At 40.4% G+C, this 72,089-nt stretch overlaps 2 protein-coding genes across 3 annotated transcripts; one reads left to right on the forward strand and one right to left on the reverse strand.

Moving 5' to 3' along the window:
- Positions 1-3,025: 3,025 nt before the first annotated feature.
- mef2ca (myocyte enhancer factor 2ca) lies at positions 3,026-41,047 on the forward strand. Of its 2 annotated transcripts, none has more exons than XM_047372808.1 (11): positions 3,026-3,237; positions 6,677-6,816; positions 18,198-18,366; positions 20,496-20,699; positions 32,561-32,704; positions 32,784-32,970; positions 34,626-34,670; positions 34,795-34,949; positions 35,791-35,902; positions 35,976-36,099; positions 36,329-41,047. In XM_047372808.1, the coding sequence occupies exons 3-11, from the start codon at positions 18,313-18,315 to the stop codon at positions 36,678-36,680; spliced, it is 1,377 nt and encodes a 458-aa protein (XP_047228764.1). In that variant the 5' UTR covers positions 3,026-3,237; positions 6,677-6,816; positions 18,198-18,312; the 3' UTR covers positions 36,681-41,047. The 2 variants fall into 2 exon arrangements, with proteins under 2 accessions (XP_047228764.1, XP_047228765.1); XM_047372809.1 differs by having other exon boundaries at positions 3,027-3,237; positions 32,787-32,970.
- A 6,717-nt stretch (positions 41,048-47,764) lies between these two features.
- Positions 47,765-55,915, reverse strand: arrdc3b (arrestin domain containing 3b). The gene is made up of 8 exons (XM_047373430.1): positions 55,345-55,915; positions 52,042-52,123; positions 51,503-51,650; positions 51,320-51,422; positions 50,941-51,197; positions 49,386-49,539; positions 49,140-49,294; positions 47,765-48,816 (listed from the first exon to the last, which is right to left on the reverse strand). Exons 1-8 carry the CDS (start codon positions 55,622-55,624, stop codon positions 48,739-48,741), a joined length of 1,257 nt encoding a protein of 418 aa, XP_047229386.1. The 5' UTR covers positions 55,625-55,915; the 3' UTR covers positions 47,765-48,738.
- Positions 55,916-72,089: the final 16,174 nt, after the last annotated feature.

Below are 72,089 nucleotides of genomic sequence, written 5' to 3' on the forward strand. Positions count from 1 at the left end.
AACCGTTCCTTAACATATTGTGTTTTTTGTACCTTCTTATATGTTGTTGGAATAAAATAAAAGGCAGGAGTCACAGATAAAATCTTTTCAATTAAGCAAAAAAATATTTCTTCTTTTCGCTTTTTCTGTCATCAAAATGATTTAACGTCAAAGATAAGCCAAGTAAACACAAGGCCAGACAAAAAATGGCCGCCGTGGGAGAGTTCCAACACTAAAGCTGCTGCTTAGCATCAAGAACACAAAGGCCCGTATCACATTTTCAAAAACCTCTTGATCATCTTAAAGACATTTTGGGACTGAAGGGGAAAATGTGAACATTTTTGGCAGGTGTGAAACCTGCAGCATCTATTTCAGAAAACAAGCATCATATCTACAGTCAAATATGGCGGTGGTAGTGTGATGGTCTGGTGTTGCTTTGCTGCTTCAAAATCTGAATGCCATTGTTGATGGCACCATGAATTCTGCTCTGTAGCAGAAATTCCTGAAGGAGAATGTTTGGCCAACAGCTCAAGCATCCTTAGGTTGTGTAACAAGATAATGATCCCAGGCACACCAGAAGGTCAACCTCTGAATCGCTCAAAAAGTGTAAACTTAAATCTGACTGTATTGTTGTGAAATAGTCTTAAAATGGCTGTTCTGTTTAAAATGTTGTGACAAACAGGACAGGACAAGAACCCTAAGTTATATTCCCAGGAGAGACAGAGACCAGAATGGAACAGTAAGTAAAACATCTCCAAAGCTCACAGCTGGAGATCTGCAGAAAAGAATGGCATTCTGGAATCACCAAGTCTCCATAACAACCACTGAACGCCATTTACATGTCAGCAGGTTGTCAATGCCAGAAAAAAAGCATCTTCTGTCCTACCATGACACATGCAAACACACAGAGTTTTAAACACTGGGAGTTTAACTATGATAAGAGACAGATTGAGCTAGTCAACAAACTCTCCAGGAGAGTTTTGGTATTAAAAGATGAACAGGTAGAAAAGGACCCCACACCCACTGTCAAGTATGGTGGAGGATCTGTGATGCTGTGGGACTGTTTCACTTTAAAAAGACCCCAAGAACACATCCATCCATCCATTTTATATACCCACTTCTTCCATACAGGGTTGCAGGGAAGCTGGTGCCTATCTCCACCGGTCTAGGGTCGAGAGGCAGGGTACACCCTGGACAGGTCACCAGTCTGTCGCAGGGCAACGCAGAGACACACAGGACAAACAACCATGCACACATTCATTCACACTTAAGGGCAATTAATAGTCACGTTTTTGGCCTGTGGTAGGATGCCGGAGTACCTAGGGAAAACCCACGCATTCATGGGGAGAACATGCAAACTCAATGCAGAAAGACTGCCGAGGGGGAGTTGAACCCAGGACCTTCTTGCTGCAAAAACACAGTGCTACTAACTGCGTCACTGTGAAGCCCCCCCCTTTTTGACAACTTATATTTACATGGTATTTCATAATATTCTGATTGTATTACATCATTAATGACTGAAATTAACAGTATGTTAGTTAAATGGAAGTTGATTCTGATTGCGTTGGACTGAGTTATAATTGGATTGGGTCAGACTGCCTAAATTAGGATATAAATTAAACCTGTTTGTATTTTTATTGGAGGGCCCTGGTATGACTTGAGTTCACCAGTCCATAGAGACCAGGGCCCTTATGTACAAAGGGTGTGTAAACTCAAAAACAAAGTATTTTCCTTAATGCACACACAGTTGATCAGGATGTAAAACAATTAGGCACTATTTTCTACATCTGGATTTGTTTGTGAGTGTGTTGTTTCCTCTGTTTAAGCCCACGCCTTGCTTAGGCAGGAAATCCGTGTCTTCACACTCAACACCCCTGGAAATCACCTGGTATTTAAAGAGTTCATGATGTAATACACTCAAACAAGGTTACCAGGACTCCTGGAAGAAAAACAGGCCCATAGGATCACAGATCCTCCACCATACAGTGGGCACAAGGTGCTTTTCCACATATTCATCCTATTTTTTGACATCTAATCTACTTCCATGTCAGGCTCTTCTGACCAAAGCACAGAGTTCCAGTTAATGTCCCAGTAGAGTTTAGCAAACTCCACGTTTCTGGTTGTGGTTTTGGAACAGGAATGGGTTTCACCATACCTATCTCTCCTGCTCGCTGTGTGTAGCTGCAAGACAAATGTTCAGCTTTGTGACAGGTGGACTTAAAGCAATGGTCCCACATCACGGGTTACTATTTAGAGGTTCATAGAAACTCTGACCAACTTTGTAAAGTACGTATAGATTACCAAAACTAAGAGGCCATGTTTATTTTAAACTGGTTGCTAGGGGAAACCCACAATTGTGGCAAATGGTGAGGAAATTTTTCTCCTACTGATTGTACTCAAATTAAAGAGTGGATTTTTCTAAATTTCGGTGTGCGATTATGATGCTTCAATACAAGATTAGTTTTTTTGAAGGCTTTTTAGTCATCTTTAGCAGGGGGTGCCAAAAAATGTGTCTGTGTCTGTTTGTGTCTTCTAGAGTCAGAACATGAGAGTCAACCAATCCCACCGACTGGCTTTTTCTTCCCGTCGGCCCCGGCCTGACAGGAATGGACAGCTGAGCGTAATCCTCCGCCAAGCAGATGCTCGGAGTGCTGATATCTCGGACATGCAGGCAGGTTTGATCTGTGTGTGTGTTTGTGTGTAACGTGTAGAAGCGTCAGCTATTGGGGCAGTAATCCTGGGCTCTCGCACCAAGTCCACAGAGGACCCCTGAGTGTCAGCAACACATTTTTCTCTCCTGTGCGCGCACACACACACACACACACACACACACGTACACACACACACACACACACACACACACGCACACACACCATCAGTGACACCTCACAGCTAAATATACTCAAAGTGACAGCAACAGGTGAACGTACTCTTCCACAGACATGCACTTAACTCGGACGCAGGAGGTCACAGGGTGTGTGAATGTGTGTTTGTGTGTGTGTACATCGGTGTGTGTGTTGGGGGGTGCTGGATTGTGGACTACATCAGCTGCTCACTTTGCAGAAAACTCAGATCCAAACGCTGCCCAGCTCGGGCTGCCTCGCTCTCCAAAGCCAGCTGGTCTGGCTTAGCAACTCTGCTTTTATTCACAATTTTTTAATTTCGGTTCATCTTGTTTGATACAAGGGACTGATTGAGCAAACCCACAGCTGGAGCTGCTGGGAATCCTTCCAGGTGAAGACAGACCAGAAAGCACTGGTGAGTGAGCTGATGTCACAGATATTTGCTTGATGGACGTGAGAGGAAGAACATCGGTGCAAACCTCAGAGGAATACTGCAAATTAATGAAGAAAAATCAGAGACAAAACAGGGAGTACTGACCTTAGTGAAAAAAGTTCAGACTAAGAAAACCATTAATTTATGAACTGGGCTGAATGTTGAAAATCAAATGTTTCTCTACTCCATGTTGGTCATGCTACAAACAAACTTTACACAAAAACCTGAACTTCATTTCAGATAGGAGGCAGATACAGAGGTTTCATAATTTTATATTTCTGCATTTGAGCTCAGTTGTTACCTGTTCCACTTTTGTCTCAAATGCAACATAAATACAAAAAGCTTCCCAGCATTTGAACAAATACAGCAACAGGGCATGAAGCCAGTCTTAAAATACCCATCATTTGTGCTTTGTTAGTATGGTGTCCCACAAAATAATACATTTATTTTCTTTGACTCTTAGTATTTTGGTTAAATCAAGACAGACTTAAACTAGAACTAGAACAGAATGCATAAATTAATGTTCAAAATATGGGTTAAAGAACTTTTATTTCAGGAAAAAGGCCTTCTGTAAGAACAGATGTAGTCCAGCGTCATTAGATTCAGGAGCCCTTGCTTGTACAGTTGTTTTAGTTTTATGAATCTCACCTGCTTAGCCGATGGCACAGTCTTATTAGAAAGATGTATCCTCCACTGAGCTTTCATTGCACTGCAGATATTATACATTTATATGGTTTTCCATATTGAAGAGGTTCAAGGTTTGATTTGTGAGGCTTTTAGACTTTATTTCCCTCATTTGTAAAATAAAATAAATTAAACACTTTTTTTCTTCTACAAAATAACATGAGTTATATTATTTCATTCACTTTCAGGCAGCAAAACAAGTTCAACAAATAAACCAAAATAAAGAAAAAAGGGAAACAGATAAAAATGAGAATAAACACATAAAATAAATTTTAAACAAATATATAAACTAAACTACACAAAATGAGAGAAACAAAGTAAAAAGGAATGAAAGAAAATAGCTAAATTTGTCAAATCTGAAAATAATAAATTGGACATATAGGCTTTGTTTTCTCATTTTCTGATGTACCTGCCTGTTCAGTATTTCCAGCATGCTCTGAATACGATGAAAGTTCTGAGAAGATGATGTTGGGTTCACAGATCAGATAATTGTGGAGGTACTGATCTTCCTGAGCACCCATGTTTTCATGATGAACTCAGCTTGATTTGTACTTTTCTGAAGTAATTTATTAGTTTTATTGTAACCCATCAGATTCCAGATTTTTATTTATGACTTAAAAAAATCACCAAAACAAATCAACTGTGTTTGAGAACTCAGGTATAAGAATAAGCGTCCGGGTGCTCTCTGCTGGTCACACCGTGTAACCAGAGACAATTGTGTGACATCATCTATGCTTTATAGCACATAGAGTGCATACATATGACATCTCTGTATGCACCCTATGTGAGCCTGAAAACACCTACGCTGGTAACAGTGTGACCATGAAATGAGCTAAAACAGTCTGAAAGATGAAAGGAGCTGCAGATGCTGGGTTCATCTATGACCTTTTAGTGATTTATTTCGTGATTTCTAGTTGCTCTGCACATGTTAATATTAATTAAAGGCAGGTGTTTGATTTGTGCCTGCTGTTGAATATTAGTGTCGCCTAATGCTATGGTTTGTGCCATATGTGAGTAGTAAAATTTATCTTCTTAAACAAGAACTACTGAAAGATGCCGAAAGTCAAACTTGACAGCTGCAGCAAATGTGCTGCAGCTTTCAATTTTAAATATTTTATAGGTTCTTGAGTTAAAAATTTGCGTTTCACTTATGAAGTAAAATAATGTAAAATCTCTTATAATGTTCAAATTCTTATAGAATAGTTTTATTTATAATATAAACACAGCAATAATGCTTTATCATACGAGAAAAGGTTTTTTTTATGAATTGAGATATGTGGACTAATCCTGTCTAATAAACGACATTAATTTAACATTTAAATTAATTCATTCATCTTGCTTTGAATAAGACTGATGTTTCCTATGGCTTTATTCTCACTCAGCTATATTTAGAATTCAATATAGGATTACAAGTCTATAAATGCATCAATCATTTGTTTACAGCTGCATGGACTGAAAGACCAGTTAATTAAGCCATTGTTACTTTGCCTTGAGCCAAAACATTTTTATTATTAGTTTTACTTATCAGTATTTGGAGCAACTTTCATTTAAGTGTTAGTTTAATAATTAATCATTAGCCATGAAATCAAACCATGAAATCTGGCTTCACCATGTGGCTCATGCATGTTTTGGAAATTAGATTTTCTCATTGGAAGCAAGTCATGAAAAGCAATAACATCAAAAATAAGAAATTATTTTATTTCTCTTGTGAAAATGACCAAATCTTACATTCAAATACAAGCTTTTTTATTTTTGTGTTAAGAACAGACGGACACAAAGTAAAATATGTTTTGGTTTTATTTTTCTAATTTAAAAAGATGAAATCAGGGGCATTGAAACGAAAAAAATGGCCCGTTTTCTCATATTCTTACAACTTTATATCGCTCTCCATGTATGGCAAGGATCAGATTTTTTTTTAACATCAATAAAAATGTGACAAAATTAAATCAAATAAAACAGCTCTTCGATGTCTATACTCATCGGGCTTTTAGATTTTTATATTCTATCTTCTTGATGATCTTCAAGGACCAGACTATTAAGGTACAGAAGAAACAGAGCCTCCTACAGTCAGGGTGTAGAATGTTTGACAGAAAGACGTTCACGTCCACTATACAAGCTCAGGTGTTTTTAAACACTTCTCTCCATAAAGATGGACCAGTTGTTCGATCATGCTTGCTGGTGATTTTGTTTTTATTATTAAAATATAACAGAATCAGAATGTAACAAAATATAACACAAACAAAATATAACAAAAAACAAAACAAACCTCTCTTCTGCTTTAAACGTGGAGAAAAAAGGGGCTTTTATTTAAATTATTTGAATTAAAATGTACTTTTTGTTCAATTAATGGATCCCGATGAAGAAATAAAGCATGAACGGACCGGACCCTTCATGTACGGGTTTTATACGGAGATTAAATATACATAAGGTAGAAAAATATATATTAATTTTAGAAAAGTCGCACTTTCAATTGTGTCCACAAGGGGTCAGTATTGTTTCTGTTCTGCGCTGTCTTTAAACTCCGTGCACTATCATAGTTAGAATACCTGTTGAAAATGTAATTTAAAGCGAAGAAACTACTTTTCCATCGGGTTCCATTTAGTTTATATATTGTTTTTATTGAACTATGCTAATATTGCTTTCTGCCGTTTCCTTTATTCATTTTCCTCATTTGTCTTACTCTGCGCGTGCCTCTGTGTGGGCGCGTGACGATGCTGCATGCCTGACGTCCGTCCAGGTGCTTACTCACTGACAGCCGGGAGGCGCGTGCTCTGCTCCGAGAGGAGAGGAGTCGCTGGATGGACTGAAGTGAACCGCTGGACGGAGACACGCTGCAGCAGGACGTGGCGTGACGAATCATGCGGGACTGAGCGCGAGGTAAGCGGCTGTGTGAGGACAGTCTGGTAAATGTGATGCGGGAGAGGACACGGGATAAGGTCAGGTAGCAAGAACAGTAGAGGTTTCATCCTTTTTTCTGTCCTCTGCGCTTTTAAAACTCCAAACAAAGGATACAAGTGTGTGAAGGAGCTTTAGAACTTTGCCTTCCAAACATGTGTGTCAGCGGCTGCTTCCTATTAAACAGGGAATTGTAGGTAAGAGCTCGGAGCTGAACGAAGTACTTTTTGTACACAGCCGTGGAAGGGTCGAGTTTCCCGCCTTGGACTTGTGAGAATACTTTGGGCATTTTCCTGCCAGAGATTCATTGCACTGTTTGAGGAAAGAGAGCTTCATTTTATTTCTTCAGCGCAGGACAGCTGGAGTAAAGTAAGTGATAGAAAACACCCTTAAAGCCCCTCGAACTTTGTCATGTTACTTTACAACCATAAATGTCAGTGTATTTTATTAGGATTTTATGTGATAGACCAGCAAGTAGTGTGCATAACTATAAGTTAGAAGGAAATGACACATGCATTGCTTTTAACATTATTACAAATAAAAACCTGAGGGGATATTTGCATTTGTATTCAACTCCCATGAGTCAATACTTGCACCCGGACGTCTTTTGGGGGTATGTAGCTCAGGATCAGACTGGATGGAGTATGTGTAAAGATACAGTCTTGCCAACAAATCCTTAAGTAAGATTTAAGCTTTAAACCATATAACTCTGGAGTTTGACTTGGTCATTCTAACACAAGTCCATGCTTTGATTAAAATCTAGCTGAAGAAAAACATCCCTACAGCATGATCCTACCACTCCCATGTTTCACCATGGGTAAGGTGGGGTCAAGCTAATGTGTTGTCATAGTTTTCTGCATGAAAATCTGTGATTGTAACGTGACAAAATGTGAAAAAGTTCCAGGGCTGTGGATATTTTTCCAACTGGATATAACTGCATATTTGTGTTGACCTCCTGAGGGGCTTTGGGACAGTGGTTTACCAATGTTTATCCTCCTTAAACATTGCAAACTAAACCTTTTTTTTTTTAACCCAATAATAGTTTAACTTTTAGTTTTTTATTAAAACTGCCATTTTTGGTTTAGGCCACTGACATGTCATGAGTGATGCAGATCAACAGATGACCCTTCTAGTTTCTGTTGTAACTTAACAGATTCATTGAGGACTTGCCCCAGACCACTTTAAAACATTGCCTAATGGCCTTCTTACACTGTGCGATTTTAACAATCTCATAAGACTTTTCCATAATACTCTATGCGAAGTGGATCTAAGAAACTTTGGCACAAACTCAAGTTTAATGTGTGTACATTGTGCGATGACTGTTTTCTACTAAATCAGTTACAACGTACAGCAATAAACAACGTCATCAGTGTGCGCCATCCATCTATGTCGCCAGAGACAACCACAACAAACACAATTTATGCTGCTATTCTATTGGTGGATTAGTAGACGTAGGTCGTAGCAGCTGTCACATTGTGAGAGTCATTCTAAATATCTGACATTGTCAGATATTTATTGCAGGGCAACTTTGGTCGCAAGACACTAACAACAGTCATCTTTAAGCATGTCTCAGAGTGCTATGTAAGACCACAGATTTAAAGCCATGATAGAAGATTTCTCCACCATTTTCCTACAATCCTCGACTTTCACCTGCGACAGCCCAAAATCACACAGTGTATACCAGCCATACCCTAACTTTCCTATTTTAAAATGCTGCCACTACAAACCTAAATCCAGATTCCAACTAAGATTTGCTGCCATCAAAGATAAAATCTGTTATCACAAAAGAATCATAAAATATCTTTGATTGTGACCTAGAATTTAGTTGATTTAGTACTCCACTGTCATCCATTCGGGAGGTAGAAAACATCCTTAAAGATGTCTCATAAAGAAACTGTCTGCCCTTGCACTTCTTGGGAAGGTTTTAAAATTAATTGGAGTAATGTCCACACCATATTTAAAATAATACCTGGTAGTATACGAAACAAATTCCCTGGCAAATAATATATACAGTACATATACCTTTATATTTGTTTGACAATGAATTTCTTTTGTATGTTATTGGAAGGGATGTTTAAAGCAATAATTTCATTTAAAAATCCATAAATCAATAGATCATGCTATGCTGATACTTTTTCAGCAGGAACTGGAAAGCTGGTGAGAGTTAATAGGAAGATGGATAGAGCTAAATAATGGTCAAATCTAAAAGAAAACCTGTTATTTTCTTCACACTCAAAGACTTTAGGCTAAATACAAGGTTTCCGGCTTCCAGTGGGACATTGACCCTGTCAGGATTCATCCCATATTCATCCTTCTATCCATCGTTTACCTGCTTAAGCAAAGATTTCAAGACCTCCCTCTTCCTAGCGCTCCGCTCCAACTCATCTTTGGGAATCTAGGGCTGTTCACCACCCATGTGACTTAATCTCTTCAGCTACACCTCCCTAGGAAGGCATTCAGAAGCCATCCTAACCAGAAGCCCACACCAGCTTAACTCGCTCCTTTTGACAGGGAGAAGCAGCAACTCTATTCAGAGCTTCTCCTGAATAGCTACACTATCTATCTCCAGTTGTACTGGAACCTGATGACCCTTCCTAAGGATTCTGAAACCCCATACTCCTAAAGTACCACCCACAGGACAGCATGAGGGGTATGGTCACAAGCCTTCTTCAAGTGAAGAAAACACGATATAAACTGGTTGGTCAGAGTTCCATGGACCCCTGAATCTTCTTGCAGGGTAAAGATCTGAACCATGTTGTTTCTTCTGAATCTGAGGTTAAATAGGGTTCTCAATTACTGGCAAAGACTTTACCTTAAGATATAATAGTCTGACAGTCACTTACACAGAGAGAGATATAGGCTGAGCATATGGTTCAGAATCTGTCACACAAAATGACTCAAGAGTTGTTTATTAAAGGGAGTGCCTCACTATACCACACGTCAAGGTTACGTCTGAAATGCATATTTGAGACCTTTAAAGGTCTCCTTTTTTGTTACTTAGTTTGCTTCTGTCTATAAAACTCCACATTTCTTCACACTTTCAAAAACATTGTGCAACCCTATGACTTAGTTTTTTATTAAACACGCTTTAAGCCTTTAGTCAAAGTCATAACCGCTAAACACAAATGAATGAAATAATATCAACATCTATAGACCATAAACATAAGGAAACTGGTGAAAACAGACACACAAAAAACCCATAAGCAGCCTAAGCATCATAACTTCATGAAGACCAAGGAACACAGCAGACAAGTCAGGGAGAAAGTTGTGGAGAAATTTAAAGCAGGTTAGGTTTTAAAAAAATATTCCCAGCTTTCAACATCTCACAGAGCCTGAGGTTCACCTTAGATCAAAGCATGTTAATGTGTTAGATTGGCCCAATCAAAGGCCAGATCTAAATCGTACACGTACGCGTCATCTTCCGCTTCATCTGGAACCAGGTAGCGGGGGCATCAGACTCAGTAGAGACGCCCAGACGTCCTTCTCCCCAGACACCTCCTCCAGCTCCTCTGGGGGGAGCCCAAGGCGTTCCCAGGCCAGCTGAGAGACATAGTCCCTCCTGCGTGTCCTGGGTGTCCCCTGGGCCTCCTCCCGGTGGGACATGCCTGGAACACCTCCCAAGGAAGGCGTCCAGGAGGCATCCGGTATAGATGCCCGGGCCACCTCAACTGTCTCCTCTTGATGTGGAGGAGCAGCAGCTCTACTCCGAGCCCCTCCTGGATGGCCGAGCTCCTCACCCTATCTCTAAGGGAGTGCCCGGCCACCCTACGAAGGAAGCTCATTTCAGCCAATTGTATCCGGGATCTCGTTCTTTCGGTCATGACCCAAAGTTCATGGCCATAGGTGAAGGTAGGAACGTAGACCGACCGGTTAATCGAGAACTTCGCTTTTCGGCTCAGTTCTCTCTTCACCACAACGGACCGGCACAGCGCCCCCATTACTGTGGCAGCCGCACCAATCCGTCTGTCGATCTCCCGCTCCATTCTTCCCTCACTCGTGAACAAGACCCCGAGATACTTAAACTCCTCCACTTGAGGCAGGAACTCCCCTCCAACCTGAAGAGGAGAAGCCACCCTTTTCCGGTCGAGAACCATGGCCTCGTACTTGGAGGAGCTGATCTTCATCCCAGCCGCATCCAGATCTAAATCCAATTGAGAATATGTGGCAAGATTTGAAAAATGTTGTTAACAAAGGCAAATACAACTTAGGTTGAGCTATTTTGCAAAGAGGAATGGGGACCAGTTTCACGCAGCCGATCTGCCAAGCTGGTAAAGACACCCCAAAAAAGTTGCAGCTTTGCTTACTGCTAAGAGTTGTTCTGTGAAAAGTGACTCAGGGGGGCTCAAAATTTTCTGTTATCTTTTATCATTGTGTTTTTTGTATGATGATAAACTGTATAATCTGAGAGCACAGCACATGGTGGTTTTCTTTAAAAAACAATATTCTAGTCTCTCTTTATTGCCTGTTTTATGCTGGTCCACATATTTGGTAGCCTTGGTTTTAACTCCAGGCTGTAGTGATGAGTTTTTTAAATAGAGCGCTTGTTGGAAACAAGCAGATGCTTAGATGCTTCAAAGACAGCACAAATGTTCTTCTTGTATGCACCTCATGCTCCTCACTCCCCAAGGCAGTTCACATCTTCCAGTAAACACTGTAGGCTGCTATCAGAGTGACTCAGACAAAGGAGGGTTTGTGCCAAAGTTACACAACATCCCCACTGGAATTATCACAAGGTTACACAACTATGAAAAGTTGACACCTGCTTTATCTTTTCGATTAGCTGTGAAACTAATTGGTAATATTTTTATTACCCGAGTTAATCTTTGGCCTCATTTTATTTGAGGAAACTTAATACAATACTTGAATAACACAATCATTCAAGGTCCGCTCTTGGCAGTGGCAACATAGGTGTTTGCCTAGGGCGCCAACTGCTCCTGCAACAATAAAAAAAAAAGCCAGTAATAAAAATGACAAAATCAAATAAATTAATTAATAATTGTTTTAAAAAGCTCACAAGTACCAGGCCCATTATTGTTTTATAGTTTGCATCCTCAGAAAGCCAAAAGTTTGATTATTTTAAGTGTTAATGTCAGCAAAATGTGATTCTGCTTAGTTTTTGTTTTGTCAATTAATTTCCTTTATTTGCTCCTTTTGCATAGAAATAAGTCTTCCAGATGATAAAATGAAAACACTATTCCAGTTTTAAACAACTGGAAAAGATAAAACGCTCAAGATGAAGCTTTTCACCTTCTCTCTTATCTTAAATATATTTCACAAAGAAATGTGGCTGTCTGTCACATTCTTAGGTTTCACAGAACAAGATAACAGAACTTAAAATACTAAAATAGTAAAGGACATGGTTTTTTTTTTCCTCTCTGGTTAAATATCCCTGAGAAAATAGTTGCAGATTACATTGTTGGACCGTGTCTGCTCTTGTTTTATGTAGATACTGTAGCTGTTGTGTAACTCTATAAGTGCAGTGCAACATCCTTTATTTAATACATTCATAATCTGAACTAAATCATTTATTTTAAACACATCCAGTAGTTTGTCTGCTGCAGCTGCATGTTCTGCTTGCACTGTTCAGAAACAGGTAAATCTAATCTACATCTGTGCTGGACAGATGCACTGGGGACATTTTTACCACATTTCTCCACACCTGGTTGCGCCATTTTTACTTTACTTTAAAGTTTTCTAAACCTCAATAGCCACAGAAAACTATGTGAACACAGATTCTAATTTTCTTTTATTACAATTTTCCACATAGTTCACCTTCTCCAAAGGACACCATTTTAGAACTTACACCTTTCTATTATTATGCTAAAAGTTGTGAAATAAAATATATTTCATGGTATATTTGCTCAATATTTATCAAGTATTCTAAACATCATAGTAAACCTTTAATACATGCAGCTGTTGTTATTGGATCAATAACTTGTTTTTGTTCCCCGAGACGTTCTCTAAGCCATAAAGCAGCAGCAGTGAGAGAAATACGCATAGAACAGTTTCTATTTTCATGGTATACTAAAATGTTCAAATATACTGAAAAGATGTTTCATACCATCATGAGAATGTGAACTGTGTAAAATTATATACCAGCGACAGTGAGAGGACGTCTGTGGTTATGTGGACTTCTTCATCCCCCACATTTAGCTGTCAGTCAATTGTATACATAGCGAAGGGGAGGGCTTACCCTAAGCTTCTCCTCTTATTAAAAAAATAGAATGTTCGCTTTTATAAACCTAATAATTTGTTTTTTTTTTTTTATTCCCTATAATACCTTACACATTTTTACATGGAAAATTGTATTATAACATCTCCAATTAACTAGAAACTAGCCTAGCCAGTTACATATTTAAGCTTTAAATTTCTTTTTTTTTTTTTCCCAGAGGATAATTCACTGATATTCAAACTAAGTATTTATTTGGACAATTTTAAATAAGATGAGTATTTTAGTTTTTTATTACCTCCACCTTTGAATTTGAGTAAGACCTTGGCAATGTTCTTAGAGAAGCAGTCGTACCTGTATGGAACAGGTATCTAACGTTTTTTCAACCATTTCAGTGCTCATAGAAGGAAAAATGGACAAAATAATCAGAGTTGCATCTTTGACTCTACATGCCTCATAAGTTATATTTTAAACTTGAGGAGGGTACCAAAAGAAAATAGCTTTATTGTGCAGCTCTGGGTCAATTTGCTCCTTTGCACTCGGTCAAACCAGAATATCTGCTATTACTAGCAGATCAGAATCAGAAAAGCTTTATTGCCAAGTACGTTTTTGGACATACAAGGAATTTGTTTTGATGTAGTCGGTGCAATACAATACAAATTAAACAGTATAAACATATCTACAATATAAATATATGTGCACAGTTTTAAGTGAGTGAGAGTAAATATAGAACAGTATTGGGTGCAAGAGCAGTACAACAGTGCAGATGATCAGTGTGCAAGTATGGCAGTGCAAGTAAAGCAGGAGTCCAAGCTGAGCGTTAATGTAACGCATAGAGTTGCAGATAACATTTATTGGAGTAAAAAAAAACACATTTGATGACAGGAGACCTAGTTGAATATAGGAAATTAGTTTATGCTGCTGGTTGTTAAAACGGATGTGAATGTGGGAAAAAAAAGAGGTATGGCAGAGTTGTGAAACGAGCAGCACTTGATTCAGCATCAAGGAGCACTCACCATTCTTCATACAGGAGAGCTTGGTCCCCAAAAACCCACCTGCCACCCCACCTCCAGCTCCAGCGCTCTCACAATCATCCTTCAACCTCAGGCCATCCCAGCTCTTTCCGGATCTCACTTATCTGCTACATCCTGGCAGTGAATAAGAGGACCTGTCCACATGTCTCCAATTAGCTGTTGCTCTGGGCTGTGTGCTTTGTATACACATGTAGGCACAAAAAAACATACTACACACAGACAGGCTAAGAGGTTCGACGTATTGGGAAAGATTGTAAAGAGAGCACTAGTAGTGCAGTGTTTGACAGCTGATTTCCATTTCTCTCTGCGTTTAGTGTTTGCTCTCATTTCTGCCAACCAAAAACCAGCCTTATTATTGTTTGGGGTAAAAAGTTCACGCTTTTATTTTTGGAGTCCTTCTGTTTTACACAGTCTATAAATAGTAGGGAGGTTTGTGGACACGCAGGAGGGAGAGCTGGTTGGAGATTTGCCGTCATCCTGGAAATGATCAAACCCCTCTTGAAATGACACCTTCATGCTGATTTCTGGGATTTAAATCAACCCTCCCTGAACAGCTCACATCTTTGCTCGACCTAACATTCCCTTTTAAACTCCAGCATGCTGAGTATGCGTGTTTGTGAGTGCTACCAATTTAAACTGTGTTTTGGAGCAGTCCTGCAGATAGGTGCTTTGACTCATCCACTAGATATTCCCATAATGCTCAATCGGCAGGTCACTACTTGCTGCAGATGATTGTGATACTATCACAACACAAAGCCTAATCTTTCTTGTGGTGTCGTGACAGAAGGCATCAGTGATGGTTTAAAGTCAGAAACACCCGGTTAATGCATTCTTCCTGCAGAAAACAGGAGGCAGATAACCAACATGTTCTGAGCAGCCTGTGCTACAGCTGATGATTGCATTAGTCATTTTTAATTGTTTGAGTTTTTACCAAGTATGCACCACATATATGGAGTTTTGGATCAGGATATGTTGCACACCAACACATCTTAGGTAATCAGTGAAGAATGAGCTGTTAAATGAGGATAGAAGTGACAGGTTCTACCAGCAAGCAGAATGATCTAAAAACGAACAATTTCACTGAATATGTTGCTGTAAACGTTGAACTTGCTAACATGCTACAGCAGATAAGACAATGGATGTTATGCAAAAATGGTTGGAGAGTGATCATTTTCAAACAAGACAAACACTTTTAAAGGTTATTTTTTCCAAAATGTCAACACCTTATGTTAGTACAATGTGATTAACTTTCTGTTTCATTTCTTTTAATATGTCAGCACTGTCACTGAAGTCCAAGATAGACAGTAGTAGTAGTAGTAGAAAGTAATATCCTACTTTTTCACCTACCTTCACAGTGCCTTACAGACCACCTGGGTTTTTCACATTTTTTCATGGCACAGTCTACTGAACTGGTATTTTATGCAAAGGTCTAGCACAAAGGAAGTACATCATTCTGAAGTGAAAAGGAAAATAATAAACAGTTTCCAAACTTTTAAAAACTCTGTAGAACAAGTTTTTGCCACAATTCCATCTGCGAATCTTTAGGGACATATTTGTCTCTAGCAGTTTGCACATCTAGAAACGTACATTTCTGCTCATTCTTCTTTGCAAAATAGCTGAAGCTCAGTCAGACTATACAGAGCATCTATGCATAGGCAAGAGTTGGATTTAGATCTGGACTTTGAATGAGCCATTCTAACACAAGAACATTCTTTGGCCTAAAACCATGTGCCATTGTAGCTCTGGATTATTGGTATTACTGGTATCATTGGACCTCAGTGCAGCATTCAGCACTGTGCATTACTGGAGTGACTGGAGAACTGGGTCGGGCTCTTTGGTACAGCACTTGGCTGGTCTTACTTGAAGGACAGGGACTTTTTTGTGTCAGTAGGTAACTTTACATCGAAGACCACAAAAAAATCACATGTGGCGTTCCCCAAGGTTGTCCTGAGCAGTTCACTGTCAAAGACCCTTCCCTGACAGACCGTGGTTGAGCTGGGCTCTCATAGAAGAAGTTAGGAGGAAGGTACAGAGCACCAGGAAGTCTGACTATTGGTCCAGATGTGGACCAGTTTTAAAAGGAATATTCCCCCATTATTGAGTTGCATAGTGGGTCACAACAGTTCTAAGGAGTTGATTCGTCCCCAGGAATAAATGTTTGATTTTATGTGAAGAATATATGGACCTAAAAGCATCAAGTGCATTCATTTATTTCAGCCCAACTTGTCTTTAATTTTCTTTAGTTTATTTATCATGCCAATGCAATGTACTTTTTAATGTTTTTGCCATCATGTAAAGCCCTTTGAATTGTATTTTTGCTGAAATGTGTGACATAAATAAACTTGCCTTAGATGTATGTTGAGGGTTGTTGTCCTGCTGGCAGGTGACCCTCTTCCCCATTCTATGGTCCACTAACAGGTTTTCTTGAAGGACTGTGGCGACTGTGGCTCAGTAGGAAGAGTAGTTGTCTTGCAATCAGAAGGTTGTAGGTTTGATTCCAGCTTCCTCCTGCCATATGTCGATGTGCCCCTGGGCATGGCACTTAACCTCAAGTTGCCTACCGATCTGCGTATCGGTGTATGAATGTGTGAGCGTTAGTGAGTGCGATTGGGTGAATGTGGCTCTAGTGTAAAGTGCTTTGAGTGGTCTGTATGACTGGAAAAGCGCTATATAAGTTCAGTCCATTTATTCAGCTCCATCCTTCTCCCATCAACTCCAACTAGCTTCCCTGTCCCCGCTGAAGACAAGCTTCCTCCCAGCATGATGCAGCCACCACTATGTTTTCTTGTAAAATATGGTGTTTTTAGGGTAATGTGCACTTTTAGCTTTCCTTCACACATAGTGTTTTATATGTAGGTCAATCTGTTAAACCATAAAAAGATACAGAATGCACAAAAGCCTTGAATTTAACACAGGTGTACCCTGAATTTACTGTGAAACTAGACACAAATCCTTCTCTAGAATCTCCACATAACTGACCAGATAGTGTGATCAGTACTCACTAAGAATACTGACAACTGAAATTAATTTTCATTTCATTTGTCTCACAGGTGACCAAAACCAATGATTCTGTTCCAAAGATTACCAAAAGAGTAGGTGTTGGCTGATATTTAATTATAAGGGAGGATGATAAATCAGTTCTTCATAGTAAAAAATGACTCTTTAAATATCTAGATATTTCAGCTATCTCAAACAGTTTTCTTCCTATGACAAATAACAGATTTTGAGATATCTTAAACCTATTTATTTTGACATCAGTAACTGCGTCTATTGAAATCTTTATCCCAATCCACCCAATTTTTATTTCCAATTATTGTCACAACCTGTTTCCATTGCTAAGAACTATTTAGCATGTTTAAAATGGTTGAAAATAGTAAAATTGTTTGAGGTCTGCAGTGTTCTTACCTCTAGTTTAACTCCAGCCAGTCAAAGGTAACCTGTAGATCAAAAATACAAGGAGATCAAAATCTGGAATTATCACAACTGCATGTAAGAGAAAGAGAGCTCAGGTATGTTTGCTGACAGCAGTCATTTTCATACATTTACAAATCAGCTTCTAGCTTTAAATCAACTGTGCTAGCAGATAACAGTAATAATTGTAAGAGATAAACAGGTACTTTCAGCTCAGCCGAGATGCTTTGTGGTCTTTTCAGAAGCTGCATATGCGATAGTTCAGCTTATGGCAGATGTGAATTCTACAGTCTGGGTTATTTGCATTCTGACATGGCCGCTTGTTTCACTTCCTCCAGAGCGCAAAGTAACCCCCTGAGGAAGCTGGTAGATGGGCGTGTCTGGGGGATACAGATACAGTGACATGCAAACAGACGGCATGCTGCCTGTCTGTGCATGAACAGCAGTTAAACACGCACACACACAACTCATTTTTATAATGAGTTGCAACGTTCATACATGAGGTTCATACTGTAAAAATCTGTTTGTTTCCCTTATGTGTTGGCATGGCAGGCGTGGGAAGAAAAACTTCTCTTTGTTTTTTAACTCTAGCTTTTTACCTATAGCTTTTACATATTCTTGACATTTGAAAAGAAAGACTTCACGTGTTTCATAAGCATTTGATGTCATCTTGTAAGAATCTGAATTCCTAGATGTTGAACTATTTTTAGTATGGTCCTGACCATGTGTTTGTGGCTGTTTCTCTGCAGGTACCAGCCAGCAGTTTGGGATTGAGAAGCAAAGACATTTGAGGACCTGGAAGTGAATTAAAGAAGCCATAAGAGACAACTGCGATAGAGAAGAAGAAGCAGGAAGGTCGCAAAGATGGGGAGAAAAAAGATTCAGATTGCACGAATAATGGATGAAAGGAACCGACATGTAAGCAGCAAACAGAAGGGCAACAGAAACTTCATTCAGACAAAAGCTCATGCACATTGTCTTTAAAAGATGTAGTTTGTGACAGTATTTAAAAAGCTAACTTTCAATCAAGTTGTTAATGTAGTGTATATGCTTGCTTTGACAACTGATGATTTAAAGCATTTTCTATTATCTGCTCAGTCTTCTATAACAAAATGTGGTTATGTGACTCCAATAAATAATATCTAGGTGAATCCAAATTATTTTGCTTTAGGGAGGGCTCCTGATCTCTTATATGTAATAAGAGTCAGTTCATTTAAATCATATGTGAGATTTTAGTATTTCTAGGATTATCTTTTTCAGTTATTCAGAATCCGTAAAAAGAAAACTACTGAGAAAATAAAACAAGGAAAATAAACAAAATCATAATGGAGAAAATGGTAAAGTGTTTGTATTCACAGACAAAATTACAATTAGTTAAGATGAACTTTGTTGGTTTACATTTGAGATAGAAACTGGCGAAGGGGTGAGTTGACTTCCAGTCACTCACTGCAGGTCATGTAAACTGGTGTTTACTGTGTGCTCTGTCATATTGTAAAATTACAACTGCAAAGTTGTGCAGCGTTGTAAAATGTCCTTAAATACAGCACAGTTTGGGGAAAACGAATGGAGTCCTCAAACTAATGCTGTGTTGCATCCAGCTCAGCCCTACCCCAGTTGGAAAAAGGAAAACCAGTTGGGCTTGGTGACCATTCAATAAACACTTCAAACTGACGTCACTATTTATTGCATCCATCCAAAGGAACTAGAATGACCAGTTTCCTAACCAATGCATATAAAACTACATGTGCCATAGATTTAATGAGATAAATATCCTAAGAAGAACTAATAATTTGTTCTTTCACCACGTTTTATAGGTATGGCAGCCATATTGGATTTTGAGGTTCAGATTGGTGAGGAACCTCCATCTTCAGGGGGTGTTCCATTGATTTTTCCAACTTGGAACTACAGTTCCAACTGAGAGCTGAAATGATGTCACAGCTACTGCTGTGTGTAATCTCAGTTCAGTTTTTGTTTTTATCTAAATCAAAGTTATCTCACAAGTATCACAAATTGATGAGAGCAATAGTTTAAGTTAAAACATAGTAGCATCCCACCATCCCTGTTAGATGCATACAGACTCAGTGTCATGTGATGTTCTCAAGCACCTACCTCTTATGAGTCCATATTCCTGATGCACCAGCTGGCTCAATGCAACACGACGTCTGAGTAATGAGGACCCACTGTCAATAGGACTATTGCTTGGGTGCACTGTCACACACAAGTTCACACACAGAGGACACGCAGGTCCTGTTTGAGGGAACGGTTCTTCTCTTCCTGTTTTCACAGGAAGTGCAGGCACATGTGTTTCCTGATCCACAACAGGCAAGACCTACCTCACAGTTCTTTCCTGGGCTGTGTGATGTATGACGTTACAGCTGCTTGCAGGCTAGCTATTTAAATAAAAAGAAAAACTAAACTTTTTATTTACATTAAAAAACCTGCAGAACATCATTAACCACAAAGTTACCCCATTATACTTACTGTGAAATCTTGGAATGTTCTATCTGAAGATGTTTTAGCTTCATTATGTGCATCTTCCCCAAACGGAAGCTGTCTGAACACAGCGCCCCCAGCAGACCACATGGCACTGACATACAGGATGTCTTTCCAGCCAATACGGTCTCTCTTTCATCCTGAATGTTGCTGTAAGGATGGAAAAAAAAAGAAACTGTTATGGAAAACCGATAATAATTGTTTAAAAATAATGTCTCATGACACGACCTGCTCAAGTGTCTGACTTGTGAAAAAGGAACCCTGAGAACCTATTTGAACCATTTTGTGAAAAAGCCTTTGGTTTACTCTAATCATAATAGCGCAAAATTAAAGTCAACAACCCCAAGCAGTTCAGGACAAGATGCAGAGTAAAGCTTTTCCACAGCTGCAACTTAAAACAACCTGGATAAACCAAATGACATTTACTGACCTATGTTGCTAGCTAAAGTATCAGATTAACAGTACTGTTGTAAAAAACATTGGCTATTTTTTTTTTTTTTTAAGAATTGATCTTTCATGGGTAAAACTCTTCCTCACTTTCCTCTTCCCCTCAGGTGACATTTACAAAGCGCAAGTTTGGCCTGATGAAGAAAGCCTATGAGCTGAGTGTGCTGTGTGATTGTGAGATTGCACTCATCATCTTCAACAGCACCAACAAGCTGTTTCAGTACGCCAGCACCGACATGGACAAAGTTCTGCTCAAATACACAGAGTACAACGAGCCGCATGAGAGTAGGACCAACTCAGACATCGTAGATGTAAGAAAATAACACACACCCACACACACATAGACTGCATGCTCAGGTATACAGGACTGGTGATGGAAAGATAAGGCCTTAATAATAACAATAACAAAATTATTCTATTTGCAAAGTCCAAATGGACAAGTATGCCATGTAGGAGGAAGCGCCCCGTCTCTAAAAGTGGTTTTTGTTTTCAAGCTTCTCTAGCAAATGCCGTCTTTTGGGCTGCTGTCACTGTCAGCATGTTCCTTCATTTGGGTCAAGAAATGGCCCGTGTCCTTACAAACAGCTCATTGGATCCTCCTGCTCAGCACAGGCCCAATTATTTGGGGTCTATCACAAGACTTGAAATTTTGAAAAGATGCTCTTACTGTGTCGACCTTTGCAACATTGGCCTTGCTTGTGCTGCTTAACAGTCACACAAATACAGAGAGCCTTTTTGCCCTTTGTCATCTGCAAGTCAGGACAACGAGAATGTCTGACAGAAAATGACATGAAAGCCACATTTATATGCACATTCTTTCTAGGTCTGTGGTCTTAAACCTTTGATCAGCTGATGAACAACCTCTTTGACTTTAAATGTGATTTTCAAACATTGCCTGTTTTTGTTTCTTGCTCTGATATTCTCAATTTTGCATTTTGAAGCTTCACAACCTGGATACTGTCCATTAGCATGATGTGTGAATACTTTAGATTTTTTTCCTGATCTTAAGAAACGCTGGCACATTGGGTCTTATCTTGCCATGTATTTGTATACCAAAAAGTGCTTTGAGGATGGATCCAAACATGAAGAAATACATGTGTGCCAGGTTGAAGCTTGTGAAATTAAGTAAGTTACTTTGCCCTGGTGTGACCTTCTTGTTTTCTTCTCTGCTGTGTTGATCTGGTAATTATGATGGTGTTGCAGCATAACTGTGGTATTCACAGGTAGATGTAATGGGGAGGTCCACACTGCTTGGGATTTATGCCAGACTGCTGTAGTGTAAAGAAGGACAAACTGTTGAAAACATCCATCTTAGCTCAGAAGATTTACTTGAACATGTTCATCCCATCCTACAATATCAGCATTGGCACTTTCTTTTTTCATACAAAATAATCGCTTGACCATCTTGGCCTGAAAGTTCAGTGCTCAAGACATGGTTTCTGAGGCCTCTATGTGACCAAACTAGCTTAATAAATCAAGAAATAGGGTCAGCTTCCCTGCCAGCACAGCCACTACAAGCATTCAGCATGTCGAGGAGTGTCACATCAGTGCAAGCACAGATATTGCATGCAGTGTTAGATTAAATACAGGTTTTGCTAAGTACCTTGAATTACTTTTGAGTTAGGGGTGCATAAGTGAAACAGAACTTTTTTTGACATTCCAAACATTCTAGACAGCTGGTGTTTCAAGAGATTACAGTACACTATACAGGTCCTTCTCAAAATATTAGCATATTGTGATAAAGTTCATTGTTTTCTATAATGTAATGATGAAAATTTAACATTCATATATTTTAGATTCATTGCACACTAACTGAAATATTTCAGGTCTTTTATTGTCTTAATACGGATGATTGTGGCATACAGCTCATGAAAACCCAAAATTCCTATCTCACATAATTAGCATATTTCATCCGACCAATAAAAGAAAAGTGTTTTTAATACAAAAAACGTCAACCTTCAAATAATCATGTACAGTTATGCACTCAATACTTGGTCGGGAATCCTTTTGCAGAAATTACTGCTTCAATGCGGCGTGGCATGGAGGCAATCAGCCTGTGGCACTGCTGAGGTCTTATGGAGGCCCAGGATGCTTCGATAGCGGCCTTTAGCTCATCCAGAGTGTTGGGTCTTGAGTCTCTCAACATTCTCTTCACAATATCCCACAGATTCTCTATGGGGTTCAGGTCAGGAGAGTTGGCAGGCCAATTGAGCACAGTGATACCATGGTCAGTAAACCATTTACCAGTGGTTTTGGCACTGTGAGCACGTGCTGAAAAATGAAATCTTCATCTCCATAAAGCTTTTCAGCAGATGGAAGCATGAAGTGCTCCAAAATCTCCTGATAGCTAGCTGCATTGACCCTGCCCTTGATAAAACACCGTGGACCAACACCGGCAGCTGACACGGCACCCCAGACCATCACTGACTGTGGGTACTTGACACTGGACTTCTGGCATTTTGGCATTTCTTCTCCCCAGTCTTCCTCCAGACTCTGGCACCTTGATTTCTGAATGACATGCAGAATTTGCTTGAGGTTGTCAATAGTGGCCTTCTGGACAGCAGTCAGGTTGGCAGTCTTACCCATGATTGGGGTTTTGAGTGATGAACCAGGCTGGGAGTTTTAAAGGCCTCAGGAATCTTTTGCAGGTGTTTAGAGTTAACTCGTTGATTCAGATGATTAGGTTCATAGCTCGTTTAGAGACCTTTTTAATGATATGCTAATTTTGGGAGATAGGAATTTTGGGTTTTCATGAGCTGTATGCCAAAATCATCCGCATTAAGACAATAAAAGACCTGAAATATTTCAGTTAGTGTGCAATGAATCTAAAATATATGAATGTTAAATTTTCATCATGACATTATGGAAAATAATGAACTTTATCACAATATGCTAATATTTTGAGAAGGACCTGTATGTCCTTGTAGATATGTACAACATCAGGGCTATAACATTCTCCAGAGAGGTTTGGGTGCTGCCTTCCTTCTGTTCCATGAGTCGTCATTTAAAGCAGTTTTTGATGCCAGGAGGGCAAATATGTGTCGTGTCAGTAATAAAATAACATAACTTTAAAAGTTTCGCATTTTTATAACATTTGTTTTTTTTATCAGTGTTGGTTGTCTTTTTTTGTGTGTCAGAAATGTCTGGAAACTTTTGTGACTCTGAGCTTCGTGTGTTAATGTCTTTCTTCAGTGAATGTTTTAGTCCCATTAACTTGTTTGTGTGGGTGAATGTTTGTGACAGTGTCCCACCAGGACACAGTAATACAGCATGTACTGGACTAAAGGCTTTTCTGCCATGACTTATGTAACAGGGTTAGAAGAGCTCAATCACAAGCATACGCCTTAACAGACACATGTAAACACACACGCCCAACCTGACATGAAAGTCCAGACGGGATTCTGATGCTGTGAGGCTGCAAACCAAGAACAACTGACTTTTCACTCCTTCTGAACCGACTCTGATATGGTTGTCTAAAACTAACAATCAAAACTCAGATGTAATATCTATTCAGATATCTGTTTGTGTCTGTATCAATAATAAGCAAGATCTTTGTTTCATTTATTTAACACAAGCCGTCTCACAGAAAACCTCCATCACTGAGCTGCTGCTCTCACCAGTAGAACGGACTTGATGTTGCTTTTTATGGTTTTCTTGATTTAGACTCTAGACTGTAACATTTAGTCATATTTTATCCTTGTGTTTAAAATCAAACCTGTGTTAATTTCATAAATACAGTGCCTTACCAAAGTATTCATAGTTCTTGAACATTTTGTTACCCTGGAGCCACAAACTGTAATGTTTATATTGGGAGGCCAACAAAAAGCAGAATTGTTGCAAATAATCCAGAGACACCAGTTGCTTTCAGAGGTCATCTAATTTGCAAATAAAGTCCACCTGTGTGTAATTTATTCAGGTCTAACAGGTGTGTTGTTCTGTGAAGGAGGAGCTGCAGAGCTCCGGTGGAAGAAGCTGGCAGCAGGACAGCTGTTAGGTGTGTACTCCATAAATCTGGCCCTCACAAGAAAGTCATTAGCCGCATTTCCATTACAAATGTGCGCAACACTTTATTGATATTCTGCCAATGTCAAAAAAACCCACTTTTGCAATTGTGGTGTTTCCCTTAAATAAGAAATGCAATTAAAATCACACAGAATAAGTTTGTTTTCATGATAACATCATCGATCTACTACTTCCTGTCATCTTCTTCGTCTTTTTCGCCAGTAGTAACACCCGGCTGTTGATCACATAACTCATGTGATGCGAAAAAAGTGTTTCCATTACAGTTGTGAGAACTACACCAATTTTGATACGGCCAAAAACCATCTCATCCTAGCGTAAAAACTTTTTATCGAAAAACGGGAGTTTTTTCCAAATTGCCGTGTTTCCATTAAGCAAATTTATTTTCGGAATTACAATTTGCGCAATTAGATGGTCAATGAAAATGCAGCTACAGCTGAAAAAAAGCTATGTTTGCAGTTTGCCACGAGCCCTGCAGCAAACATGTGGAAGATGGAGATCTTGTTTTTTATTTTGAATGTTGATGAGAAGATGGATGCAGCTAAATACAGGGCTGTCCTGGAAGAAAATCTGTTAGAGGCAGCAAAGAAACAGACACTGAGGCAAAGGTCACAGTCCAGCAGAATGATGATCCGAAACACAGAGTTCAGCTTTAGGCCAGCAACTGTACCTCGAAGTGGTGAAAACTTTCACTGACTAAAAATGTATTCAAAATGTCAGTGAGAATTTACGCTGCTGTTCAGTTTAATGGTGAAGGTTTTCATACAGGGAAGCAGAATACCCCCAAATAAACAAACTGCATAGAAACTCAGACTCAAGCATATTTAATATATTTATATTATAGAAAAGCTTTCCTCTGGTTTTCTAATTTATATTAAACAAGGGGTGTCATAACATATTTTTATTTATTTATTATTTACTATTATTCCTTTTTTTCTGAGACCACCTAAGTGATTGCCGCTGCTGTGACAACGTTAATCAAAGGTCAGGATAGTGATTTCAAAAATCTTTGCTCAACAACTCAGCGTTTTCCAAATGTTAACCAGCAATCCCACCTGGTTTATGTAGAGCATTTACCTGAGCTTCTCTCTCCACACGACCCACCACATGGTCGCCCTGTCAGAGGCCGGCTTACACGTGCTGAAATCCTTTGTAATCTACCGCAATCCTGTTTAGCTCATTACAGTAATCTGTACAGGCAGCCTCTTCATCTCTGCAGGACATCCACAGACGCTGGATTATTTACCGCCGCACACTGCTGTCACTCCACCTGCATCACCTTTAAAATCTATGCACTGTTTTCTTCCTCCCTGTTCCTTAGCTCCCTCTGTGTCAGATCATTGTGTTTGTTGAGTATAATTTTCTGTTGTTTGTGGTTCTACTCGCATTTACTTTTAACTAACACCCCCATCATACTATTGTGTATCTGGCTTTTGTTTTAATAGTGTTGGGAGATGAGATGCCATAGGAAAATAACACCCAACCATCACCTTACTATGTATTTGACTCTGTAGTGTATATAATTTAATCAGCACATAAGCTAGATTCACACTGTGCTTTTGGATATGTCAAACGATTTTGTCTCATGAATGCCGCAGCTCTGACATGCCATGCACACGTTTACCACTCTTTTACCATGTATGACCCAAATATCACAGCAGTAACCCACTAATAATACTTAATCTCGCCGTACAGTATGCAGATGCTTCATTTACCCCAGCATGCAGGTTGCTTGGAACTGCAAGTAAAACTGATTGCATTTTTTGACTAATTTGGCTACTTATCTAACAACTTCATAGAGTACTGGAATTTCCCTTATCAGTCATTCCCTTAATATCCATCTGTCCGTTTTTTATACCTGCTTCTTCTGTACATCCAAGATGCTTGCCTACACCTTTGACCAATAGACTTGCGTATTTGTCAGCTTGGATAGCTGCGTTAATCAGGGAGTTACGCGGCCTCAGTCGGCCGGGAGGTTCTCGATGGAGTAACCAAAACATAGACCATAGTCACTAATTCCTCAACTACTTTATACTTAGAGAAAAAAAACTTAGACCTTGTAAAAGTCACTCTACAAAACTTGTCATGAGAGGTTTAAAACTTACTAGTAGAATTTACATTGGAGATGCTTTAAAAGAGCATGGAGCATAGAGGGAGCTTCATGATCTACAAGGGCTTAAGACTGATGAAAAGTTGACAAAGTTTCTTTTGAACAGGTAAAAACAAAATGATTGTATTTTAACGAGTTATAATGAAGCTTTTTTGGAAATAACACAAATAAGGGTGTAGATAACAGTAATATGCTGCGTTTACAATAGGCTAGTATGTTGCTACATTATATCTAGTGTCAGTCTGCAGTTTGAACAACGAGCTAACCGTGGAGGAGGAGAGAGGGGAACGAAACGCGATTCATCTTACATTGTATGCAACGTAGGCTCAGTGATAGTGTAGTGTTCAATCTTGGCGTATTGTTTTTATTTTTACGTTCAATGCAAATATGCTCTCTATTCACACTTTTATGTTTATTGTTATATATGTTTTATACAGTTTTAATCTGTATGGCTGGTACCTTGGACAGGTCTTCATTGTAAAAGAGATTTCTGATCTCAGTTGGACTTCCTTGTTGGTTAAATGAAGGTGAAATAAATTTAAAACTACCCAGGATCTTACAACTTATTTGTATGTGGCTACCAATTACAAACCCCCTGAAGCTTGATGTGGCACCGTGTTTTCTGTCATAAATGAAGTGGACCACTGACTGAAGGTATCTTTGATATAAGCTGAAAGCAGCTTTTATGGGACCTCATCTCGCCTCAGAGAGATGCGTACACTTCACAGCATGTTGAACCATTCCTGTAGTATCCCACCAGCTACGTGGAGCTCTAACATACAAGTTAACAGCAGGAACAACTTGGCATGTGCCATTGCCTCAACCTGCAAGGTTAAACATGCCTCTCTGTGACCTCTATCCCTGCCATCATCCAATCAGAGATCAACGAACTAAAGCGGTGTGAGCTGGCCAAGTATCAAAAGCTACCAGCAAACAAGAAACACATGGAGACTGTGTGTGTGTGTGTGTATTAGTGTGTGTGTGTGTATTAGCGTGTGTGTGTGTGTGTGTTCCTGTCTTGGCATCACAGTTAGAACCATTTTCCCGATTTCACCATCAAATTGAGGACCGTTTGTACCAAAGTGAGGACATTTTGCTGGTCCTCACGACCTATTTTGCTAAAGGTTAGGTTTAGGACTAAGGTGTGAATTGACTTTAGGTTAAGGTTAGGGTTAGGCATGCACTGGTAATCGTTAGGTTTAGGGTTATTGTCAGGGTTAGGGCATAGAAAGGGTTGAAAATGACTGGAAGTCAATGGGAGTCAACACATGGTCCTCACTACATATAGCAAAACAAGAATGTGTGTGTGTGTACCCCTTAGGATTTGAGTTTTTTCTAGAGCACACACACACATGTTTTGAGCAACCATCAAATATCTGATGCAATTGCTTTCAGAACCCCCACCCCATTAATAAATAGAGTCCACCTTTGTGTAATTGTAATGTAATCTCAGTATAGATCTAGCTTTGTTAGAGAACGTTAGTGAACAAGGAGCATCACAGACAGGTCATCTAGAGGGCTGTGGAGAAGTTTGAAGCAGGGTTTGGTTATTAAACAATAAGCCACACTGAACATTTCACAGAGGTAATCTGGGAGTAGCTGCTGAGATCCACAGGTCAGGTGGAGAAGTCTGTCGACAGAGGAACTGTTTGACGTTGTGCACACCACATATCTGGCTTTTACAAAAGAGTGCCAAGAAGAAAACTGTGGTTGAAAAATAGCCATATGTCTCTTGCTTTTTACCACAAGCCATGTAGACGACACAGCAAACACACAGAAGAAGGTTCTCTGGTGAGATGAGACCACAGTTAAACTTTTTGTGGAGAGAATCTAACACTATTTACCATCCTTAACACAATCCTGATAAAACATGGATGTTTTCCTTCTGCAGGAAGCTGGTCAGAGTTGATAGGAAGATGAATGGAGCTAAATGCAGGTCTAGGCAGTCTAGGCTGACTTGAACCTGAGACAGAGGCTCACAACCCTAAACACACAGCCAGGGCTTGGATGGAATGGGTTAGATTAAAGCATATTCATGTCTTAGAACATCCCAGTCAAAGTTCAGACTTAAATCAACCTGAAAATCGACTGTTCACAGATACTTTCTATCCAGTATAACTGAATTTAAGCCTTTTTAAAGAGATGACCTGGCAGATTGCACTGCTCTGTTTTGGTCCATCACATATGATCCCAGTTAAGAACAATGAAGTTTGGATAGTAAAGTGACAGCATCTGAAAGAGTTCAAGTGGTGTGAATAGTTAGAAAACACTGTAAAGCTTGCAGCAAATGTCAGTGTACGTTCTTTATCTTCTTCATTGAGAAATATTAACAATAATACCAAATATAATACAGCAAAGTGCATCAAACTACATAATGTAATGGTTGTAAAGAAACAAGATTTGCTGCTGACGAAGTACCGGGTGTGAGGGGCCCGTTCCTTTAAGTGTGCTTCTGAATCATCTCATTTTGGAGTTAAAGAACCATGTTGCCTTCCCTCTACAGAACTGGACTCACTAGAATTGATGATGGAACGGTAGATATTTGGCTAAAGGGAAAGTGGTCCTTTTAAATGAAAGCTTTACATTTTCTTTAGACTTTTTCCCATCTTTATTGACCATTTTACCCAGTATCTGCCTAGTATGGGCTCTGTCAACCCTTAAATCTACACACAAAGTTGTCTAACAATGCATATCAAATGATCACATGTAAGACTGATGTAGGACTTCTGTTACCCCAAAAGTGAAGTCTTGTAACTCAATTTAAAACAAATTTAGAAATGATTTTTAAAGACTGGAAAAAGGCAAACAATTTTTGAGATGGATTGAAGTGATACTATGGAGAGCCTTGGCTCCAGTCAAAACCCAGCTAGACAGGAATTCAGTAAAAGAGAAGCTCTTTTGTTTTGGTCGTCTTTTTCTGCCCTCATGTGGCTTCTTGGCCTGCGCCTGTTTATGTGTGTGTATGAACAGGCTGCAAGCCAGATAACTATTAGCGTATTGTTTTGTGTTTGTTTAGTCTGGGAACCTTGTTGCTATTTTTAAATCAGAGGAGTTCTGCATTCCTCGCCGTAACTCTGTTAACCTTCCTCTGCTTGGTTGAGCTCTGCCTCATCAGTGTGTGTGTGTGTGTGTGTGTGTTGAGCTCCATGCTGTTTTCAGATTAGAAACAGATGAAACTGACGCTCGCAGGACCTTCCAGTTCCTTTGTGTTGGCTGAGATCCCTCCCTGCTAAATGACTGGAAACCGGCAGTGGTCTAAAAATAACCTAGAACACAGCTAAGAATAGCCATGACGGACTGCCAGTGTGGGAGACTGTAAGTTTGCTGTGAATGACTGAGTGTTTTTTGTCTGTGTGTGAGTGTGTGTTACTTAATGTGTAAGCCATGGAAAGAAAGAGAAGCAAATGCAGACTGAGTTCTATTCGCCACAACTTCCTCTTCTTCCATCCTTCCTTTTTCCTTTTGTGACTAATACAGTTCATACCAGCGCAGCAGCAGGAGTGTGTGTACACGCACATGTAGCAACAGCTCATCATGGACGTTTAAAATGACCTCATTAAACGCATCAACACTTATTGTCTTGCAATCGATCTATATGAAAATTTGAAATTAAAGACTTAACTTTTAAACCAACATGAAAGCTGGTGTGGAGCTACATGAACATTACATATCCCAACCCAACTTTTCTTTTTATTCTGGTTTGTTTGCACAAGTGTTCCAACTCAAATTGAGGGAATCGCTCATTTAACTGGAGCTGGACCACTGGTTGTTCCTTACAACACCTGTGGATTGTTTTTTCTGCTGGTAGGTGGCAGCTAAATTTAGCATTTCTTTAAAAATAAACCAACATTTTTTCGGTTATTAGAAAACCATGGACCCATTAAACAAAGCTGCTCTATTTATTGGGTCTCCAAATAAAGTTGGTCTAATTTTAAGCAAGGGTTCCGTATGCTGACAAAGCGGTGGCTGTGGGATTCTGTAAAAGCTGAACGTCACGGTTCTGAGAGCGGCATCTCTATCACAGCACATACAGAAAGACACCGAGTGGTGCACACATGCATCCGGAGTATCATCTGGTGTGGAAGTGGTAGAAGAGTGGGAGACCACCCACGAAAAGCAAAGCGGTGGGATGTGAGTGAGTCTAAAAACCATAAAGCATAATCAATGGAAAAGCAAAGGGAAGGGGGAGGTTGAATGGATGTAGGAGGTGATGGTGGCTGCTCTGATATTACTGTACGTCCTTATTCTTAGCTGTCTCACTTCCAGGTGTTATGCACGCTCACTCACTAACATCAAAATAAGTCTTTTCAATAAAGTAACTCATTTTCTAAATTCTTCCTCTTGTCAGAAGTCAGATTTGATCTAGAAAGTCAGTCATTAGGTCACATTTCAACCGTTACTTTCAAAGCTCTGCCAGTTTAATGCTTTCCACTAACAAAGTTCACGTTTCTTTTTTAACTCATGTGTCTCATGTGACAGAATGTCCATTGACATAATTTAAAGCCACCGTCTGTCTCTTTGGTTTTGGCTGTGCTTGCATGAATGATAAAAAGTCAGAGAGAAAGTTGGAAGTTAAAGTTGTCGTTATTTCTGCTGAGTTTACATGCCAAGGGTTGGACTCACTCAGCAGATGCTCCTCTGATATTCATGCAGACACAACTCAGTATAAACCTTCAGACTTTGTAGTGGAGGAAGGTGAACAGCTAACAGCTACTCAACCAAGGCTTATTTTAGCTGATGTTAGCTAACTAAAGCAACTCAGACTAAAAATGTTAATAACCGTGGGACACAAGGCTGTATTGGTGGATATTTAAGGTCTATACTTTAACAAAACACCGTTGTTGAGTTTGGTGCTTTTTTCTGAGCCAAACAACATCTATGTTACTTCAAGGAAAGAAATAGGTGTAGTGAGCCACGTGTGTCAGTCCGCTGGGGGGCATTTCTAAACCAATGGGAAGCTCTGAAGCAGATTCTAACTTGGTACTATTTTATGCTTCTTTATTTTACTCTGCACTGCATCTGATAGTACCTAGCTAAAAACAGCTAATACCATTAAACTGATAAAAGCTGGAAAATTATAACAGATGAGATATATGAAACTGGAGCATTTTCAATGCTCTTTCAACTTAGATAAGCATAAAAACCTAAATAGATAGATTAGTCAGAATGGACTAGATTATTTTACACTTTAAAACACAGTGTTTGATCTGAGATCTGAGAAATACTTCGTTTTTCCAGAAGGTTTGCTAAATATTGCGTGTGTGCGTGTGTGTGTGTGTGTGTGTTGGGGGGGGGGGGTAACAAGAAGCTCAGACAGACTCCGGAGCAAAAATAGCCTTCTACGGCCATCCCTCTGTAGCCACACTTGTATTGGTGGAGCTGCCTCACCACACTCCACCCTCTTTCCCTGTAAAGGGAAACAAGTGGACATGGATGGGATGAGTCGGATAGTGTGGCTGGTTCAACCACTGGGAGACGCTGCAGTGTCTGTTTGCTGACAGCCTGGACTAATGGGCTGTGAAGTGCTGAAGCAGGCCACACATACATTTATCATCACCTGATACTTGTGTGAACAGATGTTTCACAACACTGACATGTGGTCCACACAGTGGACTCATTCACATCAGAACATGTTTCTGTGTTGTGTTCATGTGTAAGAGTTAAACATGTAGGAGTCAACACACACGTGTCCTTCTGCCATGTTGGAAACAATTGATCAGGTCTGAGTGTACTGGTTGTTCTGCTGACTGACTTGGAGGTTTGCTACTCTGTTGCAACCCAAGTCTCACTGGTGACAGTATCTGTCAGACAGCGCCCTCATGTGGTCCGTATTGTTAGATTTGTTTTAAGGGCTTTTTCTATACCCATTACATTCAGAAGAGTTTATTTATAAAGACCTTAATGTTTTAAATAAAGTTTGTTTTAATTAGTTCTGTTCAAATAATAAGTTAATTATGTACCTTAACTGTTAGGCTCAATCTTGGTTTCTTTTAAAGGTTTAAATCAACACACTCATCCAAGTGTGTTTTATGTTTTCACCAGACTCTACGTAAGAAGGGTTTAAATGGCTGTGAAAGCCCCGACATCGAAGCTGATGACTCTGCTGGCCAGAGCCCAGAGTTAGACGACAAGTACTGCAAACTCAACGAAGACATCGATCTGATGATCAACAGACAGAGAATCTGTGTAAGTTGATGTCTTGTTTCTTTTGGGGTGTATAGTGTTGTTTCGTGGAGTTTCTAAAACACTTCTCGGGTTCGTCCAGCAGGGTCTGCCTCCCTCTAGCTATGATATGGGGGTGACCATCCCAGGCAGCAATCCCAGCGGGCTGCTGTACTCTCACCAGGGCATAGGGGGCACTGTAGGTAATCACAACTTGCTGCCCATCACACACTCATCATTGCAGAGAATCACCATGTCCCCTCAACGGCCTTCCAGCACTGGAAATGCAGGTATGTTTATATCAGCTTAAATTTAGCCAAGTATTTTTCCATTGAAGGGGATTTTTGAAAATGGGTTTGGTTATAAAGAGTTTATAAAAAAGTTAAACTCTCACCTGCAGTGACTACCTTTCTGGGCGTCTTCATTTAGTGTAAAAGCCTTCTCCGTAGCTGCTCCCACCCTCTGGAGCTCTCTCCTTAAACACATCCGTGACTTTACAGATCTATCCACATTCAAATCACATCTTGAAACTCACCTTTCTGGAACTGCTTTTAAAGTGTGATTTTTTTAGTCCTGTCTTATTCTTATCATTTGTTTGGTAGTGTCTAGTCTGATGTATTTCAGTCTCTTGCTTTCTTTGATGTGCTTAAGTGTTTTGATCTTTTAATTTGGTTTGACTCCTGTAAAGTGTCTGTAAAGAGTTTTTTGAAAAGCGCTATACAAATAAAATGTATTATTATTATCATTATTATTGTTATTAAATCCAGATTAGCTTGTTCAGGGACAGTGAAGCAAATTCAAGAGGGGCCACAACCAAAGGGGACTTCTACTTCCACGCTAATCTCAAAAGCATCATTTTGGTTTATCCAGTCTAATCCAACATTATTTATGAAGCAAAACAGACACAGAGCTCAAAGTGCTGCACAGATCAAATTAAATGATAGATAATACCAGTATACAATTCAGCATTAAGGAAACGGAAAAATACATGGACATAAAACTGAGATAAAAACAACATAAGAGCAACATAAAACCAACACCCCACTAAGTATTAAAAGCCTGAGAGATAGGATGTGTTTTGAAGAGATTTAAAATGGCCAGGGAGGATGCCTGCCTTATGTACACCTGCAGATCATTCCATAGTTTAGGACCGGCTACAGAGAAGGCCCAGTACACTGGACATAAAAGGCAGTGAACCACCAGCGATGGTCCTGTATCAAGAACCGAGCATTTAAAACTTTTTCTGTCACCAAGATAATAGCTGCTTAGAAACTCTTAACAGAAGTTCACTTCAAAACCCTGAACCATCCCTTCAATGGGTCTTTTTCTTCATTCTCTGCTTTTGATGTAGAAGGTTCTGGGAATTTCCATCAGTGCAAACTGCGTAAACCTCATGCAGCATCCAAAAACAGTTCTGCTCAGTGAGAAGAGCATGAAAAATCAACCAAATACATTTTGGTTTAAAAACAGGAACAGATCTAATATGTGATTTTATCTGCACAAGTTAAAAAGGTTGTGAGAGAGGCAATCATACACAGAAAATGTAGGAGGTAATCCTGGCAAAACTGGATATGAAAAGCCCATTGACCAAATGTTTAGTCTTTATAAGCAAGGAGGGATTATGAGTCAGCTTTTTTTCTTCATGATTCGGTTCAATAAATATTTCTCAACTCCAAAGTTATAAAATGATTCAGGCGGTCAGAGGGGAACATGCTCTATCTTTAAGCTTCTAGATGACATTGGATGGACGTATAAAATGACAATGGATATCTTTCACTGGTCTCATCTGACCACAAACATGTATAAATTGCATATGAAATATTCAGTGACATCTTGAAAAGCATTATCAGCAGAGCCTCAACAATGTCCTCCCTGGTCCTCAGACCTGTGACCTGGTGACAGTTGACTTGGATAATTGACTGCATGTGTTTCTATCTGCCTGTAGGGCTGATGGGCTCAGATCTTCCAAACACTGTGGTCTCCAGTGTGGGTAAGGCTGTCTTCATATTCCTCAGATCCCCAAATTTTAAGTGTTCCAAACCATACTCACAATGATCTGAGTGAGCTTCAGGTAACACTGGATTCGTTTATCAATCCTTCATGATCTCTCACAGGAAACGGCAACTTCAGCTCCCCCGGGCTCATGTCCCCGGCCGGTGTCTGCAAAAACATGCAGGACAAAAGTCCTCCTCACATGGGCATGAGCCACAAGCCTGACCTCCGAACTCTGATGCCACCTTCCAACAAGTGCTCCATGATGCCAGCTCTTGTGAGTCTTTCTGCTTTAGTTACTCTTCTCTAATTCTCAGAGTTTTCTTTCTCTCCTTAGTTTTTATGTCCAGAGAATATTTCAACTCTTTGTTACCTTTAAAGTCTTTAAAGTTTAAAGTCTTTAATATTCAGTTGAAATGTATGCCTAAGACTCTCTACCAGTGAAATGAAATAATATTTGAAGTCTTACTATTTTATATGAAGTGCATTTTAATTGGCTACAATTCAGGGCTGTCCAAAGTCAGGGGTCGTTTGCAGGCCTTGCAAAGTTACAAATTTGGCCAGTCAGTACACGGACACTTTAAATTTGTTTAAGGTGGGTTTCTCACTGACAGAATCTTTAGAGAATGTAAATATTAGGTACAACAAAAAGTATTTGTGTTTTATTATCCAGGTTTTTTACTTTCATTGAATTTTACAGTGAATATCAAACATCCAGTGACTTTACTCTTAAACAAGACTTGGGTTCACCTTTATTAAACAGTAAGCATTTACAGAGACAAATATGTCATACTTGTAGCTCAGCAGAGGCTAACATGTTTTTCCTGCTAGGATTTAAAGATCCCTTTTCAACAAAAATCAGACAACTCTTATTAATTTCAATAAAATATTGCATGTTAGGTTTATTGCTGAGAGGGTAAAAATAAAACAAAACACAGTAAGATTATTTTTGTCATTAACTTGATTTGTTTTGTGGCCTGTAAGTACTTTAGACCAGATGGAGCTGCTACCGCCATCATACTACAGAGCAGCTTGTCTCATAGCTTAACTTTTTTCCGATCACCAGAATCAGCTAATCTGGTTTGGTTTTTCTAAAAGTCATACTATCGTTTTTTCAGAACCAGAGAATAAATCTCTCCCAAACTGCTCAGACACTGTCGCCCCCTGCAGTGTCCATCGCTGCTTCTGGGATTGGTGGTTATCCATCTGCGATCTCCTCTTACAGCTCAGGTGAGCGCAGACGAGCTGAAGGCTGTTACAGTCTCATTGAGAAGATGTCTGATGATGTCTTTTTCTCTCTCAGAATTCTCCCTCGGCAGCGACCTGTCCTCTCTGTCTGGGTTTGGAGGTTCGGGTCTGGGATCAGTGATGAGCTGGCAGCAGCAGCAGCTGCAGAATCTTCAGCACTCGGCACTCGGACACATGGGGTGAGCCTTTCACTCCTTTTATTCCTGTTGGCTGCTATCATCGGAACTATTCTGCCCATTAAATAAATGTGCTCAAATTAAAGGTTGAACTTTACACAATTTAGTTTATATAAGCTTAGCTCAAAAAAAAAGTCCAATTTGATCATTTTTTTCATTAAGATTCATGGTTCCATTTATATGACAAGGGCTATTGGACCTGAAATGTACACATCCTCTTCCCTGCTCACAGAAACCTGTGCCAGAACTCAAACCTGGACGTCCCCTCTGTTCATCACAACCTCCACATTAAGTGTGAGCCCGCCTCTCCTCCCCGAGACCAGAGCATCGCTGTGGTCGGGGCTGGACTCAGAGGAGGCGTGAACCCAGCTGGATACTCCATCGGTGGTGGTCGGGGGCCTCGCGAATCTGGCAGTTCCCCTGGCGACAGCGCGTCCAGTTGCGGAAGCTCATATGAAGGCAGCGAGGAGCGCGAGGATCACCACGGCAACGAGAGCTTCCTACTGCAGCCACTGCACAATCAGGAGGAACGTCACAGCCCGTCAGTAAAACGGATGAGGCTGTCAGAAGGCTGGGCAACATAATGGGAACAGCTCTACAGGCACAGGGGTGGGGGTGCGAGTAAAGTTACCATATAGTGTTATTATTATTATAATTATTATTATTATCATATTCTCCTTGTACTGAATGCATGTGCTTTATGTTTAACGGTGGTATGTACTTGACGCTGCGGGTTTGGCAATGTGTACTGCAGGTAAACTTCACCACAGGTCAGGATCAGCACACAAAACCTGGAAAACCAAAATTCTCAAGTCTGTGTGTTAAAACATTCTCAAGATATATAAATAGTTATTTATTATTAATCTGGCAAATTGCAGTAGATTAACTCCATGTGGGATGCTAATGCACCAAATATGTAATAAATAAATTCTAACCAACAGTGTCAACCATGACTTTGATAGAGGCTGATGCTGTCACAAACTCAGAAAATGTTCACTTTTTGTCACGTTCCAATTATAAACTTTAAGAAACAAAGCATTCCCACAGCATGATGGTGCCATCACCATGTTATACTGGGGAACAGGATTTTCAGGGTGATGAGCAGTATTAGTTTTCCACCACACACAGCATCAGAGCAGCATTTTTTACATGTTTTCTGTTTCTCCACCATGACTTGTGGCAAACAGGACTTATGTCTTTCTTTCAACAACAGCTTTCTTCTTGCCAATCCTCCATAAAGGGCAGACTTGTGGAGCGCCCTACTAATAGTTGTTGTGCCGACACATTCTCCCACCTGAACTGAGGTTCTCTGAAGCTCCTCCAGAGTTACCACGGGCCTCTTGGCTGCTTCTCTGATTAAAATTGTCCCTGACCTATGTGCTGTGTGTGCGAGGCACTGTAAGAACCGAACTGCCGGGGTTAAGTTAGTTCAGTGTTCACATCTTTATACATTAAATCTGTAGAGGAAAAAGCTCAATTTAAACATGTCTTCCCTTTATTGAATCAAAGCCCAAACTTTCTCCCGAGAATTTTTTGACACATTTGTGAATCTTGAGAATTTCGTTTTTGTTTTTTTTAAATGCTGATAGATGAGAAATTTGCTTGAGGTCATCATTACGCTGGGAGGTCTGAAAGTGTACATCTACTGCTTGTTTTCGGTGTGTTTAGGTAGTGTGGGGATAATAAGTGCACAACTGGTGTGTGAAGTTCTCATGTGCTATCATGTATGCAAACTACAGAAAAGGTCAAGGGGAATAAGTCTGGTACTCTAGGCAGTGAAGCTACTGGATCTGTACTGATGCACTCTGTCCAAACAAATGCTTTGAAATGTATCGCACAATATTACAAGAATCAATTCAGGGGGAAATAAGCTGATGAAACAAGTAGGAAAAAATTGAAGGAGTAGGTGCCAAGAAGGGGATTTTCGACTAACAGAGTAACCACCTGACTGGAAGTTAAAAAGCAGCAACCTGTCTGATTTTAGCAGAAGCTTCTGGTTCTGTGTTAGTCGAAAGGCTGGAGAACAGGCAGAGGTGTTGATGGTTGGTGAGTGGTCTGTTGGAGTCTAGGCAGCATGGTTGCATAAATCTTACTTGATATTGAGATGCTCAGTTTGTGGTGAGCTTTCAAAGTCATGTGACAAGAAAACAATGCAGATAGATAAAACTGAGGAGGTGAAAAGGAGCAGTGTAGGCTGGATCTGACAGGAAACTGAGAAACTAACTGTGAAAATGAACCACTACAGAATGTCTACGTACCACTACTTAGTTCTGACAGACTGCTGGGTGTAACCTGAAATCATCGCTGGTGGGACAGTAAAACTTTAAACTAAAAAGACCAGATTAATGCAGAAAGCCCGGCAAGTGGAATGTGGTGACATCTAGAGGCCAACTTTGTAATTGCAGTAAAGTAACTTCTCCATTTACCCCTGAACTGTAGTGGCCATAAACACAAGGAAAAGTAGCACAGTCAGGCTGGTCTCCTCTATATTTATGTGGAGTTTTATTGTTTTAAAATGTGTTTTTAGTTTTTTTAAGAAAATGCAAAAGAAGAAGAAAAAGTATTTCTATCAAAATGTAAATTATTCAAACTTTGTAGCCATCCAATATTTGTCTCTAAAATTCAATTTTCTATTCAGTTTTATTCATAGAGAGCTAATTCACAACACATGTCGTCTCAAGGCACTTCAGAAAGGGTTTGGAATGGTGCAGGGTTGTTGGGGAGGTTAGAATAAACTACTGAGTGTTAGTTTGGCCATTTTAGAATGGGTAGTAAGGGTACTTAGTAAACTGATAAAGTTTGTCCATCTAGAGCCCACTGGTGGCCATTGTTATACTAAAAACCACAAGGATTTGGGGTACCTCAGGTTTATTTTAGAATGGTTAAATGGCTTTCCCCTAAAACACTAAAAATGCTTATACTAAGTTCTTCAACTTCCAAGTATAACAAGACATAAACTTCTGTTTTTCATGCTCCTGTGGTACAAATGGGGCTTCACTAAATAATCCAGTCATTTAAGCCAAAATCTCCCGCACATGGGCTGGGCAGTTATTTTATTCCCAGTTTCTGTGTATGTCTTCACTGACCCACACACTGATATTTAGATGTTCCATGCTAAGCCAATTCCTCTGTTGTGGTTCCCTTTCACTGTTTCCTTTCCAGTCCTCATTAAGTAAAGTTTCAGTTTTGGCCTTTTCCCACTGTAATGTGAGTCTTTACATATGGATAGTGGAGCGACGCGGTCAGAGCGAGGAGTTATAAAGCCATAGAAATACAGAAGACAGATGCTTTGCTGCACAAACCTGTAGAGTTGTGTTTTAGAGACTAAGGTAAGGGATGTTTCATTGAGCTCTACAGTCCAGTCTGATACTTGAGATAGAAACACAACAGGAAGCCCAAAGTTTTAACGGCTGGTGTCAGACCCAGTGAGAGTTCACAGTGATAAACAACACAGCTGCTCACCTTACTGGTAATTATCAGGAAGACTTGCAGGGGTGCAGGTCGATACTCAGGTTGTTTATTCTAAGGAATATCCTATTGCAGCAATGATGTAGTTGCAGGCATGCATACTGGGTAATCTGTCCACTAGGGGTAAATTCTGGCTCAGTTTCTTTATATAGAATCAATTCACAACATCTCAAGGCACTTTAAAACAAACGGGTCCGATTTATATCAGTTCTGTAGAAACTATAAAATCACACTAATGTATAGATGTAAAATCAAATCAGAAAGTCAGATTCATTTACATAAAGTCCAATTTGATCCTGTTTCTATCCATCGATCCTTTCCATCATTCAGGTTTTAGCTGCAATATAAGAAGTCCTAAAGTAAAAATCTAACAGATGCGTATTTCTATCCTGGACTAGTCAAAGAAGCCATTTTAGCTCCTTCCAGATGTAGGCTGATGTCTGAATGTGAAATCTTAGACACTTTCAGACACCGTAAGCAGAACATTGGCCTTAGTAAGTATGTTCAGTTCTGGTGCTTTGCATTAACCCTGGAAGTTGGACTTCTGATTTGGAAATGACATCATACCTACTTTAACTATGTCATAGAGCTCATAGAGCTAGTAAACAGTTGAATTCTGCAGCTATCACTGTTTTATGCAGCCGTGTTGGATTTTGGGGAGGATGTTGGCAAAAAAAACTCAAACAAAACATAGGACTGTAATTAACATCCCTGTTAGGTTTTTCTTGTTTTTCTTTTGTTGTGTTTTTTTTTCTGTGTGTTAAAGAGGTGGCTGAGGGTTCAAATTTGAATATTTTTGCTTAAAACTGTATATTTGGAGCTCGACCCCTCAGCCACTCTTCACTTTTTCTTTCTGCTCAGCATCAAAATTCACTTAGGAAGTGGTGGAGGAACACACACTGCTGTTTATTAACTACATAGGGCTGAGCCTCGGCAGAGGTTCTTCTCTTCTCCATCTATCAGGAAGCATGTTTGGCGTCTAACCTAAGAGATTTTAAGGACATGAGCCAGGAGCTCATCCCTGGGCTCCAGGTGGCGCCAGCTAACTGCAGGTGTAAAATAGGAGGCTGGCTTTGAAATGGAAGAGAGAATATAAGCTAAGCAGTGTAAAAAGCCCCATTTATATGCAGATAAATCTGAATCTTTGGATTGTTTCTGCACCCAGTTACTGCCTAGATGTCGGTCAGGTACCAAAAAAACTAATAAAGCTAATAGCTTAATTTTTTTCAGCTGGTGACATTAGTGAATGTCTTTAGTACAAATCCAAATGTACAAGTTTGTTCTGCATTCTCCCCTTATCACATGCTTCCAGTCACCATGACTTAGATCTACTGAGAGATTGTTAGCGGCATGAGCTGGCCTTTTGTCGCCACCTGACACAACGATGAACCAAGTGCACATCGGTTGTTGCAGATCTCCCTCACTCAGAACTGTGCTAGTGTTTGTATTTTGCAGAAAATAAAAATGCTCATGTTATGTTCCACATGTGTGTGTGTGTGGTTTGTTGTTTGGTTTTTATGTTTTTCCGTCCTTGCAGGAACACACACTATGACTTGCTGCAACTGGTTATTTAAAGTTCAAATTTACAGGTGATAGTAAATTCTCTATGAACAGCTTAAATAGACTAAAACAGGACTAAAATTCCGACAGTTTGCTCTTTATTGTTCTATTGAAACACGAGGAATGTTTTATCAGTTGTTCAATAAACTTATGACATTGAGACCTGCTTAACATTATGTTGCATTAGTCTTTTTACAGACACATTTTGTCATGTTACAACCACAAAATTGAGATTTAGACCAAACAAAATTGGTGCATTATTAACACGTGGAAGGAAAATGATACATCATTTCAAAATAGTTTTACAAATAAAATTCTGCAGTACATTTGCAAGAGGATTTCCAGCTCAGGTTGTTAACAGAATAGCAATAAGTGGTGCACTCCACAAATCAGAAAGTAGGAAGAAGTTCAGTTAGCAGTTTGTCTCATGCCATGTGTGGGACACAGCAAACGTGGAGCGCCATAGTCTGATCAGATGAGACCCAAACTGAACTTTTTGGCCTTGCGTGTAAAATACTGTGTAGCAAAAACGTTCTTGTCTCACTTTAGCTTGAAAACTATCCCTGTGATAAAACATGGTGGTGGCAACATTATGTTGAGGGGACTCTTAAGCATGCACAGGGAAGCCGATCAAGTTGATGGGAATGATGGATGGAGCTAAATACGGCAAAATCCTCGAAGAAAACCTGTTCTAGTAGTAAAACCTCTGGATGATTTAGTTCTCATTAATACAATTAAAAACTTGCAAAAAGCTGGTCAGCAAATATGAGGGTGTGATTGCTGCAATGGAAATAATGAATCCCATGATTACTGAGAAAGGTATAAATACATTTTGACATTTTTTAATACATCATTAAAAAAATTTTTTTTCAAAATGCATGCTCTGTTTACAAAGATTCATTGTCTTCTGAGAGGCGTCTGTCTCATTTCCTATTAGAAATAAACCTATTGGTTGAATGGTAATACATTGAAATCTAAATCTACCCGGAGTATGAATACTTTTGGACTTAACTGTGTAGTGGGAGAGACAAACATGTTTGAGCAAATATACTGATAACTGATATCTAAGGAGGAAGGATCAACTGTTTTTAGTTTATTTTTAGCCAGAAAGGAACCAGCAGCTGTTAAACAACTCAAATAATCTCACCAGAGTGCCCAACTTCATATCAACTGGAATCAAAACTCATAAAAAGGCAAAAGATGCTTCTCATAAATTGATTCCCTTTTCATATTTAATGGATGATAAATGGAGTAAGAGTTAAAAGAACTGAACACTAGGTGGAGTCATGAGCTGAGGCAAACTCAACAGCAGGGTGAAAGACTAAATTGCATCTGATGCTTAAGTATTCCTCATTAAAGTCTGGTGACTTTCAATTAACCTGTCATTTGTTGGATGGAAAAGGTATTTGGTAACCACGGGTTTGATTTAAGGTTGACCTTATTTAAATGTCACCTAAAACCAGCCAATCTTCACTCCAAGGAAATCACAAAAAGAAAGGTTTCTATGCAATAAAAATGCCAATTTCTTTTTAAACATCTCAGGTAAGGTCTTATTCTCAAAATAAAACCTGGACATCTCTTGATTTTTAAAGATATCCTTGTCTTATCTGAAAGCCTCCTCCGTTCTTACTGGTTATTGAGAACTGTTTGACAGTTGGGAAAACGTAACAGATCACAGAGAAAACTGAAAGGACTGAAAAATATGACCAAACCTAAATATAAAGATATCTATGCAGCACATGGAGAGACTAAATTCAACTTTTCAGCACTCCTACAGACTCCAAGTCCACAACAAAATATATTTAAAGGCTAAAAAAGTGAATTTTGCATATGTTCCTTTTAAGTTGCATCAGCTTCTGCTCAGTGACAGTTTTCCAAGTTTGAGAGATCAGAAATATCTTTTGGGGGCCCTGCTGAATCAGGATTCTAGTAATGTGTTCAGATCATACTATTACATGCAAGAGGCATCCAGTTGGATTGATTATATTTACAGGGAAGAAGGATCTTTGTTTAGCACTGAGCTCTCAATAGATTTAGTCAAAATCTCAAAGGGTACCTATGCTGCCTATATATATTCCTGAAAGTGTGTACAGTCCGATCAGAATGCCTGTTGATGAAAGGATCTAAAATAGAATTGTTCTGTAATTTTTACACATAAAAGAGGATGCAGTCAGAAGAATGCATTGTGTGTCTACATGTAATGCGTGCAGGGCTTTAAACTAGACTGAGTATACGGCTGAAGTCAAAGGACCGGGCTCGTCAGCGCTCCAACCAAAGCTTTGTTTAGAAGCCGTCAAGGACAGGCTGTGAGTTGGCTTCCAGCCCACATTCCTGCTGGGTACCTTGCGTGAAAGTGAACAGTGTGTTCATGTATACATGCCTGACTCTGCTTGTTCAGCAAACATGTAAACAGTTAAAGCAATTCGCATTTTAAAAGTTGAGCTTTCCAAAGGCTGTTGTGTTTGTTTGTCCCAATTTCCTCTTTGTGTTCCCCTGGGCAACTTCTTGTTGAGCTGCTGTCGTTGGAAAATACATTTGTGCAAAATACTTCACAGCAAATATTTTATTTCCTTCGTAAAAAAAAGTCACATTTCAGACTCAAATAAAAATGCAATGTTCTAAAATAGAGGAATGCTGAATTTTCACTGTTTGCAAACATCCTTTAAATCTGAATCTGAGTTTTTGTTTGCACAAATGTACACTTTCTATTTGTGATTTCTGTGTCTCCAGCTGGTTTTTGAGCTGTGATGGTATTTGCTGGGGGTTGCTCCTTTCACTTGCACAAAGTTGTAGTTTTTGGTTACATTTGCTGCATATGGCTTTGTTTATGCTCCAACAAGATGCCAACCTGTTCCCAAAGAGTTGACAATGTTGGTCTAATTTGCTTATACCCGGCCTAGTTGTCTGTGTTTTCCAAACATCAGACCAGAAAGCTCCATTTTTATCTTATAGACTGAGGAACTCATCTCCTGAAGGTCATTGACAAGAAGAAAGGATGGAATATTAATCTACAAAAACCTTGTTTTTAGGGGTTGTTTGCAGGGATTTGGGGGTTTTCTATGGCACACAAATACAAGAAGCATATTACTGCAAAGTAGAAGTAAAATGTAGCATGATTTTCAAAATGTGTTACAAATAAAAATCTGTGGGTTGCATTTCTGTGAAGGCCTTAGAGGTTAGCTAGAGAACATTAGTGAACAAAGAGCCTCATGAAGACCAAGGAACGCATCAGACAGGTCAACGAGAAAGATCTAGAGAGATTTACGGCAGAATTGGGTTTTAAAACAATATCTCATGCTTTCAGCATCTTACAGATTGTTTATGCTAAGATTTTTTATGCAAAACACCATATGTGAAAGAATAGTGCACATCATCTTTAACGCATCATCCCCATGGTGAAACATGGTCATGGGAGCATCATGCAGTGGGGATGTTTTTGTTTAGCATGAACAGGGAGGCTGATCAGAGTTGATGAGAAGATAGATGGAGCTAAATAATAAGAAATGAGGGAAGAAAACATGTTAAGAGGCTTAAAATAACTTGAGACTGAGGTGAGATTCACCTTTCTGCAGGACAATGGCCCTAAACACACTTTAAACACTGTACATCCAGAGCTACAACACAATTGATATACAGTATCACAGCATATTCACGTGTTACAATGGTCCAGTCAAAGTCCAGAGATAAGTCCAATTAAGAACAATTATTTAATAATTTCGCTGCAGGGCCAAAATTACTGTCTCTAGATCGCAAACTCTAGTAGAGACAATCTCCAATAAACCATTGCTGTTTCTGTACCAAAATGTATTTCTACAAAGTATTGACCGGGTGAGGCTCAAAATAAATGCAAGCCACACTATTTGGACTTTTCTTTGTAAAACAAATTTGAAAGTGATCTCTCATTTTCCTTCAGCTTCAGGATTACACACTTCTTTGTGCAAGCTGTGGCTGAGGGGAGGAGTAGTTGTTTGGCAATCAGAAGGTTGTGAGTCTAATTGCAGTATTCCCCAGCCACATAACACAGTGACCTTGGGCAACACACTGAACCCTGTTGTTAGCATGTGAATGTAGTGAGGTTTGATGGGTGAATGAGATTAGCAGTGTTCAAATGCTTTGAATGTTCTGTATGACAACCTTCAATCCTTTGCAAAAAAATAAATAAATAAAATACACCAACGTTTGTGGTTGTAATGGGACAAACTGGGCTGTGAATGGTAAACATGCATGCTTAAACTCTGCCGGATAATATTGTATAAAGAGCCTTTTCTGCATATCTTTGTAGAAGCTTTCCATAAAAATATTTTTTTTCTATAGGTGCCATTGCTTTACATGTATAGTTGTTTCTTTGTGTTAGGCTGTGTGGTATTTCTTTTTCCAGACCTTTTCTTCTTCCCTTGCTGCTGCAACAATGCCATGCCATTCTCTCCTCTCCGCTGCCTCTCCGTCTCACCATCCAGTTCAAACCAGTTTCTGTTTATCAGCTGTACAGAAGGAGACTGTATAACAGGGCCAAAACATTTTTCATGTGACCTCTCATCATTTGTGTGTGTGTGTGTTGTAATGTAAGAGTAATGTGTTCTTATGAGTCAATTTAAAAGAGAGGGATCAGAGCATCTGTGAACAGCTCGTCCCAATCTCTCCAGGACTGAAAACTGCCTTTGAGACGCCCCATTAGTGCTTTTATCTACCCCGCTGATAATGGATAAACCTCCTCCGAATGTTTTTCCTGCATTCCTATAGATGGTCATGTCCTCACAGAGAAAGGGACGTTGCTCTGAATGTTTAGGTGAAACTATCATTACAACAAACTGCTTCCATTGCTGCACACTAACAAATGTCCATAAATTGAAGTTATAAAGGAAGTAGTCATATCAGAGAGATGAATTTCATGTATCAGAAACAAAAACAAGTGCAACAAGACGTGTTTGCCTTGTAAACCTCCTCGTGTTGGCTGGAAATTAGTGCTATAAGCAAAAAAAAATTGAAGTAAAATCTTTGTGATGTACAAACATTTCACTTGGAACAGACACACTTTAAAGCAGAAGCGAGATGTGGCTTCCTCTTTTTATTGTTACACTGAAAACTGTGGCCACAAACCGTTCTGTCAAATCCAGTCTTTGTAACTCAAATTACTGCTCTACAGTTATCATCTGTTACCGTCCGTATTGATGAAAATCAAAAAATAGGAAAATGTCCAGGATGGACTTTTATAAAAAATCTTTTAGCAGATCAGTCTGGCTGCTGACACAATGACTATCCTTCAGTAGAGCTCTACAATATACTGAATCACAATCGACATTGCTTTCTGTTTTTTCTGCTACTTGTAATAAATTGCTTAGATATTTTAAGTGATATGGTGGATTTTAACTGCCTTTGATGGAAAACAAGGTGAACAGCTAGAAAAACATAGGTTAATAACAACCAACATCGTCATGACGTTAAATAACAAAATCACAATTATTTGTCTAATATTGTGCAGGCCTAGAACTTTTTCACATCCACTGCACCCTAAACACACAATCCCCACTGGGAAATATGACGGTGGCAGCATCAGGCTGAGGAGATGCTTTTTTTTAGCAAGAATTTGAAAGCTGCTCAGAGTTGGTGCAAAGATGGAGCGAAATATACGTCAATACAGGAAGAAAACCAGTTGCAAGCTGTGATCAGTTTGAGATTGAGATGGAAGTTCTCCTTTCAGAAGAACGGCAGGATTTTCTGATTTTCTTCGATTTTTACTTGCAAAAGATTCCTGAAATCATATTTAATTTTCCTTCCTCTTCCTACATTTTATGTTGTTCTATCACATAAAATCCCAATGAGAACGCTTCTGACAAAATGTGTAAACGATCAGGGGCTTAAAACCGTTCGCAAAGTACTATTTGCTGAGTACAGGAAGGTGGTGGACCGCTTTGTGGCATGGTGTGGAAACAATCATCTCATTTTGAACGTGACTAAAACAAAGGAGATGATTGTAGATTTTAAGAGAAACAGAAATAAGTCAAACACTATTTCTATCATGGGAGAAGAAGTGGAGGTGGTGGAGGAGTATAAATACCTCGGTGTTCACCTGGACAACAGACTAGAGTGGAGATGCAACTGTGAAGTCATCTACAAGAAGGGACAGAGCAGACTGTACTTCTTGAGGAAGCTTAGGTCCTTTGGTGTTTGCAGCAAGATGCTGCATATCTTCTATAAGTCTGTTGTGGAGAGTATGATCTCTTCTACCATCATCTGCTGGGGAAACAGCATCAGAGCCAGAGACTTAAAAAAGCTCAACAAGCTGATAAAGAAGGTTCTGGTTCTGTTCTGGGGACTCCTCTGGAACCTCTGGAGATCATTGTGGAAAGAAGGATTCTTCATAAAATGAAGAACATTATGGAGAACCCTGAGCATCCTCTTCATGAAACTGTCCTACAACAACAGTGTCTTCAGTCAGAGGCTTCTTCAGATCTGCTGTAAGACGGAGCGCTACAGGAGATCCTTCCTGCCCACAGCCATCAGCATCTACAACGAATCTTTGAAGAAACCTTCATAATATGAGCTATAACAACATTTAATTTCCTTTTGGGATTAATAAAGTATTTTTGAATTGAATATAATATATGCTGTTGCCCTAGCAACAAATGATTTAGTCATTAGATTGTTTTAAAAATAAACCTTTTATTTAATCCAACATTGATCGTGAAGCAACAAGATCATGACAATAATATATAATGTACAGAAATGGAACAGACAGCAACAGAGTAGATGAAAAACTAGTGCAAAAAACTCAAATATAAAAAATATATTGCACTTGGTAATCTGAAATTTTAGGTGGAAGAAATTGTGTTTGAACATTCTTAATCTGATATAATTATCTGTAAACATTTATCTTTTATTTTTTGCTCTTCTTTGCAAAGTCAAAGCTTTCTAACATCTGTCTGAAGAATCTGCAGCTACACAATCTTCATCTCAGAGCGGAATCCAACAGGCAACCTGTGTCTTGGATGGTCCGAGTTGTGCTTTGTCTTAACGTTTAGGTCGACCCACACACACACCCACACACACATATATGCACACATTCACACTCAACTTGAGGTCAAAGCCCTTGAGTAGGTTGTTGAAGTGACACATTTGGTCATCGTCTGTTTCTGGTTTCAGTCAGAGAATCTCAGTGATTTTCACCTTGTCTCCTAAAAAGAGACAATGTCCACCTTCAGGCCTGAGTCATAAGCTCAGCCGTCGTTTCACTGGAGATAGCTGTCTTCGTGATGTGCCATTAGAGTCCTACAGGCTTTACATCTACTGAAGCATGTCGACCTGTAGCGTTGAGAGGGAAACAGTTGGAATGGCATATGCAAACTTCTCCATGAAGAAGGTAGAGACGTCTTCTGAGCAGTGGGAGGACAGTTTTTCACGGCGCCTTCAGAGGACAGGAAATGTTGTTTTTTTTCAGGGTTGTAACCCTGGTCCATCTTGTCTATGGGTCACCATGTACTCCATCAGTTGGCTGTCCTCAGGTCAGCAAGGGTCCAGCCACATCTATAGTGACACGTACTGTTGAGAAGTCACGTGGAGTTCTAGCTGAGGATGATCCTGTCTCGTTCATGCAAACAGCATTTGGGTAGGATCCTTTCAGCGGGACGGACACATATCAGGTCTCCTGAAATCTGCAGAACCACAGACTTCCACCGTGTCAGGATAAGGGTCCACCTGAGGACAGAAGGGGGAACAATTTAAACAGAACTCTCTGAATCATCTTTCTATAGATAGACCTGAAAAGGTGACATTCTAGATACCTCTGTTCCTTGTTAAATTCTATGTAAAATATTAGAGATGGATGATTTTCTTCTACGTGGTCATTGCAACATTTCTTAACTAACAATTTTTTGCATCTTTCTGAATAGTTCATGTATTCTGACTACACCTTAAGTGTATTTTGTGTGTTTTTACAAGAGTTGTTTTCCTCAGTTTTACTACCTTGTCAACAAGACTAACATACTGATATGCTCTGTATGTATGTGTGTTTACTGTACCTCAGAGTAGAGTGGCGGGGGGAGATATCTGAACTCTGTGATGTAAGTCAGCACAGATCCTTGGTCCTCTCCCTCCCCATCAGACCTATCACAGCCCTGCAGACAGTTCCGCCTGTGAGCCTCTGATATTGCCAGATCGCTGTAGCTTGGCGGAGCTGAAGAAAACAAGCAGCTGTAAGATATCGCTCTGTTCCACAAGTGCTTCAGGGCAGAAAACATGCCCACATTGTGTTTCCTTGTACGTACCCTCAGGTCTCTCCGACAGGCCCATCCAGCTCACGGAGCTGCAATTGCTGCTAATGCTGGAGGTGCGGGTGGCACACGCATGAAGTGGTATGGTGCCGATGACCAGCGGCAACGACAGCGACAAGTTTAACCCACCGGGAATGTCCACGTACACCTGGAGGGGACAAGGAAGAGAGACATGTTTTCAAGTTAGCAGGAGCCACTTGTATCTGTTAGGGTTGGTGAAATTCAGCTACAGGCAGTGAGACACACATACACACAACCGGAGGCGGCTTCACAAACCCGCCGCACAATCAAACCAGTAAGTCTATGAGAGAAATATAAACACACTGGGCTTCTACCCCCTGCTGCCTCAAACACCTTAACCTTGTTATGCACCTTTCCTCCAGTAAAAACATCAAACAATGGAGTTCTGAACAGCGCCCTCCTATCACTTTACCTAAAATATCTCAACTGTGCTGCATGCTAGCTAAAACAAAGGAACGGCCATGCATGAATACTGTGCATTGATGCTTTATTAGCATCGATTAATACTTTATGAGATTGTGTTATCAGGAAGTTTACTGCAAGGTAATTGGGCTGTTATTACCATAAGATTTTAATGTTTTACTAGGAAGATTAGAATTCGTTATCAAGTTTATGAGTTTCTGTCAGTCACTGATTGTTTGCATTGGTCTTCTCAGCCAGGGCCTGGTCTACAACTGGAATACAGCATATTTATCAGCATCTCCACCAACTACATTTACTACTCATTTAATGCATACAGAAACAGTGTTTCAAATATTAAAAGTATGAAAAAAATAATTCCACAGGAAAAAAAATGTTTCTCCATCAGTGACACAGATGAAAAAAAACCGTTGCTAATTATCTCAAAAAGCTATAAAAAAATAGACAAATTTACTCACCTGGTGTGATCTACCGTATGTTAATAACAGTTTTGTCTATTCTTTTCATGTCTTTAAGGCACGTTATAAGTTGTCCTATTTAAGTACTTCAGTCTTAACACAAACGTCATATACACGTCTAAACAGTCAGTCAGTCAGTCATTTTCTACCGCTTATTCCATAGTGGGTCGCGGGGGAGCTGGTGCCTATCTCCAGCAGTCTATGGGCAGGAGGCAGGGTACACCCTGGACAGGTTGCCAGTCCATCGCAGGGCAGCACACAAACAACCATGCACACACTAATTCATACACCTAAGGGCAATTTAGAGTCACCAATTAACCTGACAGGCATGTCTTTGGACTGTGGGAGGAAGCCGGAGTACCCGGTGAGAACCCACGCATGCACGGGGAGAACATGCAAACTCCATGCAGAAAGACCCCCGGCTGGGAATCGAACCCAGGACCTTCTTGCTGCAAGGCAACAGTGCTACCACCGTGCAGCCCCACTTCTAAACATGTATATTCAAAACATTTACACATGTATAGATACCTAATCATATGAACATCAAAATAAATATCTACATATAAATATACCTCCATCAAATGAAAGTATCGGGTTTGTTTTTCTAATGCTGAAGCACAAACGCAGTAATCAGGGAACCCTGTACTCACCATGAGGGCGTACTCCACTCTGATAATGGGACAGTCCAGTATGGAGGGGGACACCGGGGGGATCTTAAGCATCTTGCCCTCCCAGCTTTGGCTCTTCCCTTGCTGGAGAGGTTCTCCTCGCAGGTTAGACACCAACTGCTGTATCTGCCTGCCCTTTCCCTTGGCAAAGAAGGTCTGTGTCTGGTACAGCGCTGCTTTGGGCACCACGACGCGGGACGAGCAGTTTTCCACCTCGGCAAAGATCTGGATGGACTCGCCTGGGAGAGAGGGGAGAAGAGATCAGTCTGTCAGACTGAGAGAGGAAAGGACACAGGTGAAACTTTAGAGGGGAATACAGAGAGGAAAAGGAAGATGAATTCAAAGAAGAGGCGTGTCTCACCTGGTGTGTAGCCCTTTCGCTCTATTTTGGCACTGAGGGAAATTGGACCCGACGCACAGAACCAGCAGCACAGAGTCTTCTCCTTTGTTCCAGCCTGAGGGGCCTGTTCACACACCATCTGATTTAGCTGCAGGCGATACACTTTAAGACGCTGATGAATTACCGTAAAGCAGCAGCTCCTACCAGCAGAAGGGGCGTGTTGATGTCAATGTGTTCGAACACAATGAACTCCTTCTTGATTTTCACCGGCAGCAGCCAAGGCCGGTGCAGCTCAGCTTTCACCCAGTACCTCACACTGCCATGCTTCCCTTCAAACGAAGTGGCCAGAGCCCTACAGGAGAGAGGCGAGAGGAGCAGTGAGATTTAGAAACGTGGGTGGGCCGGTCAGAATTTAAGCCTTTCCTTCAGAGAAAACTTGAATGACTTTTTTGACTACATATTTGCTTAGAGCTGAAGCTGCTTGAGTTGGAGTTAGTTTTAATTGCTTCATACATGGTTAGTTAGTTTAGTTTAGGCTCCAGGCAGAGGTGTGGGGCCCCTTCAAAGGCTCAAAGAGGGCCTCGGACAATTAACACAAAAGGACACCTTTGTACTGTCGTAGCTTTGCCAGAAAAATACCAGATTCAAAAATCTCTCTGAGTTGCTGCAAGCTTCAGTAAAATTTTAAATGATTAATTACTGCAGACTATACACAGAGCTGAATGAAATCTCTGGACACTTACATCTGAGGCAGGTTGAAGCTGAAAGCGAACTCATGCAGGCCGGCATGCAGAACAGTCATGCCCTCCTCCAGAGCGTCTTCATCTGAAACACAGAGAACAGGCGTTCAGATCCTGCTGTGTCTTAACGCATGAGCTGACCACTGAGTCTCAGGGGCTCCCGGGATTAAACATGTCTGTTCGAACCTCTCAGAAAAAGAATTAACATTTAAATCAGCATTACACCAGTTTATACAATTCACAAATCTTTGGAGAACAAATTGAAATGAACCAAAAGTTGGTTCAATAATTTTTTTCTTTTGAGAATTTTTCATCTAGTTTAGTGTTCTAAGAAATCTTCCTGTCCCTGTTTGAATTTCCAAAGGATAGTCTTGTTTCGATTTTCACTTTTTGCAGTGCTCTAGTAAACACCAGTAGAAAAATTTAAAATATTATATATTAAAAAACAATAAAACTACCTTTTCTGCCCCAGTTTGACTTGAATGTTTATTGTCTGTTGGGAGCTACCTAAAAATGTTGAGTTTTTTCTTAGGTTTCTCTGTGGGATTATCTTTTTTTCTTTGCTTAGGCAAAACACAAATTTCCATGGTTCCATAAATCATCGCTTCCTAAAGTTGGTTGTAACCTAAATGTTGATTATGAATCCATCAAAAGGTCACAAGATTCAGTTCAGAAATTTCATAAAATACCAAAAAATGATAGTGAGGAATATTTCTCTTCTAAATGGCAGAACTGGTGAGTGGGCCCAATTACAAGGTGATAAAAGCCACATACTGGCTGTTGATGCAGTTTGTGTGGATGTCACTCCCTTGATCAATTGACCAGGCGGTAATGATTGTATACTCAGCTAATCGTTGGGGTAACGAGTCTGTTTCACTGTTATTTTGTAGGTCAGGAGATAAGAAGTTCGACAATGACAGCCATAAATTCCAGTTCCATTCTTTTATTTATTTTGAGTGTATGCAGAATTTTACATTAATCGACCCTGATTAGTTGTATTTTGAGACCTGATGTGACTTAGAGGGACTAATCAAAACTGTATTTAAAGATTTAAAAATGAAGAGAACAAATGAAATAAAGGCTTAAATGTAAATAAATCTGTTTCAAATAAAAAACAAACCAAAAATACAAATACTATATTAAATAATTATTCTCTGTAATAAAAACTCATTTTCTCCTTTCCAGTGAGTCCAGTCATTTCGATATTAACTATCATGCTTTATTATGAGACATTTCTATGTAATATACTTAGAGGCGTGTTTGGGTTCTTTATCCGTGTCCCTAACATTTTAACAGCCTATAGTTGAATTCCAGTCCCACACATAGTCTTAACTCAGCTATGAACACGTGTGGCGAAGCTAACAGCAGTCAAAGGGAAAGCTTTAGAGGGAGAAACGTCATGACCTTCCTCACTTCCTCATTTCTGATGTCATCCATCAGTTCAGTTTATGTATTCAGTCCACCCAGCCGCTTCTCGCTTCCTGCCACCTCATCCTGCATCTCTGCAGTGTGTGTGTGTGTGTGTGTGTGTGTGCGAACGTGCGAGCAGGCCCAGTCACCAGCAGCGCAGCTCAAGCAGGAGTAGACCGGTATGAACCAGACTGAGCAGCTTACTCTAACTGGAAACTCCGACGACTATATCGCTACTCGGCCTCCCATTGGCCAAGCACGTCAGATAAATTTAAAGGGACGTGCGCTGGTTGGCTGTTCAGACGCGTGTCCCCGCCCACGCGAGCGGAGCCGTGCAGTGTGTGGCCTGAGAAGGGGGAGGAGGGGGTGAGACAGGAGCGGAAGGTTGCTGTTACTGGAAAGATGAACTTCAGGTGGACCTGCTGTTCTCACGCAAACACTTCGCTAACACAAACCATTGTTCATGTCAGCTTTATTTCAGCCTCTGACGCCGTTCCCAGCATTTTTCCCAGAGTTTTTCCTTTGTGTTCATTTCTAACTCAACATCTTTTCTTCTTTGCTGCTGGTAAAAAAGCAGCAGATAACCTGACCTTATTTTTATAATAAGATATATAATATGAACATGCTTTTAAAATATGCACGGGGAACCTTTTAATATCACAATATGTTTTTATTACTATCAAGATGAATAAATAAATTATATTAAACTGGTAAAAAACTGCCCAGGACATTAAATTACGTATACAACCACACTATTATATTACCTTTGTGCATTAAAAAAGGAAAATACGTGATATTCTGGTGGTTCTTGTCAGGATGACTGTTGCGCAAATTTAATGAAGGAAAAAAAACTTAAAATGGATTTGATCAGCTGTCATATAGAACTTGATCATCTCTTTTTACTCCAACTTGGGTTTGTTACAAATGTCAGAACTGAAACCATTGTGGTTTGGTTTCAAATATATGGGAGATCTGAAGTACCATGTTGCCATATGCAACATTGGTATTTATTTTTGTAATTTACTGACCAAAATATTAATAAATTATTTCATGAATACTGAGTTTGGGTGGATTGTTTGTGTTTTCACTGTTTCCAGTGAAAACACAAACAATTATTATTGGAGGTCATATAATTAGTCTTTTACAAACATCTTCCACATAGATGTCACTGTGGTCAATTTAAAATGATGTTTCATGAAACCTAGTGTTAAAAAAGCAGCAGTGAAGCTGCAGGGGCAGAGGTGACCAGATCACTGTATAGTTTTTATTTCCATAAAAGTTTAAACTAACGGTCTATTTTGCATCTTATTTTATTTATCACTAAGGCAACAGAACAACAGGAGTGTGTAAAGTGGTGGCAGGCTTATAGGCAGCAGCTGAGGCATAATTCCCTCCACACACACACACACACTCAGACTGAGAGTCAGCCTGGTTCTCCCCTCCCCTCCCCCGTCCCTGGCAGTTTCTGAACAGGTTTGAACCGCTTCTAACAAAGGGAGTAGCCAGATCTTCCCGTATCAATGATGCCAGCTGTAAAAATCGCCTTTTCACATGTGTCTTTTAAGAAAAGTTGATCTAAGAGTCAAAACCTTGATGATCACTTTATTGTTTTAATCACTTTTAATTTATTCGAAGCGCTTGCAACTTTTTTTGCTTTCTGTAGCCCTCCGCAGAAGCAAGCCTGGCTAAGAAGATCTAGCTTGGTCAGAAATCACTCGAAAAGCCTCCATCCATCCCTGCTGGTGGGATAAAACAGTTTATACATAACAGGCCGAGCAGAGGAGTTGTAGTTTGGGCATCAGCTGTTGCATCAGTACCACTGTGACTGATGGACTGCGCTCTCTGCGTGCTTAAAGTTTTCGGTGATCAGCAGACGCACATCATCATCACTCTTACCTCTCTCCTCTCCGATCAAGGTGTCGCAGTGATGCAGGTATTCCACCTCCTCCGTGTAGTTCTGGGTGTAAGCCGTGTTGGCTCCGGCGTTTCTCGACTCCGTCCACCGGACTTTGGCGATCCCCCGAGCGGTGATCTCCAGCTTCCTCACCCGCACATCCCCAGTGACCTCCACCACCACCCTCCCGGAGACCAGGTCTCCCCCTGAGAACACGGGCAGGTTGTTATCGTTCAGGCAGTCAAAGCAGACCGCCAGGGCCTTAACTTTGCCCAGCACCATATTGGAAATGCTTATAAAAAAGCAATAAACAAAAATGTAGGAAAATGTATAAAAAATAGTCTATTGAGAAGAAGTTGTGAGTGGAGCCGTGCGGCACAGATTCATGCGCCAGGAGCTGCGGGTGCCCAGCATAGAGCCGGGTCTGCAGCTGTCAGGGATGGCTCATCTGGCAGCTGATGGTCCGCTTCAGCTCTCCTCCTCCTGCAGCTCTCCTCCTCTGGGTGTGCTCTCAGCTCCAGCTCAGCCTCTCTGCTCTGCTGCTGTCTGCATGCAGCCGCTGTGCTCTTAAAGGCTCCGCTCGAAAAAAACAAAAAAACAATAATAATCCCACTGAGCATGTGCGCTCCGACCGGCCGACCTGCTGCCTCAGATGCTCAGCCTTTCCTCAGCATGAGAATGTGTCTCCACTTGCCCCCGAAGTGTCTTATGAAACGGCGGATTATTAAAAAAACTTGTTGGATGAACTAAAATGGAGAAGTTGAGGAAGAACAACTCCAGATGGGAGACGGCGGAGCATTTTGGCCCGCCTCTGTGTTGGCGGCTACAAAGAAGCGCACTTTGAAACTAGTTTGTTCTTGTTCGTTGTGGCAGCAAATAAAAACAGAGGGAAACATCCATGTAAACCCCCTGAAGTTTGCTTTTCAGGTTTCTTTCATTTTTTTAATCATCTTATTTTGGGACTATGTAACACATGTCCAAGGACCAATTTCAATTTCTATAAGCAAACTTCCTTTCCGGTTTTAATTATTGAACAAACCAATACATATAATAGATGACTGCATTTGAAATATAAAATAATGTAATTAAAAATAAATTAACGTTTACATGGTTTTCATTAGCTAATCTGAGAGCTACATCAACAATAGATCTAGTGAATAAACCGAACTTTCATTTGAGGGAAAAATCCAGTGTTAGGAAGTAGCTGTTCGGTAAGGCTCCTGTTAATGCCTTATACAACCACCTCTTTCTCACAACAGGGCAGTTGATAAATTGCATGTCATTGAATTAGAATATAACGCTAAAGTTAAAATAACTCAGTAATTTGAAGTGAAAATCATTACAGTGCTGTGAAAAAAAGTATTGGCCTCATTACAGATTTCTTGTTTTTGCTGTTTTCAAACCCATTTTAATATCAGACAAATTCAGTAAATACAAGAGTGGCCTCTTTAAGGTCATGCCCCAGCATTTCAAAGCGGTTCTGTTTGTGTTTCTACAGAAACTAAATGTTTTTCATTTAGTTATTTTAAACTCAGTGTATTTAAGTTTTCTGTCACATCATTGTTGTGGAACGACAAAGTGTTCAAAATTAAATAAATAAATGAAACATTATGAAGTGTATGGCTATTAGTAAATCCAGAAGACGTGGTCCTGCTGGCCCCCTCTAGCCAAGACCTATAGCACGCACTGGGGCGGTTCTCAGCCGAGTGTGAAGCAGCTGGGATGAAGATCAGCTCCTCCAAGTCCGAGGCCATGGTTCTCGACCGGAAAAAGGTGGCTTGTCCTCCTCAGGTTGGAGGGGAGTTCCTGCCTCAAGTGGAGGAGTTTAAGTATCTCGGGGTCTTGTTCACAAATCCGTGAATTTGGAAAATGATAACATGGTAAATATTATATGTTATAAATATTAAGGTTATCAAATTTAACATTGACTGTTTTCATTCACTGCCTTGATTTTAGCGCCTCCCTACATTCTCACTTAAAAGCATCGTTTATTTGGGGTCACAGAAAGCATATTATTTAGATTTTTATTCACAATTTTTGCCATCATCGTCTGCAATTGCTGCTCGAGCTCGACCACAATGAATCGTAGCAAGTTGTGGGTCAAGCACTTCAAAACTCCGCTGTCGCACCGGAGCTGCTGCCGTATTCCGATCTGCCGGAAATAACAATTACACACGATGAACGTGATGAATGATAAAACAAAGTGGTAAAACGTGCTAAAATCAAGGCAGTGAATGAAAACAGGCAATGTTATTTTTGTTACTTTGACCCCTCATACCAGTGTGCATCAGGATAAAGTGTAGAAGGCAAAGATATCGATATAGACCTGTTCTCGTTTCACCAGTTGCATTGGGCTACATGTAAGATTGTATCCTAAGTGTGAGATCTTTTCTAAAATCATATTGTTTTCCATTATAGGCTTAAAATGAAAACAGTAACTAGGGAATGTTGAGGCTTTTACTTTTAAAATATAAGTACGCTTTATTTTGAAAGGATAAAACTGATTAAGTCCCAGTAGTAGCATTAAGACCGATTTTGCATTAACTGAAATATGAAGGCTTTTTATTTGTAGAGTATGTTTTGGTCTTATTTTGAAAGTGCAGCAATGGTTGTCATTAAAGGACAGGTTTAGGCCCTTTGTAATATGGAACCCATTTTCTATTCTAAAATCACCATGTCTGCTATTGTCAACTTAAAGAATTCAACAGTCAGTATAAAAAAAATTAGGCTTTTATCTTGAAATGTTCAGCAAGCCTCATTTTAAAAGGCTAACATAGTTCAGTTTCCAACCCTGGTTGAGTCCCAGCAGTAGTTATTAAGACAATACTGCAATTATCTGCTGTGTGAAATATGAAGGCTTTTATTTTTTAGAGTATGTTTTGTCTTATTTTAAAAGTCCAGCATAGTTGTCCTATCAGGTCTGGGTTAGTACCATTAGTTATATAGAACCTGTGCTAAATTCCCAGTGTGCCATTTTATCCGCTTTAAATGTAGAAGGTAAATATTGAAAATTTGAGCTTTTATTTTGAAAGTTTCAGTAAGCTTTATTTTAAAGAGCAGATGTAGTCCCTTTGGCAATGCTGGTTGAGTTCCAACAGTAGTGTTAAGCACCACGCTGCAATGATCTGTTGTTTAAAATATCAGGGCTTTTATTTTGTAGAGCGTGTTTCGGTTTTATTTTGAAAGTCCTGCATGGTTGTGTTTGAAGGAATAGCTGGTTAGTAATATGGAACCTACCTTTTTTTTTAAATCATAGTGCGTGCTATTATCAGCTTAAAAACATAATGGAAGAAGGATGCTTTTGTTTTGACAGTTTCAATAAGCCTTATTTTAAAAGGTCAACAAAGTCCTATTTCAAACACTGGTTGAGTCCTAGCAGTAGTGTTAAACCCAATACTGTCCAAAACTATTGAAGTGTGTTATTTTGTACAGTATCTGTCACTTTGACTTTGAAAGGCCAAGCTGTGGCCTTCTCCTCTCTCAGCAGAGGCAGAGATCTGTTGCTATGGTAATGGCTACCCAGCTGGCAGCACAGGCATGTGTCTGCATGTGTGTGAACCAACAGCTGCAATTGATTGTCTCCCCCCTGAGTTTGCATACCTTAGCATTAGTAACTGCGTTACTTCTAATGGTGTAATCTAACTAATTACTTTTCTCAGAGTAAACCAACAGCAAGAGAGAAACATGACGATGGAGCGGAGTCATGTAAATTCAAAGACAGCGTTCAGTAGTTGGAAGTATAGGCAATATTTAATGTTCGCGGAAGTTAAAGTCAAAAATGTGCATGTGATTTGCAAGTTATGTCCAGGAACAAAGAAATTATCCACATCCGTGACAAGCAGCACCAACCTTATGAAGCACTGCGAGTCGTGTCTACCTTCCACAACACTTGTGGCTATTAACCTGAGCCCTGCTACGGCCAGGGCGAGCTCCAACATTCCTACACCAAGCAAACAGAAAAGGCTTGATATTTCTGGTCAGCAACCCATAACATTATTTTAGATTCTAAAAGGTAACTGAATAGTTACTTTGCCTAGTAACTAGTTACTTGAGTTACTAACTCAGTTACTTTTTGGGAGAAGTAACTAGTACCTATAGCTAGATACTTTTTTAAAGTAACGTTCCCAACACTGCTCATGGATTCCTGCTTCAACTGTCACTGAAAATACAAGAGAAAAGGCTTTGGAATTCTTTGACTTCAAGAGATCGGGAGGGGTTTGACGGAAAACCATAAGACCTACAGGGGTTGGACAATGAAACTGAAACAACTGTCATTTTAGTGTGGGAGGTTTCATGGCTAAATTCAATTCAATTCAATTCAATTCAAAGATACTTTATTGATCCCCGAGGGGAAATTAGAATTCCAGTACAACCCATCCAAACATACATCATGACACAAGACAATGGGGGGACGGGTCACCGAGGCTTTGCTGCCCGCTCACAGGCGCTGCCCTTGCTAGATGAGAAAAGAGGCCACATTAGGTAAGTAGAGGGAAAAAAAAAAATCATATTTCACACTTTATCCTTAGCAGGATACAGTTTGAGATTGCAAAAAACCTCAGCACAAAGAAGCAACAAATTTACAAAACAACATCATGCTGGGAACGGTGAAGGTGGTGTGAGGGGTGCATATGTTTATCTTGAGCATGTGTGTGTGTGCAAGTGAGTGTGTGCAAGTAAGTCCATGAAGCACTGTCACAGAGGCCATTGTCCTTGATGGTTCGTTGGAATGTACATCAACCGGCCAAGTTCTGAGCAGGTCCACAGATGTCCTCAGGGAAGGGAGGGGGCAGAGGGAGCAGAGCGTCATGTTTACGTAACTTCCAGGAGAAGTTGAAGATAGCCAGCCATCAAGGCCGCGCAGGGGAGCCAGATTCAGAAAAACAATAATTATTTGGGTTAGGCTGACTCTTAATTTTCCGTCAGCCTTGAGAGTCTCACTGGTGCTTCTCAAAGGCGAATACAAATATACAAATTCCTGGTCTTTCTGCCAGATCCAAGCGAACAGCTTTCTCCAAGATTTATACCATTTCACCCGAGTCCAGGAACCGCAACCCGCTTGCGATCCTGTATAAGGATCACATCCAGTCTGCAATTCAGCTCACGTAACATCTCAGTCTGAGTGTTGATCGCTCTGAAGATCCCATCACACATGCCAGGCAGCCTTACAATGGCCAGAACAGCTGCTGACATTCTCCGAATTTCCCGATATGCCAGGTAACCGCTAACTCCAAAAAGCAGAAATCCTGATATCAAACATCCAATTATATACACATCTTCCACATCCTCGACTGACATTATCGACAGACACACAATCCTCCACTTCTGCCAGGAGTCCATCGTGTATCCGGAGAAAAATGTCCCGTCCGGGCAAGTGGGCTCTCCCGACCCCTGTCTTCTCGTCGAGAAAATTTGATCAATTGCATTGAGAGACCAGCTGACCAAATCCATAATTTGGAAGAATTTGGAAGATGTGCAAAAAGAGGCTCCAAAAAAAAGACAAGACACAGAGCTGAAAGCAGGGCAGATATGGGAGGGGTGCGGGAGACAGAGAAAAAGCGTCCACCTCCACCGAGAGCAGGAAAAAGAGCCTTGGACCAGCCTGGTAGCCAGTCTTCATTGATTGCACATTGCACCAGTAAGAGCAGAGTGTGAAGGTTAAATTAGCAGGGTAAGAGCACAGTTTTGCTCAAAATATTGAAATGCACACATTATGGGTGACATACCAGAGTTCAAAAGAGGACAAATTGTTGGTGCACGTCTCGCTTCCGCATCTGTGACCAAGACTGCAAGTCTTTGTGATGTATCAAGAGCCACGGTATCCAGGGTAATGTCGGCATACCACCAAGAAGGATGAACCACATCCAACAGGATTAACTGCGGACGCAAGAGGAAGCTGTTTGAAAGGGATGTTCGGAGGCTAACCAGGATTATATACAAAAAACATAAAACCACGGCTGCCCAAATCACGGCAGAATTAAATGTGCACCTCAACTCTCCTGTTTCCACCAGAACTGTCCGTCGGGAGCTCCACAGGGTCAATATACACGGCCGGGCTGCTATAGCCAAACCTTTGGTCACTCATGCCAATGCCACACGTTGGTTTCAATGGTGCAAGGAGTGCTAATCTTGGGCTGTGGACAATGTGAAACATGTATTGTTCTCTGATGAGTCCATCTTTACTGTTTTCCCCACATCCGAGAGAGTTACGGTGTGGAGAAGCCCCAAAGAAGCATACCACCCAGACTGTTGCATGCCCAGAGTGAAGCATGGGGGTGGATCAGTGATGGTTTGGGCTGCCATATCATGGCATTCCCTTGGCCCAATACTTGTGCTAGATGGGCGCGTCACTGCATAGGACTACCGAACCATTCTTGAGGACCATGTGCATCCAATGGTTCAAACATTGTATTCTGAAGGCGGTGCCGTGTATCAGGATGACAATGCACCAATACACACAGCAAGACTGGTGAAAGATTGGTTTGATGAACATGAAAGTGAAGTTGAACATCTCCCATGGCCTGCACAGTCACCAGATCTAAATATTATTGAGCCACTTTGGGGTGTTTTGAAGGAGCAAGTCAGGAAACGTTTTCCTCCACCAGTATCACGTAGTGACCTGGCCACTATCCTGCAAGAAGAATGGCTTAAAATCCCTCTGACCACTGTGCAAGACTTGTATATGTCATTCCCAAGACAAATTGACGCTGTATTGGCCGCAAAAGGAGGCCCTACACCATACTTATAAATTATTGTGGTCTAAAACCAGGTGTTTCAGTTTCATTGTCCAACCCCTGTAGAGCAATTACAAAGAGACTGTGTGACACAGAGACCCAGCCCTACAAACTGACCGAAAATGGTGACTGTAGATCAAAATTTGTGGCCGTGAGGGCGAGTTAAAAGTCATTTTACCTGAAAAAAAACCCGGCTTCCTCCACTCTAATTAACCGACATCTCCACTCTAATGGTAGACAAGAAGAAGTTATAAAGAGTACAGTTTAGAGGTGGATAGCAATAGGTGCCTCCTTGCATTGCTATGGTTGGCCCCAACTGAATTATATCCATCCACCATGCACCTGCCAATGTCCTGTTGCCACTTTGGTCCTGCTCAACCACATACAATGAAAGATTCAAGTTTGGACTTTTACTAGGTTTCTCCAAAGCTTTCTTTTTTACCATTGTATGGTCAACTCGGTCATTTGGATCAAGCTGCATCTTCAAAGTGTGCTTGAACTTTAGGTCTCAAAGTGATGGTCGGACATTCAGGTCAGGTTATCTTTGTCTAATTTTAAGATCTGTTTAAAGAGAAGGCAACTTGTTTGATAAGGACTTTGTATTAACGTCCATTCATTTTCCTTTCATTTCTGTGGTCTAACCCTGACCCTAACCCTAAACCTAACCATTACCAGTACATACGTATCCCTAAACTTAAAGGGGACATGCTTTTAAATCCTTCCTTTTCAAATTTAAACCATTCAGCTGGGTGGTAAAAGGTGGAACTGCAATGCTTTGGTCTGAATTCTTTGGTGTGTTCTGAGAGCAACTCGTTTTGATGCTGTCTCTTTAAATGATATTGAAGAACTTCCCACCCGTCCCCTTTGAGGTCAAAGAGCGCTGCACTTTAAACCGTTTGGTCATTGTTGTAGTTCGATAACAATTATCTAGCACCACAGAAACAAGACAAAAACAGCAAAAACAATGCAAAACTGTTTATGTAATAAGGAGCTAAAAGTAGCAACCAGCACTAACATAGGGAGAAGGCACGATGCTACTGCTATCAGAACAATGGCCAGGATGCCTTATCAACAAACATTACATTCATGTCTAGAATAAAGTTTATCGTCCTTTTAGTGTTATTTGCATCGTACCGCTTTGCTTTGTCCGTTGTCTCCATAGACAAAAGGAACTGACCCATTAATCAGATGAAGTCTTTCAGCAAATCCTTCTTGATACAGGCAGAGGTTGCTGAAGGCACTAGTCCTTGAAGTGGGGGAAATAGGAATTTCCCCACTAATGTGGGTAGATTTCCATAAAAAAAATGTAACCAGGCACTTCAAAAAGGTTCTGATGCTGGGGGACAGTGTAAACAATTGCATGGGTTAATACACCCAACAACTGAACTAATCCTCTTGCAGCATTGGCCTACTTGACCTTGGGACTACAAAATTGAACCAAGACATAAATATGGTGGATACACGAAATTGATCAGCCAGAAGTCCATGACCTTGTTTAGCTGTTCTGCAGCAAATAGTGTGACATAACAGTTGGAAAAACATTGCAGATGATAGAGAAAACTGAACAAATGAAAAATATGAACCAAAATATAAATATCAAAATATTCTTCAGTCAAATGTGAGGCTGTAGCTCAGCCCAAATTGGGTCATCAACAGAACACTGATTCTGAGCACAGCATCAAGTTTACAACAGAATGACCGAAAAAAGAAATGAGTCAAGGCTTTGTAATGTCCTAGTCAAGGCCAGTTTTGGCTTCATTAAATAATGGAAGTACGGAACTTGTGAAGTAGGTTTTTTTTACAATTTAGCTAGGCTTTAGATTACTTCAGAACTTGGTGAACACTAAATCACTTATATGTTAGATAAAACAATAGATCTAACCCAGCGTGCATTTTTTTCCCCAAGACTGTACAATAAAGTAAAGTGCAACAGTATTAGCATCAGTTTATTTGCAACCAAACGATTCTTCACAATGATCAATCAGGAAAAAATATGGCAAAATGCCAAACAATGAAATGTATTTTGTTATAAAGTATATTCTGAGTTTTTAGATCTTTACTGGTCAGTTTAATCACCCAACTTACCAACCATTGGCCTCATACCAACAAAAAGGCAAAGCAGTAGACAGAGGGACGTCAAAATAATTTCTGAATGAATGAAAATAAAGTGAAAAATAGCATATCCAAGGTTGACCTGTGGGGAGTTTGGAGAATATATAACTCGGCTTGCTTCCGATCTCCTTTCTGTTGTTCGTGTTATTTGCTGATAAGTGAGCACTCTGGAATGACAATTTTCGGTTGCAATGTGGCCTTTCTAAAGCAAGTGCAACACTCGCTGTGGCAGAAGTAAAACTGCCAAAACTGGAGAATCAGTTCTGGTACTTTGTTTCTCAAATAATCATGCACCTTGTAGAAAAATACTTAACCTTGATAATAAGTTTGATAATTCTAAAATTTGGCTTTTTACTCAACTAGAACTATACCCTTAGGCAAGTGAACCAATACTATGGATACAGAGGAATCCCATTACATCACAGACCCCAGCTTAATAATTGTTCGTTGTTATCAGGGACTGCATGGTGGAAAACCTGTTGCTACTTTTGCCTCAAAGCAACAATGTATAAATTCCAGTTGAGGAGGCGACTTATTATGTGGACTCCAGCTTCCTTTCACAATAAAAGAAAAACTGCATGTTGGGTCAACTGGAGACTGTTTGTCCAGTGTATCTCTGTGTTACTCTGGTGACCACTACTAGGCTGTACCCCGCCTATGACTTAGTGACTACTGAAGAGAGACACCACCCTCTGTGCCACAGGAATATTGAAAATCACCAGAATCAGAATCAGAAAAAACTTTATTGCCAAGTAGTGCTTCACATGTACAAGGAATTTGCTTTGGTGGTAAGGTGCTACACATAGACAAACATACAACTAACATAAATAAATTTGGAAATATGTAGTTAAAAACAAAAACAAGTTGTGTAAGAATGTTATGAGAAAAATAAAGCACCGTAGCAAATATTAAAAATATACAATAACAACAATATAGAATTAAATGAAATAGTATTTACATTATTGTCTTTGGCAGGCTGAACTTCTTCAGCTGCCGCAGGAAGTCCATTCTCTACAGAGCCTTCTTGGTGAGGGAGGTGATGTTCAGCTCCCACTTGAGATCCTGAGCGATGATGGTGCCCAGGAATCGAAAGGAGTCCATAATAGCGACTGGAGAGTCACACAGGATGATGGGGGTGGGTGGGGCTGTGCTCTTTCTGAAGTCCTTGATCATTTCCACTGTTTCCAGAGCGTTGAGCTCCAGACTGTTTTGGCTGTACCAGATAACCACATGGTCAATCTCCCTCCTGTAAGCAGGGTGGTGTCATTCGTAAACTTCAGGAGCTTGATGGACTGGTGACTGGATGTGCAGCTGTTGGTGTATATGAACAGAGCCTTGAGGGGAACCGGTGCTGATGGTCCTGGGATCAGAGACGTGCTTTCCTAGCTTCACATGCTACAGCCTGTCTGTCAGGAAGTTTGTGATCCACCCGCAGGTGGAGTCAAGCACACTCAGCTGGAGGAGCTTGTCCTGCAGCTGAAGTCCAGAAACAGGACTCTGGCATACGTTCCTGGGGAGTCCAGGTGCTGCATCATCTACAGACCTGTTTGCTCAGCAGACAAACTGCAGGGGATCCAGAAATGGTTCTGTAATGGATTGAAGGGGGGTCAGCATAAGGCGCTCAAAGGACTTCATTACCACCAATGTCAGGGTGACAGGTCTGAAGTCATTTAGTCCTGTGGTCCTTGCTGCTGGCCAACTATGAGGAGAGAGGGGAGGAAATGGTGGACTGGGGTTGAGGCTGAGTGGAGGAGTCACAGGGGATGCCGATTGACTCTCAAAGTGGAAGTAGAACTGGTTTAGCTCATTTGCAAGGGGAGAGTCGGAGGGCTTTGGGTTTATTGTTTGTGATCTGTCTGAACCCCCTCCAGACATCATTAAATCATTAAACGGTTATAAACAGTAATGTATCCATAGGCATCAGGGCAAGTTTTTTTCTTCTGTAATCAGGATGCTTATATTATTTAGTATTTAATTAAGTAACCATTCAGTCTGTGAAGTTTTGTCCTGGGAATGCCAGCCCACTCTGCTGATAGTATGAGGACAATTAATGAAAGAGCGATCTGAGTACTAGCATTATTGAACAGAAAAAATCTGCACACATATAGAAAAAAATTATAACAACTTCACCCTAAATTATAAAAATGTATTAACAAAAAGTATTCCACACTAAGTTACACATATTTCAGTTAACAACTCTTTACTAGGCTTGAACTATTCAACTTAAACTACCAAGCAAAATGAAGGAATAAAGAAAATTAATGAAGTATTTATAAAAGAAGGAATAGGAAAACAAATAAAAATGGTTGAAAACCATAATCAATAAAATTATGTGATATTACCATTCTGTGTCACGAGGACCAGGGTTTATCTTGAGGAATTTAGAAATGAGAACAGATTAGTTTTAGAGCTAATTGCTAATTGAGAACTATAACTGCCATGTCTTCAAACAACCCATCAAAATGCAAAATCAGAAAAGCAGATAAAACATTATTTTAATAAAATAATATTTTAAAGAATGATTTGCCAAATTAGAAATCCTTTTGGATCATTGACTCTTAACATTGTTTAGTTTGCCAGCCTTATCTTAGTGGAATAATATTTAAGAAAATATTATTTGCTGGATCAGAAATATTTAATCTTTTGACAATTGATCTTAACATTTTAACTAGCCAACACATGGAGTAATGGACTACTAAAGAGGCAATGAGAAACATCTATGGACTCTCCTAACATGGCGCGTTTAAAACCACCCATTACAATAAAGTTTGTATCAACTTCAAAACCAAGCCAATCTAGCTTGTAATCTCATGCTCTGTGGCCTGTTAGCATTCAAATGATTTGGTTTTTTACCACCACAAACAAAGCAAAATATCATGAAATAAACAATATTTGGATAATTTTGTCCTAAACTAATTTTTTCTGCCCAAACACTACCTCAACAAGAGCTGTTCTGAAGCAGAAGGTCCAAAGTGCGCTTTTTATGTGGCCGAGTTGGCCTAGTCCAGCCACATGGTGGGCACGAACAAAGAAACATTGCAGCTACTCTCAGTAATAACTACAGGTGCTTCTCAAAATATTAGCATATTGTGATAAAGTTCATTATTTTCCATAATGTCATGATGAAAATTTAACATTCATATATTTTAAATTCATTGCACACTAACTGAAATATTTCAGGTCTTTTATTGTCTTAATACGGATGATTTTGGCATACAGCTCATGAAAACCCAACATTCCTATCTCACAAAATTAGCATATCATTAAAAGGGTCTCTAAACGAGCTATGAACCTAATCATCTGAATCAACGTGTTAACTCTAAACACCTGCAAAAGATTCCTGAGGCCTTTAAGACTCCCAGCCTGGTTCATCACTCAAAACCCCAATCATGGGTAAGACTGCCGACCTGACTGCTGTCCAAAAGGCCACTATTGACACCCTCAAGCAAGAGGGTAAGACACAGAAAGAAATTTCTGAACGAATAGGCTGTTCCCAGAGTGCTGTATCAAGGCACCTCAGTGGGAAGTCTGTGGGAAGGAAAAAGTGTGGCAGAAAACGCTGCACAACGAGAAGAGGTGACCGGACCCTGAGGAAGATTGTGGAGAAGGGCCGATTCCAGACCTTGGGGGACCTGCGGAAGCAGTGGACTGAGTCTGGAGTAAAAACATCCAGAGCCACCGTGCACAGGCGTGTGCAGGAAATGGGCTACAGGTGCCGCATTTGCCAGGTCAAGCCACTTTTGAACCAGAAACAGCGGCAGAAGCACCTGACCTGGGCTACAGAGAAGCAGCACTGGTCTGTTGCTCAGTGGTCCAAAGTACTTTTTTCAGATGAAAGCAAATTCTGCATGTCATTCGGAAATCAAGGTGCCAGAGTCTGGAGGAAGACTGGGGAGAAGGAAATGCCAAAATGCCAGAAGTCCAGTGTCAAGTAACCACAGTCAGTGATGGTCTGGGGTGCCGTGTCAGCTGCTGGTGTTGGTCCACTGTGTTTTATCAAGGGCAGGGTCAATGCAGCTAGCTATCAGGAGATTTTGGAGCACTTCATGCTTCCATCTGCTGAAAAGCTTTATAGAGATGAAGATTTCATTTTTCAGCACGACCTGGCACCTGCTCACAGTGCCAAAACCACTGGTAAATGGTTTACTGACCATGGTATCACTGTGCTCAATTGGCCTGCCAACTCTCCTGACCTGAACCCCATAGAGAATCTGTGGGATATTGTGAAGAGAACGTTGAGAGACTCAAGACCCAACACTCTGGATGAGCTAAAGGCTGCTATCGAAGCATCCTGGGCCTCCATAAGACCTCAGCAGTGCCACATGCTGATTGCCTCCATGCCACGCCGCATTGAAGCAGTCATTTCTGCCAAAGGATTCCCGACCAAGTATTGAGTGCATAACTGTACATGATTATTTGAAGGTTGACGTTTTTTGTATTAAAAACACTTTTCTTTTATTGGTTGGATGAAATATGCTAATTTTGTGAGATAGGAATTTTGGGTTTTCATGAGCTGTATGCCAAAATCATCCGTATTAAGACAATAAAAGACCTGAAATATTTCAGTTAGTGTGCAATGAATCTAAAATATATGAATGTTAAATTTTCATCGTGACATTATGGAAAATAATTAACTTTATCACAATATGCTAATATTTTGAGAAGGACCTGTATGTGGGTAGCTCCTGTTACTCGGACTGGCATGTAGGAAAACATGTATCGCTAAGAAAACTATTCTCATGAATTGGAAACATAAAAATTGTCTTGGTATTAACCAGTATAGAGAACTTTTGTTTTATTATATAAGTCTGGAGACAGCCCCTGCCTCCACATCAGATCAGTCTCTCTGGGCTCCTTTGATTGACCCCAATCAAAGGAGCCAGTCTTTTGCTTTGTCCTGCGGGGAGTTGTTGCTGATATAGGGGGTGTTTGGGGTCTCTAGGGTGTCCCTGGGTTGGAGTTGCTGGGGGATCTGGCGCTGGGGGATGTGGCTGCGCCACCAGACTCCCTTCCCCACTTGTTTCACTGGCTCTAAAATGTCAGTCAGCCATTTTCTACAGCTTCTTCCATAGTGGTTCGCGGGAAAGCTGTTGCCTATCTCCAGCAATCTATGGGTGGGAGGTGAGGTACACACTGGACAGGTCGCCACTCCATCGCAGGGCAACAGAGACACACAGGATAAACAACTATGCACATGCTCATTTATGCCTAAGGTCAATTTAGAGAAACCAATTAACCAGTCATGTTTTTGGACTGTGCGAAGAAGCCGGAGTACCCGGAGAGAACCCACCCATGCACAAGGAGACCATGGCTGGGAGTGAACCCAGGACCTTCTTGCTGCAAGACAACAGTGCTACCAACTGCATCACCGTGTAGCTCCAAGAATTTAATGTTTACAAAGCAATTTTCTAAATTAGTTAGTCACAAATACTTGTGGTTTTACAGCAATTTAAACACACAAGATGATGCTTGAGGGTCCTTCAGACATACCTGAACCTATGCATAAAATGCTACAGGAAACACATATGCTTTTTCCCCACCTCCTCTTTCTTGGTAACAATGTAAACTAGAGAATCCCACCTTTGCAGGGACATCGAAAGGAGTCCCCGTCTTACTAAGACGTCTTCCGGTCACATTCTCGTGTGTATCTGAGGTTATAAAAGTGGTAGTAACTTTCCCTCTATGCACAGCCTGTTTTACGCACTGCTACGCACAAAGCTTGCTTGTTGTTCCATGTTTTTTTCCGTGAACTTCGACATTATAATGTCGCAGAAGAATAGACCGAATACTTTGGAAGCCTTGATAAATAATTGCAGGGCAGTGACCTCAGAACAGAAGACTCTACAGACAGAAGAGTGGATTTTGAAATGGGTGAAGATGAGAAACTTCTTTTTCGGGACCCGGTTCACTAGTAAATTATAGTGTTATTTGTTATTTCCAGCAACTTTAAATTACATGTCAGCTATTTCAACAATGCTTTACCGTTTTTTAGGCCCGAGCAGCTAAGCGCTGCGAACGCCATTGTAATTCGAATATTTATTATTTTTCTCCGGGTAAAACTCACCAAACTTCACTTAAAATTGTCTTCACTGAAAATTATCCCCCTAGGGAAATTTAAGGTTTTTAATGGAATCGAAAATGGGGGTGGCCAAATCTCTTTGCCACGCCTCCTGAAGTGAAATAGGCCAACTGGTAAGTCCTAGAGAGTTGAAATTTGCTACACAGGTAGATCTCCCCAAATCACAAAAAAAAAAGTCTCTTGGGGGTATGCACTAAAACCAACAGGAAGTCGCCCATTTTGGATCAAAGGGTCATTTTTGCCCATTTTTCACTTTTCATCATGTCGAACTTTAACGAACTCTTCCTAGGGATTTTGAACTACCGGCTTCATAATTGGTCAATACGCAGTTAAGGCATTGGGGATTAAAAGTTATCATCAAAGCCACGCCCCCTGAGAACAGGAAGTCTCTTTTTTCGCTTGGAAAGGTCCCTCTGTGGCCCTCTTGACTCAATCAACTTGAATGTGTGTCAGATAACAGAAATCAAGTTGGTCTACCTTCGTTTGGAGCACTGATAATTTTTGTAGGAGGGTGTGGTTGTTGACGTCATGGCGAAGTGAGGCGTCACGCCATGGCCATACGTTTGGCTCTAATTTCCACATATATCATCTGATCTGCACCAAATTCAAGATGATTGATCCTAGTCTGGTCCCCAAACGAGATTTGATGACATAATGTGTGGGCGTGGCCTACGTTTTCCACAGCGCCCCCTAGAAAATAAAAACAAATCAGCCCCAAGCCATGCTTTGACCGAGGATTGTGAAATTTGGTACACATACAGTATGTAACTTCTCAAGACCTACAAGAAAGTCTCTTGGAGCATTGGTCCAAACCCCACAGGAAGTCGGTCATTTTGGATTGAAGTTGCGATTTTGGCCATTTCTAACCCGCGTATCTGAGCGAACTCCTCTTAGAGATTTTGACTTACAGACTTCAAAATTACTCTGAAGGCACTGGGGACCAAAAGTTATCAAAAGCTTTTCGCTAAATGAAAGCATGTGGGCGTGGCCGAGCCTCAAAATCTGACTTCTCGCCATAAAATACGAAATTGATATAGCTACTATAAAGAAAGTCACAGAGACATGAAATCTTCTGAGACAGATCTGCCTCTGGCCCCCCGAACAATATTCACTGATCAGATGCTGACATCATCGAAGCCCTTGAGAACAAGAACTGTCTTGTTTTCCTTTTAAAGGTCCATATTTGAATTTCACCTAATTAATGTTAAACTGTCCCAAGTGACAGATAACAAGATGGTCTAAGATAGAAGCCAGTACTGACTTCTTTGGCTGGAGGGTGTGGCCGTGGCGGCGTGGCAAAGTCTGATGTTACGCCATGGCCATACGTTTGGCTCTAAATTACACATACATGTTCCAATTTAATTCAAACTGAAAATGGTTGATCTTTGTCAGTCCCCAAACCGCTCTATTGGATTACATTAGAATTTCAATCAATAGCGCCCCCTAGGATACTTCAAGTGCTCTATCTCCCTCATACATATTTGGATCCACCTCAAATTTAGTATGCATCATTGTCGATCAGCGCTGAACATGTTGACCCTGTCAATTGATGACATCACTTTAGCCCCACCCGCTAACAAACAAGTGAGTGCAGCTATCATCAGGAAGGTCAGATTTCGGCCAAATTTTGAATGCTTCTCGCCAGACCACAACCCGGCTTGACCGAAGATTGTATGACAGCCTGCTCACACTGCCGCTTACTGGTGATGCACGGAACTGAGTGGCGGGATCGTTGGTGGTGTGGGTAGGCATTGCCAGGCACCCGAAGTTGCTACATAGGCCAAGTGGCACTGAGCTGCTAGGGCTGCCCAATGCTGCTTGC

This window comes from Girardinichthys multiradiatus, chromosome 8, assembly GCF_021462225.1.
Source record: "Girardinichthys multiradiatus isolate DD_20200921_A chromosome 8, DD_fGirMul_XY1, whole genome shotgun sequence".
NCBI classification, from domain to species: Eukaryota; Metazoa; Chordata; class Actinopteri; order Cyprinodontiformes; family Goodeidae; genus Girardinichthys; species Girardinichthys multiradiatus.

Coding starts and splice junctions, on each gene's coding strand:
- arrdc3b (XM_047373430.1), bottom strand. CDS start 55,624: ATGGTGCTGGGCAAAGTTAAGGCCCTGGCGGTCTGCTTTGACTGCCTG. Junction 51,423..51,502: donor TCAACACGCCCCTTCTGCTG/GTAGGAGCTGCT, acceptor GTGTGTGAACAG/GCCCCTCAGGCTGGAACAAA. Junction 49,295..49,385: donor CCTGTCGGAGAGACCTGAGG/GTACGTACAAGG, acceptor TGTTTTCTTCAG/CTCCGCCAAGCTACAGCGAT.
- mef2ca (XM_047372808.1), top strand. CDS start 18,313: ATGGGGAGAAAAAAGATTCAGATTGCACGAATAATGGATGAAAGGAAC. Junction 34,671..34,794: donor CACTGTGGTCTCCAGTGTGG/GTAAGGCTGTCT, acceptor GATCTCTCACAG/GAAACGGCAACTTCAGCTCC. Junction 36,100..36,328: donor TCGGCACTCGGACACATGGG/GTGAGCCTTTCA, acceptor CCCTGCTCACAG/AAACCTGTGCCAGAACTCAA.